General features: G+C 30.7%; 3 protein-coding genes across 5 annotated transcripts in view; 2 read left to right on the top strand and 1 right to left on the bottom strand.

Annotated features, from left to right (window-relative positions):
• Positions 1 to 12605: 12605 nt before the first annotated feature.
• LOC130805263 (NADPH-dependent aldo-keto reductase, chloroplastic-like) lies at positions 12606 to 22741 on the bottom strand. 3 transcript variants are annotated; one of them, XM_057670065.1, is made up of 8 exons: positions 22646 to 22741; positions 20912 to 21029; positions 20675 to 20725; positions 14793 to 14869; positions 14303 to 14390; positions 13800 to 14075; positions 13033 to 13278; positions 12606 to 12943 (listed from the first exon to the last, which is right to left on the bottom strand). In XM_057670065.1, exons 2-8 carry the CDS (start codon positions 21020 to 21022, stop codon positions 12860 to 12862), a joined length of 933 nt encoding a protein of 310 aa, XP_057526048.1. In that variant the 5' UTR covers positions 21023 to 21029; positions 22646 to 22741; the 3' UTR covers positions 12606 to 12859. The 3 variants fall into 3 exon arrangements, with proteins under 3 accessions (XP_057526048.1, XP_057526125.1, XP_057525970.1); XM_057670142.1 differs by lacking the exon at positions 22646 to 22741 and adding an exon at positions 22506 to 22593; XM_057669987.1 differs by lacking the exon at positions 22646 to 22741 and having other exon boundaries at positions 20912 to 21196.
• Positions 22742 to 30572: 7831 nt separating this feature from the next.
• On the top strand, positions 30573 to 32457 carry LOC130806924 (uncharacterized). Its single transcript, XM_057672175.1, has 5 exons — positions 30573 to 31179; positions 31258 to 31655; positions 31746 to 31977; positions 32069 to 32219; positions 32355 to 32457. The coding sequence occupies exons 1-5, from the start codon at positions 30573 to 30575 to the stop codon at positions 32455 to 32457; spliced, it is 1491 nt and encodes a 496-aa protein (XP_057528158.1).
• Positions 32458 to 58384: 25927 nt separating this feature from the next.
• Positions 58385 to 65906, top strand: part of LOC130805184 (uncharacterized) — a 10831-nt gene continuing 3309 nt past the window's right edge. The window contains exon 1 of the mRNA XM_057669884.1: positions 58385 to 58674. Within this exon, the coding sequence (XP_057525867.1) occupies positions 58646 to 58674 (29 nt within the window). The 5' untranslated portion in view covers positions 58385 to 58645. The remainder of the gene's footprint in view (positions 58675 to 65906) is intronic.

Here is a 65906-nt window from a genome sequence, read left to right as displayed (position 1 = left end):
ATATATATATATATATATATATATATATATATATATATATATATATATATATATATATATATATATATATATATATATATATATATATATATATATATATATATATATATATATATATATATATATATATATATATATATTATATATATATATATATATATATATATATATATATATATATATATATATATATATATATATATATATATATATATATATATATATATATATATATATATATATATATATATATATATATATATATATATATATATATATATATATATATATATATATATATATATATATATATATATATATATATGTATATATATATATATATATATATATATATATGTATATATATATATATATATATATATATATATATATATATATATATATATATATATATATATATATATATATATATATATATATATATATATATATATATATATATATATATATATATATATATATATATATATATATATATATATATATATATATATATATATATATATATATATATATATATATTTTAGACTTCCGCTAACTTTATTTCTTTCCTTTAACACCCATTTATTTTCTTTATTACTAGAATGTCGTCGGTCCTATAATCCGGTTCACAAACTCGAACTATTACATAAAGTTCCACCTTCCCTCGAACGGAAATGGCGGCGCATCATCAAAGATTTTATGTTGTCTTAACTATAAATCGGCTGCCACTAATCCGCCCACTGCCATCATAGCAAAGCCTTCCCTTCCAACCCAACAACCACCGCATCCACTTTTTCCGCATCATCTAGCTCATACAAAATGAAATATCGTTCCAATTTCCACCTTTGGAATCTAACCGTCGGGGTTCTCACTAGTGAAAAGAGGGAGGTCTAACTTTTTGTGCCGGCAAGCCGAGCTTCCATGGCCAGAGGAATGTAAAGGTTTTTGTTCATCATGAAAGAAATCGTGCTGCGAATCCCAATAACGATGTTTGGTGACTTGTCGTTGATCGACATGGAGAGAGTTGCCTTGCAATTCTTTATGCGGAGCCTGGTTAGATTTACCCAATTGATTGTGGGGAATGTTTATTCCCATCTAAAGACTCGTGAGAAACAAAATCATAATTCCCTTTTACCATGGCTTATGCCTTAATTTATAAAATAGTTATAAAAACGTCTTCATTAAAAATTATTACTTTAATAAAAGAAATGAGTTTGTCGTTTTCAAATAAAACTTTGCTACGTTTTAGATATCAAGCCTACTTCTTGCAAGAGTCGTTTAGGTGATGACGATCACCCCTTTATCAGAATGTTAGATCAAGCTTACTTCTGGCGGTCACTGAATATTTCCTGTTTAAATATTAGATATTATTATGTTTAAATATTGTTTTTAAGTAATATTTTTTATGCTTTGGTAAATGATGTGATTTTTGTGAAGAGTTACCTAAAGTGTTAGCTTTATACTTGTGTAGTTCTCAGCCGTATTTGGTTTAATAACAAAAATACTCTTTAATATTTTTCTGTGTTTTAATATAAACTTATTTGAAAGAGGTTACAAAAATAAACTAATAATTTAATTTACAAATGATTTTCAATATTATATCATTTGTTAGGTTAGACAATACTTATTATTATTGACTGCTTTTGATGGGGCCTATTCTTATGGGAGTAGATTCACTTTCCAGGGTAGCTTGGTCATGGAGGTGATGTCTATAAGTATTATGAGCTACGTGCGCGGCAAGGATTTCCATCTTATCATCACTCCCTTTTGACTTTTGGTTATGTAAACGTTTTCTTAGTTTGGTATTGTAAATTAAGATTTTAAAGTTCTAGAAATATTTTGTAAATAATTAAATTTAAGTTAAGTTTGTAAAAAGTTTTAGTTAACTCTGATATTGGTTTGCTATGATCATCAGATCATAGGTCAAATTCAGTCCAAACATCTGTAAGTCTTCTGCTGTATTAGTGGACAAGTTTTATCATATTATTTCCGCTGGTTTGAGCTGTTTCAATTTCAAAGGTAAGAGAAGCAATGGATGTTCGCAAGTCCTCATGTTTGGCGTCTTGTTCAGCTTGAAATTTCCATTGCAAAGTTTCTCGAGTTGAAGATAAATCGCGGAGGTGGTCCTCTAAACCTTGCAGATTCAAACAAAGTTCTTTGATTCCTTCTTCCAATTCGAGTAACTAGTGATGGAGCCATAATCACTTAGGAAAAACCAATCTAATACCACTGTGATGAAGATGCGGGGACTGAAATACTCGGTTAATGCCAAGAAAACAGACAGAGGAAGAAGAATTACTAAATAATTCGTGTATATATTATTGAACCTTAATTCGAGAATGAATAGATAGTTTAAAAATTCGATTCAAATGAGTATTTGTTTGTGTATTTTGAAGCATGTTAATCACAAAATATTTGACTTTCATTTTTACCCTAAGTTTAAAATAGTTTTTGAAAAAGAAAAATTACGATTACCCTTTGTGGACACGTATTTTGAAAAATTGTTCAAAATGATTGCATAATCGTTTATTTTTGATGCGCGCAAATCAATAAGATATTTAATATCGTTTTCACTTACCGATTCTAACATTTTTATAAAAACTAAATGTTGCGATCACCCTTTATGAAAACGTAGTTTGAATATCCAATCGAAATAAGTTCGTATTTGCCAATTTTCAAGGCATACAATTTGATTAAGAAGATATCTAACATCATTGTTCATTGTTCATGGCATGCAATGATGTAAATAAGGGCATGTAAATCCAATTACAAAATACTTATATTTTTTTATATTTGATAACTATAATTCGCAATAAAAATAAAAATTATCATTGTTTGAGGCTATTTTTAACAAAATAAAAGGCATTAAGCTTCTTTAGCTATCTTGCTCCTCTTTGCAGATAAAAGCAAGCAATCTCAGACTCTCAGTCCTCACGACCTACTATCCTTCTGTAACAGGAACGGCAATCTCGATACATAATTAACATTTGATAATAATGTTTAATACAAAAATATTGCGGAAGTCTCGAAATGCCGAACTGTTAAAAACTTTAAATCATAAAAATTGAAACTGTTTAAAACAAAAGTAAAATATTACATTTGATAAGAAATATTGTTTGCTCAAAATGAAAAAAATACATCATCATCAAGTCATCAATAAAGGTACAAAAAACAGATAAGTTCTCGATAAATAGTAATTGTTGCAGCCTATATCGAAACCTAAAACTAAATCCTGCAAAAGGCTGCCATCCATGATACAGAAGACAGCCGATTGAATCGGTCAGCGTTTAACGCGGAGCATAACTTTTTATCCAGCTCAAAATACGGAAATTATATGCTACATTTACAAAATAATAATGTAAGTACGAACTTATAATTAATTGACACCACCGTATAATTTTACTATATTCTTTTTCTGTGCCATACTTTTAAGTCATTAAGATGTCATTCTCAATCCTGACAGAAATACGTTACTACCACTTATACAATTCGGTAATCTTAATACTTAAGTAAGTACATTTGGTTAATACTCATAACCGTACCATGCATCATAGCATTAACACTAATTAAGTTTATCACTAATCAATAAGCACAATAATATGGCACCTGATATATGTAAGGGTCTGGTTAGGTGAGGACTGTAGTCCTAAACCCTAACTGTGGTGGGGGTCGTCACCCCTCCAATACAATTTATGCTCGAGCCCTACAAGATAGGTAGCTAACCCCTTGTCTTACACCGCATTTTACATGCTGGCCAACACGGGTGCCGGGATCTTACATGCCGGTCCATGGTTCGACATTACCTTACTATTATGGTCATTCAATCAATATTCATTCACACAAGTACATCACATTTTTATTATTACAATTTGACTTTGACTTTGACTTTGAATTTGATCAACTTAGGTGATAACCTTTTTTATTTAATAAAATTCTTAATCATAACGTAAAATTAACCTTTATATCTTTATACATTCATTATTAAATTTTAATAGTTCACTAAATTCATACTAATAACTTAATATTCTATTAATAGTCTCCAAATTAATATTTTCTACAAGTAGCTACTAAAATCTATTTCTCTTTAAATAAGTTCCCAAAATCAACATTTGCATCTTTATAATAAATAAAACTGTATTCTCTTCAAAAAAAAAATCAAATATTCTAACTAAAATTCAAGTTAAAATTGCATTATTTAGATAAGTTTCCAAAATTCTACAAGTTCACCAAAAATCTATATTTGAAGTTTTAGAAAAACAAGTAAACTTATTAGGTTTGCAAAAATCAACATTCAAGTTATAAAACAAATAAAATTTATAATTTCACAAAAATCAATATTTCTAGTTTTGAAACAAGTCAAACTTATAATTTTCACAAAAGTCAATATTTCTAATTATAAAACAAGTTAAAATTTGTAATTTCACAAAATCAATATTTCACACATAGTTTGAGCGGCAAGTTTACTAAAAATACTTTTATATCATTTTACATAAATTTTGGTCAATTAGTTAACAAATAAAATATTTTGTACTAAGTAGTGATTAAAAGTTACTTTTTATTATGAAATCTCATATATTCAAGAAAAGCACTTCAATATTTAATAACTTAAAAAAAATTCTCAATAATATCTTATTTAAATCGTTATTTTATTATTATCACAAAAATAGCTTGTAATAATTTAAAATAGTAAATTAAACTCTTTTTTTATATATAATAGAGATCGAATGGCCTATGAGTGTTTTGGGGCCTTTTCACATAAAAAATGACTTAATTTAACTTATCATACTAAATCCTAGATTTAAATAATTAACATAATCATTTTTTAAAAAAATAAAAACTTTACGCAATAATTTAGAAATTTACTATAACTTTAAGGATTAATTTTAATCTAAAAATAAAGTACAATAACAATATTCTTAGTATAACCATACTTAATAAAAAATATATTCATAAAATAACTTACTACCTTATAAACTAGTTTGAAGGTTATCATAAACATATTAACAAAAATTCTAACATAAAAATTTTCAAGTGTAATAACATTCCTAATGTAACAAATAACTCATAAACATACTAACACTAGTTTAAACATAAATTATACTTAATATCAGTATAATATAATTTTGAACCCAACTTCCTAAACTTATTCAAAGATTATTAAATTAACATACACCACAAAGAATATGGCCTGTACTTACACTTTATTTGCCTCACTTAACTAAGTATGACTAATTAATTTTAAATAGGCACGCTTGTTAAGCGAGGGAATTGTAGCCACACTTATAAGTGCGGCTAAAGAACAATTAATTTCATAAGCGTGGCTAAGATTGTCCAACTCATAAAAATAATCGAAATTACAATTAAAAAAAGGCGAACTACAGTGTCGACCCCCTTTCAACTTCTCTTTCCATTATTTTCCCTCAACGATACCTATATCCCCATTCAATCCTATCTTAGAAAATTTGCCCTAACCTCTACAATATGTTGTCATTTAGAGCGTATAATGGTCATCGAAAATTATAATTAATTAAATTAAATAATTAATTTAAATAAATTAATTTGAGAATATCCCAAGATTTCAAAGTTTATGTTTTGAGCGAAAAAGTAGTAAAACAACTTGCGGATCGCGAGAAAGAAAGGAAAAGCTACTATTTTGTGGAAGCAGCAGGTCGCGGCCCGCAAGTTTCGCTCTGTTTTGCGGGTTTTCTTTGCAAAGTTAGTTTATCCGTTTTGTTAGTTTTAATATAACTACTAACGGTTAAATATAGTTATATTAACCAGATTTATTGGGATGGATTCATTGAAAGACGACATTAGTTCGTGAATCGATCTTATGTTTCATGGAGTAACATGTTGCTTCGTGAAAAGGTGTAAGTTATTCTATAAATATAGAAGGCTTGTGTGGTTATTTTCTACATGCAATTTCTGATTTTCTTTTCTTTTCTAGCACTTTACATAGAAAACTTGCAATCCTCAATTGTAATTTTTCGTTTCTTGTTCCATTTAAGTTTTCCTTACATCGTTCTAAATTCCGTGTGCTAGGAATTTAGTGTAATTCTTTGTATCTCAGAATATATTTCCGGTTTATATTCCCAAGCATTGTAGTAGGGAGGAAATGATGTTTTTGGAAAGACCATCTCGCCTAGAATTAATATCAAGTTCACATAAAAAATCTTCTCGTAACTATGTTCGATATATGGTGTTCCCGATAATGAAGTTTGCATTTGGTGTATGTAAAGCAAAGGTTTGAACTTGCTATATGTTTTGTAACCTACTAAGTTTATGTAACTTTATTTTATATGTTTGATTAATAAAATTAAAGTCACATTTACAACACAATCCCTAAAATTTCGGCTTTCAACTTCTCCTTCCGTTCATTTGTGATTCCATGATTGTAATTTTGGCTTTCATCTATTTCAAGTAATTTTATCACAATTTTTAGTATTTTTTTTTATTTTGTTTTAATTTTCTAAATCTAGTATTGTAATTCGAATCCATAGTTTTTTTTTTCATATTTTTACTTGTTTTTTGCATAATCTTATCTTTGTATTATTCAATTTTGAATTTTGGTAGTGTTTGCATAATCTCTGTTTTGATAAATTTACTTGATTTTCTGTTTGCTCTCCATTTTATTACTGCTTACAATTCAAAGTATTGTAGTTGTAGGTTTGAATAGTCTCTGTTTTGGTAGTGGTTGCATAATTTCATTCCGTAAAGTGAATATTGTTAAAGCAAGTGCCAATAATCTTAATGATGACATTAACTTTAAACATATAATCGAACATGCTTTGTCTTGTACATTAGAGAGGGTCGATAAAGATGTGTCGAATATGGGTGATTTAAGGTTTTGAACGATTGATAAGAGTTGCTTGATCAAAGCAACAAATAAAGAAGCAGACTGTGAGCGGCTCGACCAACCGCTCGATCGAGTAAAGACTTGCTCGACCGGTCGAGCGGTGTTGGCTCGGTCGAGCAAGATGTCCAGAACAAGTCAGTAGCTTCACTGGAAGCTCGCTCGACCGAGCGAGGTAGTGGCTCGGTCGAGCGGAAGTCCAGCAGACTACATTGGATTCTGTTTTTGGTCAGAATTTGTAGTGACTATGCAATAATGTGGTGCATTACTCTATTGTTTATTGTCATGGTTAATTAGATTTTTAATTGGGATGTTACATGTGAGTTTATGGTGATTTATGAGGGAATACTAAGAGTGATGAATATCTTGCCTATAAATAGGATTCATCACTTATAGTAACATTCACCACAAAACACACATATTGTTGAGAGGGCTATTGCATTGTTTGAAACTTGAGAGTGTTCTTACTTTGCTTTAGTATTTGTGCTCTTATGAGATTGTTCTCAAGATAAGGAATGTTTATTATACTTGTAATTGTTGAATTCATTATAATAAACTACATTTGAGGGGGGAGGTATTCAAGATACCTCATAAACACTTGTGTTCATCTTTTGCATTATATTTTTCATTTGTTTTTCATTGTTGAACCTCTTTGAGACTTACGTTTTCAAATATGAGTAATAACACTTTTATTATGATCAAACTGATAATCAACCGAGTTGATTCTTAAACAAATTAGATTTATTGACATTTAACCCAATATAAACGCAAAATGAAAATTCAAAATCAAATCTTCCAAATTGATCTTCAATTCGAGTTAAATTTAAATCATAGCCGACTACGACTAGCAAAGCTCTAATCATAAACGCCACAACAAAAAACATAAAGCTTTTAGATGGAAAAATATTGGTTTTTTCAACGCAAAAAAGGATCGCAAATTTTTTTTCAACGATTCACAAAGTGTCTAAAAATTTAAGTTATAAATCTTCCACGCTTAGTTTTAGACAGTTTAGTCGATAATAAAATACGTTTTCGACGTTTGTTTCAGTTGAAAAAGTGTTTACGCACCTAAAAGAACCTCTGAACATGTTTGAGGTTTTAGATGGTTTTATACGTAAAAAAAAACCTAAATTTACATCTAAATTAAAACAAAGTCTCCAAAACTATAGAGTTCTTCATATACTAAAAATACTTTTAGCATAAACGTACTTAATATAATCTTGATCATAATTTTATTAAACTAACTTCCTACTAAAACATATTAACATATTTCATATTTTGCATATTATAAAGTAAATATAGTGTGAAATTCCACACATATTAACACCAAAAATTAGTACTAAGTACTAATTAGAAAAATAAAAAGAAATAAGACCCTCAAAGATAGATAATAATACTCCAAAGATAATTAATCCAACCTCCCAAAATAATGATGATCTTCTAAGCTCCCAAAATAAATAAATCCAAACTTCAAAAATAATGATGCATTAAGTATCCAAAGTAATAACCCAATAATGCTCCAAAATGATAATGATTTAAGCTAAATAAAGAGTGTTTTAAGCTCCATCTTCTTGAATTTCTTCAACTAATATAATAAAGACATTAAGGTAGTAAGATTTTAATGAAGTGAAGATATAAGAAAGAATATTAGAAAGATTTGATAATGGTGGCGTAAATGATCTCATGGCTAAGGAGGTATTTATACTGGATTTTTGCAACTTCTAATTCATAATTTATATGAAAGAAAAAGTGTAAGGAGTATGGAAGAAGGTTAACTTGTGTAAGTGGTTTGGAGTATGTAAGTGTATGTGTTAGAGTTGGAGTATGGAATTAAACTTGTAAGAGTTGGAGTATGAAATTAAACTTGTAAGAGTTGAAGTGTGTAAGTGGGTGTATAAGAAATTGAGTGTAGAAGAAGGTTATCTTGTCTTGTGTAAGTAATGGACATTATGGGTTAAATAGAAATGATTTTGGTTCATCAAATTTTTGTTCTAGTATGTACAAGTGAAATACTTTAAAGTAGTAGGTAAATTTGATCATGAAAATATGTAGTTTACTTAGAAAATTTTGCTTAAAACTATACTTAAAGTTAATAATAAAAATACAACTCATTTTTATGTATAAAATAATTAAGAAAAAATTACCATGAATAATACAACCTTTTGTTTATTTTCCTACAATAATACCAACTATTGATTAACCAAAAATAATACCAACTTAGGGGTATTTTCCTAGAATAATACTAACTTTAGTTTATTAACTGATCTTCCAATTTTTATTTTTTTTTCTCTTATAATCACTTATTGTTTGATTTTTAACATATTAGGGATTTTCTAGGAAAACACCCGTTCAAGTTGGTATTATTCATGGTTAATCAATAGTTGATATTATTATAGGAAAATTAACGAAAGATTGTATTATTCACGGTAATTTTTCCTTTAAAATACAATGATGTAATCATGTTTGAAATTCAGCATTTTCAATACAATGACAATTAAAATTAAAAATAATTTTCATTAATATTGTTTAATACCAATACACAAACAAACCATAAACATAAACAAAAAGAAGAAAAAAAAAAGCTACACTAGTAAATTTCGACAAGACAATTTTATAAGATCAATACCCTAAAATTCCATCAAAGAACATGTATACATACTTGAGTCCCAACAAAAAACATAACCAAAAATGAGCTTTGAATGAACATGAGAAAACTACACATCATCTAATCTAAGGCTCCCGAATTATATCCTAATTAAACCACCTACCTATTTCTAAACTTTTAAAAAAAAAGTCAAAGGACAATTATATACAAAAACATTAGAAACAAACAAAACAATCCACGGGAGAAGAAGATAGGAAAATAAGTGGATGTGTATCCTCATCGAACAATCAGAGAGAAGTTGACTAACATATAAGTTTGATGGACTACTCTTTCTATTACCAATTGATTTTAGGATGTGCAGTTAACTCTCTTCTTATACAGATTTTGTTGTATACAAGCCCGATAATAAATATATGAGAAACTAGACGGCGCCATAGGCGGTACCGTCGCAGCTGCAGCTAGCGTTAGCAGCATCAAGATCAATATTATGAGATGATTGAGTGCTGAGACAACAACACATTAAACCTAACAACAACATGAATGCCCAAGCTGATACCAATGCTTCTATATATTGCTCTTCCATTATTATGATTATAAATATGATCTTCATCAATTCTATTTATTATGTGCCCACTGCCCACTAATACTACTATTTCTCATCTTTAATTTGTTAATTACATCATGATATCTTATTCGAATATTTTTTTTAGTTTTTTTTTTTTTTTAATTTTTGTTTACTTTTTCCTTTTCTCTATTGTGTGTGCTTGCTTGTAAAAGGAGTGGGAAAGAGTTGGAATGTTGATGGAAGTGGGGCCAGGAGAAAAACAAGTTAAAGAGGTGGGGAATACAGGAATGCCACATGGGGCTGAGCTTGAAAGAGGATGATTAGGCACGGGCCAGCCTGTTTGTAATAAGGCTTACTTGTATATTAGGATTATGTTAGTCTTTAAAACCTACACGTATGATGAATGAGACTCACTAAAGGCATTATTACTTTACATCCCGTTTGATTATTGGTAATAAATAGTGGTAATAAAAATGATTTATAGTGTCATATTATTATCCTATCCAGTTTATTTCGCTCATAAAAAACTATAAACAAAGTCTAGGGAGGGAAGGAAAGCAGCAACTTATACCCATAAATCATACCTATAGAATAATTTATAGTGCAATTTTACATAATAATAAAACTATAATTATAAAAAAAATTGTTGTAAATTTTCTATTATTACCTAATAGTACAATTTCAAATGATAATATATATTGAAAAGAATTTTATAAAAAAAAAAAAATTCTTGAAGAAAAACAAGGATGACCATTAAACTTGTAAGAGATATCTATTAAATTTTCATAACATTTTCACTATTTAATATTGACTAACAAACGGTTATTAAAAATTAAGTTTTTTACAAATTACATCCACAATATTTTTTCTGAAATTACACTTGGATCAATTGATAGCCTTTTTACTTCTTTCGGACAGGCAACTCCAATCTAATACACCCCTTTTTAATAAATCGACACAACAAATCAAAATAACAAATAGTAATATAGAAGGAAGAAAATCAATTCCGATTTAGGTAATTGTACTTAAAATATAGAAAACCCTAATTTCAGAAAATCAATGTACATCAACCGGAATTAGCTCGGAAATTTGAACAAATGAATTCAATCGCTTCAGGATTCATCATTGAAATATTACTTCGTAGGGTGTAGTATGAATTTTAAAACATTAACAGTTCAGTTTTTGCGCGTGTAATTGGTGAGGCGGTGAAAAGGACTGTGGGATCAACACTTTTACATTTTTGTTATAAGAGTTTTTTAAAATATATCGTTTTAAAGTTTCAAATTAAATCGATTTGAATATTATTGATATTATCTCTGCATATGCTGAGGTGGATGTATGGTAATATTATGATGGATAGGATAAGAAATCAGAAAATCAGGGAGAAATTAGGGGTTACACCTCTCTCTGCAAAGATGCGGGAGAATAGATTGAGATGGTTTAGGCATGTGGAGAGAAAGACCCATGACGCCCCAGTGAGAAGGATCGAATGCATTATAGTGGAGTGCAAGAGAAGTCAGGGAAGACCTAGGAGAACGTGGGAGGAACAGAATAAAAGTGATCTGCACGAACTTCACCTCTCTAAGAACCTAACCAGGGATAGGGGCAGTTGGCGGCGCCTTATCCACGTCTTAGAATACTAAATTCGTCCCTCTTACCCACCGTTTGTTTTTGTTCATTACCATTACTTATCACTCTGTACCTCCTTTATTTTTATTTTTATTTTTAGTTATTTGTACGTATTTTATTTATTATATATTTTTAGTTATTTGATTACTATTCATGGTCAACGTGGGTTGTAAGTTGCAGGCTTTTGGATAGTTGCAGGTTTCTTCCTCTTTGAAGATCCTTCTCGAGCCGAGGGACTCTTTGACCGCACTTTTCTCTATGGATATGAGCTGCCGTCTTTCTTCCCTCTCCAGACCCTGACCATAGTTTTCTATAAGCGGAACACACTGGATATGATGATGATCTAGTTCAATTTCTTTTGTTTCAAAAAAAAATAAAGCAAAGTCTTGTATGGGACTATGTTAAGTCCACAACTAACTTATTTTTTATTTGTTTACTTTGAAATTGTAAGGTGATGTTTTAAAGGTTATAAATGATCATCTTAAAATATTATATTGGGTCAACCCCATAGAGTTAATTTCACCATGCAACCGTCTAGATTTTATTCTAAATTTTGTAGCTGTCACTCTTAGAAATATTCATTCGGATCATTAGGTCAATTTTGGATTAGGTGTTTTGGATTGGTTCAATATCTGGTCTTAGGTGTACATTGATTTTTATATTCCAAGTGAATAATACTTCTTTACTTGCAATTAGCATTAAAAAATGTTATTTCAAGTGAATAATATGTATAATATTTCAAATAATAGTACGTAAAAAGTAGAATTAAATAGAAAATTACGTAGTTATTTTTTGGCAAATAGGATAATATTACAAGTATCGTGAAACATCCAAAAGAAAAGTGTTGCAAGTAATTTATAAGGGAGGAAATATATAATTTGACCATGTTTAATTACTAATTAAAAAATGTCTAAAATTTCATAATAAAATAAACATTTTAGATTGCATGATTTTAGTTATGCCAAAAAATTCAACAAATAACGTGCGTTTTTTCTTTTTCATTTCAAAAAAATTCTTTTTTTTTTGAATTACATTGTGGGTTGAGAAAAGAGAAAAGAGAAGAGATACGTGAAATTCGGTCTCAAAACTAGGTTTGGAATATAACTAAAAAGTTCAATCCGGTTACCAAAAATAGGTTTGGGATCAACCGCAGGCTGAATTCGACTCCAAAATTTAAATGACAGGAAAAGATCTAGAATTGGCATCATATTTCACCATCCCATAGCTCTTCCACAGATTTGTAAGGGCCAGTTTCAAGAATTGCAAAATCCCCGCGCAGAAGCCTTTTCTGTGATTAAGAAACGGGAAATAAGATTATACACCGATACATCCATCATATGGTCTTCCAGAGCACAAATGTTGCAGTGGCACACTAACCTGTTTAATGGTAGAGAACTTGGAGAAGAGCTCGGGTGGAATAGACCAGTTGAAAACATCCAAGTTTTCCATGATCCTTGACTCATTTACACTTTTAGGAAGGACACTGTGACCACTCTGGATGCCCCAACGAAGAGCTACTTGTGCAGGAGTCTTGTTAAGCTTCTCAGCAATCTCGATCACTACTGGTTCTTGCAAGATATCTCCTTTAAGAAACGTCCCTGGAGATCCCAAAGGTGAATAAGCCTGCCAAATATACTTGCTTTAGTGTCCAACTCAATTTCGCCAAAAAAACCTTCCAACAAGAATCAAAACAAGCAACAAAAGATAAACAAACTATCAGAGATGCTTTGAAGTTGGCTGTCCAAAGTCACAGACAACTTCTCAGTAATTTGACGAGCAAGGGTTCTATTGAGAATCGTGATAGGCGTAAACAAACTATGACAATGTTTGAAGACCTGTTAGTAACACGCCCACACACCCACACCCACACCTACACACAGGCAAGATATAGTAATAGACTGACATAAATGGAGCACATAAAATCTACAGTTATACAACTAGATAATTAGAGGTAAAAATCTTAAGGCAACTAGGATTATTTGTATTGGGATTAATGTAGATAAACATAAATTTCATCTTCACTATATAACGAATATATCTAAAGGACATGATCTTACAAAAGAACAGAAATTTCAAGCCCACAATGAATAAAAGAAGCATCTATGATTCACGGCAGTACAAAGATGCAAGGAGGAGATTATTACTGTAAGGTGAACACCAGAAGATTTACACAGATCGTGAAGGGCAGACTGCTGCCAGCCAGGATGGCATTCAACCTGGTTCACAGCAGGAAGAACCTTGGAATTCAAAATTAATTCTTCCAGCTTCTTGGTGGAGAAGTTACTCACTCCAATTGCCCGTGCCTGACCAGAAGCAACTAAACCCTCCATTGCAGCCCATGTTTCATGAAGGCACAAAGAAGCCATATTTTCAACTTTAAATCCCTCAGTACCTGGTTTTGTACGGATTGGCCAATGAATCTACATTGCAAAGAGGCACCAAGTTGAATCATTAACCATCAATTTTGCAAAAACAATTTGGTAAATGAAGCCATTCAGAGATTAAATCTCCAGAGGAGCGGTAATCAATCACTAAAATACAAACTAAGACAAATATATAATATGAAATTGAGTAGTAGCCAATTTTCTTTACAAAATATTTGAGTAAAGTTACATCCTCGGTAAGAATTTGAAGTAGTGCGGCATACAAGATAAAGATCAATGTAGTTAAGCTGCAAATCCTTGAGAGTTTTTGTCAATGCCTTGGAAACATCTTCTGGAGCATGATCACTGCACCTGCAAAATTTCACAACCATCGAACATTTACATCAGATAATTGTACAGATTATTGAATCATTATTGCCTGCAATTAAAGCATGTTTTAATTACCTTGTTTCAAGTTAAATAAACCAATATTTGATGAGATCAACTCAATTCAGAAGACCGACATTTCAAAATTCATCATTAACAGTAGCAATACAAGGGGGAAATTAACAGAAGCACAATCACCACTAGCTTTATTATAATCAGTGGTATAGCATTAGTAGTAATCTTGGTAAATTCTCATCAGATTATCTTATCAGGCAAGACAAAACCAACACAAAAAGTTTTAAGATAACAGTATCGCAATATCAATACAGAAATTTCTTGGGGATGACAATTCCTTTCTTCACATTTTCAGGTTGATTAAAAACTAACCAGAGCTTTGATGTGATCCAAAGTTGCTCACGTTTGACTACGTTACTAGCAAATAACTCCTTGAGTGCCTCCCCAACCTAAAAACAATAAGAATCAAACAAGTCTAACCAATAAAAATGATGACATAGGAAAATATAAGATACACCTCTTCTGACTTGAAATAACTTTCATAGCACCCACCACCAAACAAAAGAGATCAAAAAAATAATAATAACTATTGAGATTATATATCTCAAGGAGTCAATTCTATAGCAAAGAAGAATAAGTAAGTTATTTTGGATTACAGAAGACAAGCCTACAGACACGTGTATCAGGGATTATTCAAGACATAGTTTGCCAACAGTTGATGTTATAGGAGTAAGTAGTTATAAATCCCAATCAACATGTTTTTTAGAACTAAAGTATAGGTTTCAGTTGTAATAGCTCAATTTTTAGTCAAGTCAAGTCTATATAAACTCTTCATGTACAAGTATTATATTCATTGAAACACAATAGCCTTTTGTTTAACATTCTATTCTCTTTAAGCTTTGTTCTTCTTGTTCAATTGTTTGAAATCAGTTAATAACCTCACTTTCCAACATAGCATCGAAGCCGACATAAGTCATCATGCCAGTTGTGTTCGATTCTTGAATCAAAAGTTCTTTACAAAAAAGAGCATTTTGTATTTCTTCTTTTTCTTTGAACCTAGGAATTCGTTTTCTATTTCCTTCCTCTTTTTGTTTCTTTCTGTGTCTATTCCATTTGCAAACATCGTAAACCATAAGAATCAAGGAAATACAAAACAAAATGGCAATAATAGCCTTGATCCTACCATGAATCCAAGTTCATTTCACTATATTGTTGATTTAGTAGTGGCTTTGTAGAATGGAAAAGAGTAATGACTATTGCCTTAAGTGGAAAGAACAAGTAGGTTTTCGTACATGGATCTATACCTTAGCCAAGTAATAATTCAGCAGCTCGAATGACATGGAACTGGGTCAACAACGTAGTCATGGGATGGATTATTGACTTATTGTTGTGCTAGATGATTGTATAGCTAAGAGTATCCCCTCGTACAAAACAGCTAGAAAAATTTGGAATGAACTAAATGAGAGATACAGTCAGAGTTCTAATGCCTAACTTTTTTCCTTACAATAAGAGTTGAATAAATTGGTACAAACACCAAACATGAAGATTGTAGATTTATCACCAAAATAAAGACCCTCAAAGATGAATTAGATAGTTTGAATCCTTATCCAACTTGCTCTTATGTGGCCTCTGCTTCTTGCATTTGTAAATTAGCCAAGAAGAGCTATAAATACAACAAAACAATAGAGTGATAAGCTTCTTAACAAGAATGGACACAGTCATGTGAGGTCTAATATGCTCACTACGACAAAATTACCTAATTTTGCCCAGGATATAGGATTCTCTGGCAAGGCGAATCACGTCTTAAGTTGAGTTCAGTTGAGGTTAATGAATCTTTGGTATGTAGAGTTGAGAAAAGGAAATTTCAAGAGAAAGGGTTTAGAAGAGCATGAATGAAACTGGACACATTCTAACCATTGTAAAATCAGAAGACACACCAAAGATAGCTGCTGGAAACTAATTGGTTTCCCTTTAATTTCAAAGGAAATACATGGAAGAGGGAAGATACCAAGCCTGTTGCTGTACTTTAATTAATGCCGCCAATATCACTGATGTTTAGAGTGAAGAAGGGATGGTAACTACAAAGTTTATCCCAACATAATATCAACATATTTGGATCTGATAGGGAAACAAAGAGTCCAACCAAACAATACTTATGCCAATTCTTCACACTTGATAGTATTTTGTTTATCTGCTTTTGATATGCATGAATGGGTAATTGATAGTAAAGCCTTAGACCATATGTGCCATAGCTTAAATATGTTTTCCACATATAAGCCTTTGCATTCTAATGACCACTTATTATTGTCCGGCTGAAGGTTGCTTGTTAAAACTATTGGAAGTTATCTTGAATGACAATATCATCTTATAAAATGTCTTATATGTACGGTGTACCCCAAATCAAATTTAATCTTATTCTCCTTATGTTCCTCTCATTTTGCATCACTTCCCATTTTTATTTGTCTCACTTATTACTATTCCGACTATTTTCCTTTTTTGGCAATGGTCTTACCCTCATTCTTTTAATCTTATTGACAAACACATTCTCTCTCTCCATCTTAAAATTCATTTCTCCACTTGTTTTCTGTCTCATTCTCTAAACTAATTTCCCTTTCCACTAATTTCACCCATTTTGCACTAGGTGCGAAATAAGAGAGATGGAAGGAGTATAATTGACAAAATCATATATGATTTAAAATACAGTCATTCTTTGTGCTAGTGAATTAGGAATTATTGATGCAGAAGCAATACCTTCTTGGTAGACAAAAGTTTGGGTTGTATGTGTACAATAGTGCTATAGCTAAGGCCCCTAGTTCAGCACTTGACTGCTTACAAAGAAAACATAACCATAATAAGGGCTTAAGTTTAGCTGCTAATGTCCAATATGTTGCTAATATGGATAAAATGTGGCATTTACGTTTGCGACACCTACCTATTAACATATTACAAATTTTATTTCTTGATATAGATGAGAAGGTAATTAAGTCAAACAGAATATGAATTATTTTTCCATTAGCTAGACAAACTAGAAGCGTACATCCAAAATCTTTAACTAAGTCTACAAAACCTTCTTTGTCAAAAAAAGTCTTCAAAACCTTCGGAATAATAGCACATAGATGTGTTGGGGCCCTAAGGCATCTTACTACCAAAACTTCTAACATGTTCATTTTTGTGGTGGATCACTTTAGCAAAATGAGTAGGATCTTCCTTGTCAAACAAAAGTTTGAATTTGTTAATGTATTTAAACAAATTGTTACTTTTATGGAAAGACAACTAGAAGCTTCGGTTAAGTTTGTTAAGTTTGTTAAGACTGGGGCAACCTTAGAATTCTACATCTAACAACGGATATAGTTTAATTGTGTCAAGAATCCCAACAAAATGAGGTGGTTAAAATAAAGCAAAAACACATTTTGAAAACTGCAAGAGCCTATAAGTTCCAAGATAATCTCCCTCTATATTTTTGGGGAGATTCCATTCAAAGTGCAGTTCACTTAATAAGCATTATGCCCCTCAACAAGAAAAATCTCCTTGTGAAACATTGTATGGAAATAAACCTAACAACTCACACCTTGAGGTGTTTGGATGCTTGTACTATGTTAGAACTTTAAAGATAGATAGGTATAAAATTATGCCTAGAGCCAAACAAAGTGTTTATTGGATACTCTTTGAGTCAGAAGGGTTACAAGGTATATGACCTTAAAACAAATGTTGTAATTATTTCTAAAGATGTGATTTTGTATGAGCATTTCTTTCCCTTTCAATATACTGATAAGAAAGAAAGCTCACATTTTAAAACAAATTTTATTGTGTATTTCCCTCTAAATAGTAAGAGGTTGTAGAGATGCTTCCTTTGGCTCAAGAACCAATAGGACAACACTTTTGATGAGCTGCTTAGGCGGAGCATACAATGTTCGGTGATACCTCTTGTTTCCTCAGCACAAGAAGTTGTTTATTTTGATTCTTCTTTTCTCACAACCGGTGAGCGACACATTCAACATGGACCTAGAAGATCCTTAAGAACTCACAATAGTAGTGAACACTTGGATGAATATTACTGCCAAAGTCATCTAATCACTAGTGCGGCTTGGTAAATTTTGAATTTCTAGCTGGGTCTTCGGTTAATCGAACATTTCATAAAGAACCAAAAAATGTAAAATAAGCTTTGCTAGACCCCCTTTGGGAAGCAATGGAAAAAAAGATTCATGCACTTGAAAAGAACAAAAGTTCGCAATTCGTTCCATTGCCATTGGAAAGAAAGCAATATGATCTAAATGGGTGTACAAAGCTAAACTCAGCTAATGGTATCCTTGAGAGATACAAGGCAGCATTAGTAGCAAAGGGCTATAATAGAAAAAAAATGGAATTTAATCATGATGAGACCATCTATTAGTGGTCAAAATGACAACCATAAGGGGTTCACTTGTTGGTGTTAATAGAGGATCATCAGCTTGATGTGAACAATACATTTTGCATGCAGAATTATACGAGAATGTATACATGCAAAATCCTAAAGGCTATCTTAGAGAAGGGAATAAGGTTTGCAAACTTGTCAAGTCCTAGTATGGACTTAAACAAACTTCAAGACAATAGTTTGTCAAGTTAGCCCAATAACTTCTTAATTAAGGCTATCATCAGTCCAAAAATAATTATTCCTTCTTTGTTAAGAAACAAGGCCTTGATATATGACTTCTCTTACAATGTATGTGGAATATGTCATTTTAACAAATAAAAATCCAAATGAGACTAACAAAATAAAAAGTCACTTAGACTTTGTGTTGAGCATTAAAGGTTTAGGATACTTAACTACTTCCTTGGAATAGAATTGTCTATTTAGCTACTGATGTTTTACATCAACAAAAGTTTCACCAAAGAACGTTTAGCTGATGGTGGTTTTCAAAAATTTTAAGTCTTGTTACATCATTACCTACTTGGTTAAAACTATCATCTTCAGAAGATGAATTACTAAAAAGACCCAACACCATTGGAGCCTTGTAGGAAATTGAATTTCCTCACTAATACAAGGCTTAAACTTCTCATTATGTTTAGTCCTTAAGTCAATTATGCAGTAGCCAAAGGATTCCCATTGGCTTGCCCAAAAGCAGACTTTGAATCATGTTTTTGCCACATGTGTCAGTAATCATCTAACTTTGCAATCTTTTTTCAAACATTGATTGGGGGGGGGGGGGGTTGGTGCTTGCATAGATTTTAGGAAATATGTAACTGGTTACATATTATTGCTAGGCAAGTCTCTTAAACAAGGAACTATGCTTAGATCTAGCTCTGAGGCAAGGTCGCGGCAGCTGAAGTCACTTGGGTAGTTAGGCCCCTTACAGAATTAGGTGTTTGCAACTTAAAGCTTATTACCTTAAATTGTGACAACCAGTTTCCCAAAGAATCTAGTGTGTCATAGTTGCGCTGCATTAAGCATATCGAAGTGGATTGCCACTACAGTTGAGAAAAAGTCTTAGAAGGTTTATTGAAACCTTCATATTTGCCAACTCAACATCAGTTACCTGATGTTTTAACTAAAATTTTACCTTCTGCTAAGTTTACTGAACTACTAGGAAAAATAGGCATGAACTTAAGGCCTCCCCAGTTCGAAGGGATGGGGGGTTTTGAGATTATATATCAAAGAGCCAATACTATCAGAAAAGGAGAAGCTATTTTAGTTTCCAAAAGACAAGCCTAAGGGATTATTCAAGACAAGCAATTTGGTAACACTTGATGGTACAAGAGTTTCTTAAGTAGTTACAATTGTATATCCTAGTCAACATGTCTATTAGAACTGATGCATAGGTGGTTTTTCTGTTGTAATTGCTCGGTTTTTAGTACAAGTCAAGTTTAAATAAACTCCTAATATACAAGGATTATATTCATTGAAATACAATACCCTTTTGTTTCACATTCTATTCTCTTTAAGGTTTGTTCTTCTTTCTTATTCAATTGTTTGAAATCGGTTAAAAACCTCAGTTTCCATCAATAATAAAGTTATTTATAAGAAAATACGAAACCACAACATACTAACTATATAAAACATTGTGATAATATATTCTTGTCGTAGTGTAATTCATTTTTTCTGATAAAACATTCAAAACAAATTCAATCACATAATTTGATAGCAAATGAAAAATCAAAAACTTAAAACAAAATAGAAATTGAGGAGGTGTCTATGGACATAGCAAGTTGGTCTGAAAGAGATTAAACATAATTAAGTGGAATTCCCTTACTTATCAACCAATCGAAATATTACTTACCTCTAGTTCATTGCCATATACGGAAGCACAGTCAATATGCCGATAACCAGCCTGCACATGAAAGGATTTATGTAAATATGGCCTATATACAAAACAATATGGACAAACAAAGAAATCGATGTTAAATATGCTTTGTTGGCGTATTATAAGATTTAATTTCAGCACTACGGAATGATTTAACCAATTATCAGAATAAGGGAGAGAAAAAAGAATAATAACAAAAACAATAAAACAAACCTGAACAGCATGAATTACAGCTCGGCCAACATCTCCAGGAGAAGTTTTCCAGGTACCGAGACCAATAGAAGGAATCTTCGCACCTGTATTCAATTCAAAATAAGTCCCCATTTTCCACCTGGTCAAAATGACGGACCACAAAGAAAGAGAATTAGAAAGGTTAGAGTTAGAAAATAAGTGCTTGCAATCGAGCAAAACAAGAGAGCTATAAATGACAAGGTTAAACAATATGCTCGTGCGAGACGAGAAAAACATTAGACTTCCACTGAAAAGCATAGATTTGGGAAGATTAACCAAAATAACCAACTATGTTTTTATCCAAAAATACCATAGCATACATACAAGATTAACATTTTTATCTAACAATAATGTTTCCCCGAAGAAGGGCATATCTAAGAAATACATGGATTTAATCGACTCGGAAAAAGTATATAACAGGCTACCAAGAAAAGTATTTTGGTGGGCAATGACAAAAAAAGACATTCTCAAGAAAAACAGTAATATAGTTCAAAATATGTATCAAGAAGAAATGACGAATGTTAGAACATGTGGAGAGACAACAAATGATTTTCCAATCACAATTGGCCTTCATCAAGGCTTGACCATAAGCCCCTTACTTTTCGCACCGGTCAGATAACTCATTCAGCACAAAGAGACTTTGGTGATGACCTTGTTTTGGTAGATGAGACCAGTGAGGGGTAAGTGCTAAGTTCGAACGATGGAGACACGAGTTGGAGTCAAAAGATTTCAAATTAAGTCGGAGCAAGACAAAGTACATGGAGTGTAATTTTAGCATAAACAAGATAACAAGAGACATTATAAAGCTAGAAAAGAAAGAAATCACTTCAAGTGAATACTTCAAATATCTTGAGCCCATATTTCAGACAAGTTGTGACATCCAATAAGATATGACCCATAGAATTAAGTATGGGCGACAAAAATGGAGAATAGCTACTGAATTATTATGTAATCGAGATGTGCCCTCAATGTTAAACGATAAGTTTTATCGAACGATCTAATGACCAACGCTACTCAATAGATCAGAATATTGAGCTTTTAGAAATGATCATAGTAGGAAGATAGAAGTAACGAAAATGCAAATACTTTGATAGACGAGAAGACATCCCTTAAGGGATAGAATTGATATAAGAAATTCAAAAGTTGCAAATATTGAGGAAAAGACAAACAATTGCCTACAAGAGTACAAGGCCTTCAAAACATTCCCTCTAACAACCAAACCAAATCATAGAGATGATGAAATTGTTGTTCAATCAACATTACAATAGCTAAGCTTGACAACGCTAAGTGACACGATTCTTTAACAAAAAATCTTATTTAAAAGGACATTGAAATTGAAGCCAAAGAATCTCATTCATAAGAATTCGAAATTACTTGTAATAAACGAAAAACTACAGTAACTAGAATTTAAAAAAAAATTTAAAAAAAAAAAAAACAAAAAACAAAAAAAAAGATGGAAAGAAAATTGAATTTGAAGGCAAAGAAACCCATCCAAAGTTAACGAACATGGAAGGAAAATGGGCAGAAACATCGAAATTCAATTATGCCAACAATCGCGTATATCCTAATTTGTTACCTCAAGCGTGACACATTTGAATGTATTAATTTGGTAAAAGGCTTCGTTGAATTCCATGATAAAGAGGGAAAACCAGTAGAAGAAAGATTGTAACAGATAAAAAAGAAAAAACTAAACTGAAAGAAGAGAAGATGGAATACCTAGAAATGGTTTGAGGAATTCGGGGGACGACTTGAGAACAGAAACGGGTTTCAATTTTCACAAATCCAATTAAAAAGGTACCTTTGGTTTCCGTTTATTTGCTCACGCAAATTGTTTTTCCTGCATTGTTGTCTCATGCATAACATAACGCATTGTTATCATAGTTACGAATTACGATGCTAACGGTAAAATACAAATATTATAAATAGTTAATGATATGAATAGTGATAATATTTTATTAAATTAATTCATTTATTACAATATAACTTTAATTATTTAGTCTTTATTTTTGTTATAATATTATTATTATTAATATTAATAAATAATTCATTATATATAACAATATCGAAACATACGCTCATACTAAGTATTGAAAATTGAAACATATTAAATTTTAAGCATCTTCAATAGGAGGATTTTAGTTGGAAAAATAGTCATAGTTAGCTTAATGTGATAATTATTTATCTAAGTTCAAATAATAAAGATTTATATGTATATTTTTTTATTTACATAAAATTTAACTTATCATATATACATTGTTTTTTGCGATTCTAATCTATGATTTAACGATCTAAAAACAAGCAAGCGATTTGAATCGTAGGTAGAATTTTAAAGTTGTAGAATCTTACGATTCTAGTCGGAATAAAATTTTAAAAAGTAGAATCATAACACGAGTCTACGATTCTACGATTTAATAATTCGATTCTGCAAATTTAGTACGAAGTATTTTTAATTTTTCTTATGTACCATCTTTTACTAATCTCTTTCACATATACACATAAATTTCAAATGTTCCATCATGAAAACTTTTAAAAAATATATTTCTTAATCGGTATGTAAATTTAAACTAATTATTATAATGTTTTCGTTATATTCTTAAAAAAAGAGTCAAAGAAACTTTAATTCATAAATTTAAACTTTTGAATTGGATAATAATGATAAGAAACTAGATATTTTTAATATATTTAAGTTTATTTGTAGAATCGTACGATTCTACAATTCGATTTTACCGATTCGATTCTACCTCTCTAAACAATTCAAACTAGAATGGCGATTTTAACAACTTTGCATACATACATAAATTAATATTTATTTTTATCTTTTTTGGTTGGATCACTTTAGTTACTATAACGGTTTGATAAACCAAATTTTAATTTTAATTTTAGTTTTAATAAACCAAGTTTAATAAACAAAAATTATAGGATTACATAAGGAAATATAATGTATCAATAGATCACATATATTTATAGCCAATCAACAAATATTACAATGTGTTAATCGTTTCCTTAAATATGAAGTCAAGTATAAAAAATTTTCATGTCAATAATAAAAAATAGGCGGAAAATTTTTTAATGAGAGTATGACACGTGTCCCAAGTCGTTTCTTCATTAGTACTATATAGTAAAATAGTAAATAGTAATAGTAATAGTAAAGTATAGTATATGTGCATATGTGCCCGTTTATTGCACGCATTTCTGTTAGTTTGATGATTAATGCTATGCAATTTATATTTAAAAATATTATAAGTATTTTTTTTCAAGTTTCAGAAAGAACATATATTTTCAGTTTTTTTAAATTCACTTAACTTGGAGAAAAAATAAGAATGATAATATAATTGATGAATCATGTATGAATATTAATAAACATAATTAAACAATAAATATGTACATACTTAATATCGAATGCATTACACTATATGTTATTTTGATAAATTAACACAATACATGGCACTAAGTTACATGTTCATTATTTTACTACATTTCTCTATTAACTATTCTAATCACATCTTACAAATATATTAGTGAGTTACATGTTCATTAATATAAATTGCATTAAGAATCGCTAATATAAATAACTTGATTTGAATGCTTCGTTGTTAGTTTTTATGAAAATCATTTATTATTAAAAACATGACTCACATAATAAATTCTAACCTATTATATTAATTCATTTGGCCAGACTCTTTACATAGTATTACTTATCATTTTTCAATCTATATTAAATTTTGTGATTTGTATTTTTTTTTCCGAAATTAAATGCTGAAATTTTGAATGTGAATGTTTTTTTCATTTATTTAACAAAAAAATTTGTTTTTATTATCTTTTAATATTTTCAAATCTTAAAAATATTATTATTTTAATAAAGTGTTTAAATGTCACATTCTTATTTACCTAATTTAACATAGCATTTAAATATGTTAATAACTTATACTCATTGTAAACTTATAATTATTTCATAAATTAATTTTCCATGTAATCAATAAGAACCAATAAGTTTATTCTATTTGTCAAAGCTCTAATAGTCAGACACTTAGAATTTTCCAACTCTTTTATCATTTCTCAATTTTTCAATCTTTTTATTAAATTTTGTATAATTTGTATTTCTTTCAAAAATTAAACGTTGAAATGTTGAAAATGATTAATTTTTTCATTTATTTAAAAATAGAATTTCTTTTTATTGTCTTTTAATATTTTTCAAAATTTAAAAATAATAATATTTTAATCAAGTGTTTGAATATCACATCACATTATCATTTACCTATTTAACATAGCTTTTAAATATGTTAATAAATTATACCATTGTAAACTTATAATTATTTAAATTATTATTATTTCCTAAATTAATTTGTCATGTAATCAATAAGAAACCAATAAGATTATTCCATTTGTCAACATCTAACACCATGACACTTGAGATTTTCTAACTCTTTTATAACATTGTATGTTATGATATGATAGAATTTCTTTTTATTGTCTTTTAATATTTTTCAAATTTTAAAAATAATAATATTTGAATCAAGTGTTTGAATATCACATCAGATTATTATTTACCTAATTTAACATAACTTTTAAATATGTTAATAAATCATACCCATTGTAAACTTATAATTGTTTAAATTATTATTATTTCCTAAATTAATCTGTCATGTAATCAATAAGAAACCAATAAGATTATTCCATTTGTCAAAGCTCTAATAGCATGACACTTGAAATTTTTCCAACTCTTTTATAACATTGTATGATTTATTTTATTTTATTGATATTTTATTGATTATTGATGCTTAGGGCTTTAAATTCGGTTACTCGGTTGGGTTTTGCGTCTGATCGGGTTCAGATATTCGCGGTTTCGGACTTTTCCGGGCTATTTAACACTTTGAAGCAAGTCGATTAGGTGGTTTGGATTTGTATCGGGTTCGATTAATACATTTCGGATCTAAATCGGTTGTATTGCAGGTCGAATGGTTAGACAATGGGTCGGGTCATTTTTCGTTTTAGGTTAACGTCAAGTCATGTTATTTTGGTTTGGGTTGATTCGGATCAATTATAACGTTTTTTAGTTGGGCATTCGGTTATTCTTCGGATTTGGGTCGGTTAAAATCAAATTCAGTTGAGTTTTATGTCGATTGCTCTTTATTTTTATTATCCAATTTATTCAAGTTGAAATCTTTTGTATTAGAGCATGACGAGTTGTAGTCGGTTAATTAAGTTGTCAGTTAATTACCAGACAAATTTGGTTCAGCCTAAGATTCAGTCCATAAGATTTGATTGCAAGCCTACATTTATTGTTTAACTTTAGCTAAACTAAACTTGATTCAATTGAATCATACTTATTATTAGTTGAATTAAACTTGATACAGCTGAATCAAACTACATTTTAGATGAACAAAAAACTTAATTTAGTTATTTTTAGCTAACTAATTTAGCTGAATCATACTTTTTAAATCTAAACTAAACTTGATTAAACTGAAGCAAACTTATTTTTAACTATGCTATACTTAAGTAGTTGAATCAAACATTTTTAGATTATCAAAGGTGATTCAGTTGAATCAAACTTAATTTTGGCTGAACTAATTTGATTCAGCTGAATAGAAACATATATTTTTCCTAAATAAACTTGATTCAACTAGATAAATTTTTTACCTAAACAAAACTTAATTCAGCTGAATCAAAGTTATTTTTAGCTAACTAATTTGATTTAGCTGAATCAAACATTTATTTGTGCTAAACTAAACTTGATTTAGCTAAATCGAACTTTTTTATCTAAACTAAACTTAATTTAACTGGATCAAATTTATTTTTAGTTAAACTAAACTTGATGTTATTGAGTCAAACTATTTTTTCGATTATCAAAAGTTGATTCAGCTGAATTAAATTTACTTTTAGCTGAACAAATTTAATTCAGTTGAAACAAACATTAATTTTTTCTAAACTAAATTTAATTCACCTACATAACTCATTTTGCTTAATCAAACATTTTTTTGTTAAACTATACTAGATTAAATTGAATGAAACTTTTTCTACAATAAAAGAGGATTCAGCCGAATTAAACTTATTTTATCTAATCTAAATTTTGATTCAGCCAAATCAAACTTATCTTTAGTTGAATATTCTTGATGTAGTTGAATCAAACTAATTTTAGATAAACAAAACTTGATTCAGCTGAATCAAAGTTAATTTTAGCTAAATTAATTTGATTCAAATGAATCAAGCATTTATTTTTGCTAAACGAAACTTAATTTAACTTAATCAAACTTATTTTTACCTAAAATAAACTTAATTTAACCGAATCAAACTTTTATCTCTAACAAAACTATACTAGATGTTATTGAATTAAACTATTTTTTAGATGAACAAAACTTTATGTAACTAAACCAAACTTAATTTTAGCTGAAAAAAATTGATTCAGTTGAATCAAATATTTATTTTCCTAAACTAAAGTTGTTTTAGCTAAACAAACTTACACGTATAAATTAACAATTTTTTTACCTTATATGATCTCACCAATTTTAATTTTACTATTCTCTTTTATTTATAAATATTCCACTATTTTAATTCACTATGCTCATTATACTAGTCTTTGTGCTGTTTGTGCCAAAAGCAAGTAAGTCTAAATAATTAGGATAAAATCTAGCATAATAGTAATAATAATAATAATAATAATAATAATAATAATAATAATAATAATAATGATAACAATAATAATAATAATAATAATAATAATAATAATAATCTAAAACGACTCTCTCTCTTATTCTCTCTCTAGAAACCCTCTGTTTTGGCGATTTTAGTGTGCCGCCATAGGTGTTCTTGAATCTGCCATTGCTATGGCAAGGAATAGAGGGGGTCCAAGGAAGGATGCAGTGAAAGAGTAGCAACCTTCTCCAAGAGCATCTTCAAGCTCTAGTCGTTCTCCTTCTGTTGGTCCATTGAAGCCTTCTTTCCCATTGAAGGCAAGCGCTATCTCAAGTAAGCATCTGGTGCCGGAAACTTCTCTCCCATCGAAGGCAGCTTCTCCAACGCAGCAACAGCTTTCTAGCCCTATGGCTACTCCGGTGAATCTAATTCAGGAAAAGAAGACAAGCTGGGCAAATGTGGTGTCAGAAAGTCCTACGGCTGCCTTTGGAGCTAATGCTGCAATGCCGTCGGCCCAGCTTCCTCTAAAATCAGCCGGTGGTGTGCCCCCATCTGTAGGTAAAAATTCTTCCCGTAAACCTGTTAAAATTGATTTTGAGGATATCATTGATAAGGTTCATTTTTAGGAATCTGCTGTTGTATGCTTTGTTTTCGGTGTTAATCCTCCCTTACATGTGATGGAGGGATATGTTAAGAAAATTTGGAAGGATCTTAGCATAGACAAAATGTGATGGTGGTTAAAGGAGTGTATCTTGTGAGATTCTTGGAACAACAGGATAGAGTAAAGGCATGTGATATGAATGAATTTATGTTTGATAAAAAGCCGTTCATAGTCAAACCGTGGGTAGCTTCTATGTCATATGAAAAAGAACACCTTTCTACTTTGCCTATTTGGACTCGTTTCCCAGATCTTGATGTCATGTATTGGGGTGAATGAAGCCTAGGCAAGATAGCTTGCATGTTAGGGGAAGTTAAACATTTTGACACAGCTACAAATAACAAGGCTAGGGGAATGTTTGCTAGAGTTCTTATTGACATGAGTATTACTAATGTTTTTCCTGATGAGTTATGTTATGAGAATGAACATGGTGAACTTGTAACGCAACCTGTCACGTACGATTGGAAGCCTCTATGGTGTAAGAAGTGTGAACAATTAGGACACGCGGAGGAACACTGTAAAACTGTTTTTCCGCCTACCGCAAAGATTGTAACAATAGTTGACAATGAGGGTTTTCAACTGATTCAATCTCGAACCAAATCAGTGCAGCAAGACCCACCTGTGAGACCATTAATTTCGACTCAATCAGGTTTGGCAGGTATTTTAGCTACTGATAATGGCTTTCATGTTCTTGATAGTGTTGCAGAAGGTATTGAAATTGTGGAAAAGAAAACAAATAAAGGCGCTGGGGGCTTCCCCATCCATGGCCAATGAATAACATCTTATGTTGGAATGTTAGGGGATTGAATATAGTTAAGCGACAAAAAGGAGTTGTCTAGATTTCTTGTTGCTCATAATATTTCCTTGTTCAGTTTCCTTGAGACTATGGTGAAGAGGGCTAACCTTGGTCGACTATATCAAAATCTCTACCCTGGTTGGTGTTTCTCTCATAATCTGCCTTATCATCATGATGGTCGTATCATCTTTGGATGGAACGGTAGTGAGATGAATGTTGTTGTTCTTTTCATGAGCAGTCAAATTGTTCATCTAGAGATTATACTTGTTATAGGGGAGTCTTTCTTATGCTCTTTTATTTATGGGGATAATAGTGCTAGCATTCGATCTGTTTTATTTTAGCAATTAGTTTCTCTTCACATTAATGGCCCTTGAATAGTCATGGGGGACTTTAATTGCTTAGTTGGCTTGGATGAATGTACTGGTCATGCAGTGCGCTTGCAAGAAACTATTCCATTGCGTCGATGTATGGAAGCTTATGGTCTTCATGATTTGAGATTCAATGGTTGTTTCTTTACTTGGTCTAATAAGAGAAGTGGGAAAGCTCGTGTATTTAGTAAGATTGATCGTATCCTGGGAAATCAAGATTGGGAGGATGTTTTTCCTACTGTTTAAGTGTCTTTCCTAGAAGAAGCATCGTTCGATCATATGCCTATGTTGATGCAGTTCATCAAACATCCTAGGGGTAAGAAGACTTTTAAGCTCTTAAATCACTGGGCTGAGTAGGAGGGTTTTATTGAAAGTGTTTCCGCAGTTTGGGGTATCTCTGTTCCAGGGTTTAGGAGTTTTCAAATTTCGAAAAAGCTCAAGCGCCTGAAACCTATTTTGAAAGATAGATTTCAAGTTAATCATTTGCAAACTCTGGTGATGCGAGCAAAGGATGATCTTCGTAGTGTTCAAAATGAGTTACATAAACATCCTTATGATCCAGTGCTCTCTTCAAAAGAGGGTGCAACTGTTGATAGGCTTAGGAAGGCTAAGAATGATCTAGGCACCTACCTTAGCCAGTTAGCCTTAGCCAAGCTGAATTGGCTGAAATTTGGGGATGAGAATTCCCGCTACTTTCATCAGAGCATTAGACAAAGGCAAATTGTTAATCGAATTCTTCTTCTTTATGACAATGGGGTTCTTGTAATCGACTTCAGAAAGATTCAAGAGTCTTTTATTACATTTTATCAGCAACTTCTGTGCAATGATTTTAAATGCTAGAGGCACATCGACATGAATGTTATTAGAGAAGGGCCTTTGTTAAAGAATTCTCATCACGAGTAGCTATCTCTTAGTTTCTCGGCGGAGAAAATCAAGAATGCGTTATGGAGTATCCCTGACAAAAAAACTCAGGGCCTGGATGGATACAATAGCAAATTCTATAAGGCTTCTTGGTTTATTATTGATGATAATGTAGTTAAGGTAGTTCAACAATTCTTCAAAAATGGGAAGCTTCTTCAGGCTTGGAACACTATTGTTGTTCACCTCATTCCCAAGGTCCCTAATCCTAACAATCCAGGTGACTATAGACCAATTGCTTGATGTCATACTTTATATAAATACATTACTAAAATGATTTGTAGCAGACTCAAATTGTTTCTTGGTCATATCATTAGTCCTTCTCAAGGTGCCTTTGTGGAGGGGCGCAACATTATGCACAATATTCTACTATGCCAGGATATTGTGAAGCAACATGGTCGGAAACACTACCCTCCTAGTATTTTGTTGAAGATTGACTTGAGGAAGGCATATGATACTTTGGAGTGGGATTTTATTAAAGATATGCTAATCTCTCTTAATTTTCCTTCCCACATCATTAATATTGTTATGACTTGTATTAGCACAGCCCAATTCTCTTTTATTCTAAATGGAAGCCCCATGCCTTTGTTTAAATCAAAGAGAGGAATTAGACAAGGAGATCCAATGTCCCCTTTGATTTTTGTGATTTGTATGGAGTATCTTTCTAGATTACTTAAGGTTGCTAGGGATCATGTGAACTTCAGATTTCACCCAAGGTGCAATAGATTCAAACTGAACCATCTGTGCTTTGCGGATGATTTAATGATATTTTTTCGGGGTGACTTTGCTTCTGTTAGAATTCTTTTAGATAAATTAGAGTTTTTTGCGAAGTCCTCTGGTTTGGTTGCCAACTCTTCAAAATCTGATATGTATCTTGCAGGTATCCCTACCTTTTTGTAACAATATATTTTGGATTCTTATAATAATCCTTTGGGTTCTATGCCTTTTCGTTATTTAGGGGTTTCGCTTGCTTCCAAACGTATTTTTGCAGTTGAGTGTGAACATCTTGTTGTGAGAATGACTTCTAAGATTAGATCTTGGCAAGTCCGGAATCTCTCTTATGCAGCTAGACTACAACTTGTTTCTACTGTTTTAATGAATATTACAAACTTTTGGTGTCAAATCCTTGTGTTGCCTAAGAAGATGCTAAAGCAGGTGAATGCAATCTGTAGAGCATATCTATGGCATCGGAAAGCTGATTCTAATGCCCCTGAAAATATGAATTGGGCTAGGGTCTGTACTCCAAAGATGTTGGGTGGTCTGGGTATTCGTAATCTGAAAGTGTGGAATCTGGTTACAGTGGGTAAACATGTATGGCATATATCTTCTATAAGTGATTCCATGTGGGTCAGATGGGTACATGGTGTTTATACAAAGGGTGAAAATTGGAGGGTCATTAATGCTCCAATAACCTCAGGCTGGGCTTTTAAGAAGATATAATGCAAGGTTAAAGATAGGCTGGGTCAATGGGTGCATAATGCATATTACACTATCAAAGAAGTCTATCTTGAGCTTTTAGGGGCTAGGCAGCCAGTCGACTGGGCGGGTTTTGTATGGAATAGAAGTTCCATTCCCAAAGCTCGATTCATGTTATGGCTAGCTGTGAATGAGAGATTGAAGTCTACAGACAAGTTGGCTGCATTAGGGCTCATCTCTACTGACATTTGTCCATTATGTGGTTTGATATTAGAATCTAATTCTCATATGTCCTTTGCTTGTATCTATAGCCTTTAATGTCTTCGAGACATTTTGACATGGTTGGGTATCAGGATTGTTAGTGATTCCCTTGCTGAGTTTGCATCTCGGAAGTAGAAGTGTGCTACAGCTAAGAGGAAGATTGCTACTATTGCACTATGCAGTTTTACGTATGAGATCTGGTGTGCTCGGAATGATTCGGTCTAGAATTTCAAAATGCCTATGGTAAGTAGGGTTACTCGACAGATGAAACTTGCAGTAATGAGCAGAGTTTTGCATATTCCAATCAAAAGCGTTAATATACAACGCCCTTGGATTAGGAATCTTTTTGACTTTGAGTAATTAGCTTATGCTGTATAGTTATTTACTTTTGTCTGCTTCTGAAGTTCTGTTTTCCTTTATGCACATGAAGAGTGAAAGTTGGGAAACCCTTCCTATAAGGGGTGTCTCTCTTTCATGCTGACTCAAAATAGGGAGTTTGTTCTCTTGTAAGTGGTACTATTTGTACTGTTTTGTTCTGGATTAATGAATTTTTTTCCTTTTTCTAAATAATAATAATAATAATAATAATAATAATAATAATAATAATAATAATAATAGTAATAGTAACAATAATAATAATAATGATGTTGATGATAATAATAATAATAATAATAATAATAATAATAATAATAAGTGTGAGACCATTATCAAAAATATAAAATAAAATAAAATTAATGAAATAAATTAAAATAAAAAGTGGCGGAATATAAACTCAGCTCAAGTTTGTCCCTTATTTTTTCCTAAGTCTAGCTCATAAGAAAAAAAAAATAAAAATGCAATTATCTTTTATTTTTGTGAAAGGACCCCGAAATTGTAGATAGGTATAAAGGATTTCTTACATAAGTGGGCATGTTTCATGAGACTCTGAATAAGACGCATGGCCTCGTCGCCTTCAACCGTCACCGTTCCCACTTTTCATTCTCATTTCCCACACTCCTTCTAATTATTCCACCCACTTTCTCAGTAACATTCTCATCCTCAGATACATGAAGATGTTGCCTGCTTTCATTCCCACCATTTTACTCCCTAAAAACCACCTCCCTCAGAACATTATACTTAATAATTGCTCACTATTCTGATAATTTTTGTCAAGTTTCCACAAAAATTCTCACAAATTCTTAAATAAGACAATTTAATAGTAAGAACATTTCTATTGGACTGATTCTATAATCAATTTAGTGTTTAGAGTAATCTTAACTTTAAAGTAATCGCTTACCATGATAAAGAGATTATTATTAGACAAACAAGTTATTAATTATATGGATTCATCTCATGATTAGACGATCTCATACAAAACGGGTTAAATTTGTTTTCGCATATTTGCCAGTAGCCCAATACACATATTCATTATAAATATCTCAAATTGTGTTTATCTTAATATTATAAGATATTGATATTAACAATATTTAGATCAAACGAATCACACAAGATATTACTTAAATATGTTTTAACTTATTGATTAAAAATAGAATACAAAGTAACAACAATCGAGGAATAGTATCAAGATTAAATGAGATAATAATAGTGAATATGATGTAATACAATTTTCTTATAGTAAGATTGTAAAACAATTTTACGATCCAATTCAACAAGCATAATTTCAATTATAACGGGTTTTTCTTATGCATCATCTTAACTAATACCCCTCTTATTTATCGATCTTAGAACTTTCATCGTCACGCTCTCAGTGTAGGACTTCTAGTCCTCTCCATAAGGGAAAAGAAATGAACATTGTAGTAGTAACTAAGAAGGGTGTAACTCACTAATTGAAGCTACAATTTCAGAAGCAGTAGGAAGGTTTATATATTGTAGATTTGTAGTCCATCTGAAATTCTATTACAAATAAACTTAGTTGTACATGCGAATTATTGGTGCCATATCTTATCTCCAGTCTTCTGTAGATTTACACATAACAATTATTTTCATCTAGTATTTTAAATTTCTTAATGATTTCACCGTCATAATCCGCATGTCTACAGGAGCCGAAAATGTGATATAAAGTACACAAGTATTAAACTATTTTATGATGGATTTTTCATTTGTCAATTTTGTATAATAATGCGTAAAGAATTAAATAAAATGTTTTTTTTGATTTGTTTATCAAAGTTCTTGTATTCGATTTATAATTTTGTTTTGTGTGTTAACTATATAAAGTTGTTGAAATTTCGATCAATTTCCATCGTCTAACAAAAGATTTTTGATGCGATGATAGTTTTGTCATCCGAATTTAATGTAGTAGGGTCGTTGACCTTGGTTCACACTTTTGTCGATTCTTCCTCCCATTGTTCTGTATGCAAACATCATGCTATGGGTACTTACATTTTTCAACAAAATATTAACTATTTTCGGTGTATCGACTCAAAAGATGTTTAAGATAAAGTAAAAGGCCCTTTTAGCAAATTTTCCTTTTATACAATATATTGAGAATTTTACATGTTGATCAATCATCATGAATCCTTTCGAAACTCCACATTTTGGCAGCACATGACACACAAACAATACTTGGACCGTCAATCCCAATATCCTATTACATAAATTAATCAGTTAGTATAATTTATCACTTTTTTTAACTTTATCTTTATAAATTAAGCTCAGTGATAGCTACACCTTGATTTCAAAGCTTTCAAAAATCTTTCCAACGCACTTTGGCCTCACTCGTGACATCCTGGGGTGACATCCTGGGAAGTTTTCCTAGGTGCGCACGAGTGAGGCCAAAACGCGCTGGAAAGACTTGTGTTAGTCTGTGGGGCCAGTCTACAGTCTCCATGAGTAGTCACCAGCGGTCCGTTGGGCTGGGGTGTCACAAATGGCATCAAAACAACCCTACGACCGTGGCTGATTGTGTGTTCAGTGCACCTAGCGGAGGAAAAGATCCTGAAACTACGGCCCAACGAAAACGTTGTATTCCTAAGTGGAGGTGAGTGTGATACCCCAAATTAAGCTAAAAAGGATTGATAGACTAGACATATCAATAAGGTGCATTTTCTTTTCATGAAAGCCCATTTGTTAAGAACTTCATAATTAAGCGTGCTTGGTGGGGAGTAATCTTAGGATGACTGACCTCCTAAGAAGTTTTCCTAGGTGCACACAAGTGAGGCTAAAATGCACAGAAAAGACTTGTGTTGGTCATTGGGGCCAATCTATAGTCTCCATAAGTAGTCACAGGCGGTCCGAGGGGCCGAGGTGTTACATATATTGTCGTCCATCTGAAATTCTATAACAAATCAACTTAAGTTGTACATGCGAATCATCGGTGCTATGTATCTTATCTCCAGCCATCTGTAGAGTTAAACATAACAATTTGCGTTAGCAATTAGCACTTGGTTTAATACTTAAAGCATGTACTTTGAATTGTTGAAAAACATATACTTATACCTTTGAATGTCTTGTATTCATCGTGTGTGCGTTAAAATGGTGTAAATTGACCATTAAAAACTATAATGTATTTTAGCACCTACTTTAATAAATATAACACATATTTTAAATGGTTAAAAAACCTACTTAATACCTTAAAATGTCTTGTATTCACCGTGTGCGTTAAAATGGTATGATTAGGCTATTAAATATTTTCTCTATTTTAGCACCTAATTTAGTATGCAAATTCATCTTCTTTCTATAGTTAAAACACCTACATATTATATTAAAATGCCCTGTATATATGTTTAAATGGTGTAATTTGACCATTAAATATTATGATTTATTTTTAGCACCTACATTATAATTTTAAACAATTACTTTCTATGGTCAAAACACCTACTTTGAGTATTTGAAATACCTACTTTACCCATGAAAATTATATGATTCATTTTACAAATAATCATGTTTAAAATATGAAGATTAAAAATAACGGTATAATACATTGACGAACTGCAAGACTTAACTAACCTATCAAGTGTTGACTTTACAAAATCACTTGAGGCCGAGGGAGTCAAAGCTCAAAATTTGAAAGACCGTGAAATTTTTTACCTAACACACACAAGGGTAACAAGCTTTGTAACAACTACATTAATTATAACTAATATAGAAGCTTTATCCTATCCTAGGCTGCTACTTTGATATTATAATTATTTACTCAGATAGCTGTATAATCGTCTAAACAACTTAGCTTCCCATGAATTTAACTATTTAAGCTTCAAATATTCTAAGAACTTACATCAAATATAGTAAGTTGAAATATTTTTTAGGTTTATAAATCAATCTTAAACATATAATTTCCTGTAATAAATTCGGCAGTGTTCTATCTGTAAATCGGAATATCCAAAACTTTTATTTATACGTAAAAGTCATCCTGCAAGTTGAAAACAAATATTTCAAAACAACCAATCATTATAACGCAAAATACCTCGCAAGGTGAATTATTCTATCATCAGACAATCCAAAATAAAAAGCAAAACACAATAGCAATGCAAACATGCATATTTATGGTACTATTCATGTAAAGTATTCCTATATTATTCATAGACTATTTATCACTATTCATAAAGATAAAATTTTCTCATTTCAAAGCATTTCCTAACACTAAACAAAAAAATTGAGTCTAAACATTGTTGAACATTTAGAGTATATAGGTTCTAAGTTATATATATCATAGTAGTAGTGGGACATACATGCAATAATATAAAAGTCCAAATAATTCTATGAAGGAAAAACACAATTTGCAAAATAGAAGAAAAAGTCAACTCGTCGCTTATAATTTGATGTCTCATTTTGAGATAGAACAAAAAGCCGACTCGACTTATGGGAAACGCCGAGTCGGCGTTTTGGACAATGAGTCGTAGAGCAACGACTCGTCACCTGTCTCCTGTCTTGCCTGTTTGCGATTTTGGTCAATTTTGGCCGATTATGAGAGTTAAGTTGGTTATCCTAATCATTTTCAAATGATTGGTACCATCAATTATTGATTGAAAACTGATTAGATCTCAGTTATTATATGATTGGCCTGTCATATGGTTTATGTACTCTATTATATATAGAGTGGCATACCGGCATGCAAGGGAAATAAAAACACCTTCAAGTTATTTTTCTGATTTTCTTCTTCGAACATTTCATCTTTCTCTTCTTTTTGTTGCATGAAGTCTATGAAAAGAGTTATAAAGTCTTCTAACATCTTTTAAGTTCCTAATCTACATAAACACTTTATTGTTTCTTTCCATTCTCTAGTAGTAAGAGTGTGATGTTATAGTATAATATCTTTTTGTAAATTTCAATAACAATCATAAGTACCTTGTTGTGATTGGTGTGACTTGATTGCACATTTGATGAGGTGTATTCATGTGTGACCTTTGGGATGGAATCCCATGAATGTGTTAATGTGGGTGTATTAAGTTAAGTTTTGATGATTGATTTATGATGGTGATTAAGTATGGATTAATAAGGTAATGAAGTGTGAGAGTTATGGGACTTAATGAAGAAGTGGAAAGGTTGAATCAAGATGCTCTACTATGCAAGTCGAGCAATATTGTCAGAAGCCTTCTGAAGGACCGCTCGACCAGCTCGCTCGACCGAGCGAGCTTCAGGTTGGGTCGAGCGAGCAGACAGAATGCAGCCAGAAGCTTCCTGAAGTCCGCTCGATCGAGCGAACCTCTGCTTTGGTCGAGCGAAGTCTCTGATACTCTAGAATGTTGTTTTATGACTCTTCATGTACTTAGGGATGTTTCATTATCATTTAATCATAGCTTTAATGTACTTAATGTAACTTAGTGTGATCTCTCCTATAAATAGAGAGCTCTCAATCACATTGTAAACATCCACAAATACACCCTAAGCCAAACACTAGTCTATATCTCTTCTCTATTGTAATTCTCCATATTTGAGAGTTCTTTGAACTCCTTTTGATAATATAAGAGATACTACACACCGAAGGACGTAACCTTAGTTGGGTGAACCTTGTTAAATCATTGTGTCGTTTTATTGCTTTATTTTCTCCTACAAACATCGATATTATTGATAGCGTAATTTGTTTGTCACAAAACCTCATACACTTAATCTTGGTAATATTGGAGTTTAAAACACATTGTTCGAACTTTAATACATCGTCGTTTTCATATCTTGTGGGAGAAATATCACAAAAGGAAAATGATAACACGTCTTCTACATATATCAAGTTTTCGAGTGACATTCATTGTTGCAAACAAATCTTTAAGGAGTATTACTTTGGTGATCATACAAAGTTCATAGCCAACATAAGGGTAATACAAATTTAAGTTTGTTGTAATTGTAATTTGTATTTGTAATTTCATTATATATTTCTAATAAACATTAATAAGAGCAGTCTAGGATATCGAAAACCATCTAATTTACGAAGATCAAAAGTTGTGTTCTTCTAATGCCAGGAAGACGTAAACACTAGAGAGAAAAAAAGAAGAGAATAATGAGATTCACTCTTTTCAATTGTTTTTTTTTTTTGAATATTTTTTAGTTTAGTTCATCGTTTCTTATTAATTGGTTTTCATTTTTATCAAAACCAATGATTTTCATAAGATCTTTTTACACGTCATTATCAGTAGTAATTTCAAAAGAACAAAGAAAGTAAGTATATTATAACACAAACTACGAGAGTGTTTGGTTCATGCCTTTTTGTTTAGTTTTTTGGTTGGCTTTTTGGCTTTTAACTTGTTGGTTGGCTAAACAGCCAAAAAAGTGTTTGTAAAAGGCTTTAAGTCGGCTGAAAAATAGGCTTTTAAGCCAAAATAAAAAAGCTAATCCAATTAGCTTTTTTGATTGACTTTTGGTTTATTGACCCACTTTTTCTCTAATAAATAGATAACAATCGATACCTAAATTTGCCAAACAACTCCATAAATAGCTGACTTTTTCAGCTAGTTTAAAAGCCTAAAAAAAGCCAACATTTTCAGCTGGTCAAACAAGCTAACTAAAAAGCCAACAACTAACAACCAATTGCCAAACATCTGTATGTAATTTTGAGTTTGCCCAAAATCATTTATAGTAGACCTGATCATGGGCGGTCCGGCCCGAAAAAGTGAGGTTTGGGTACCAAAATATGGCCCGATGGGCGGGTTTGGGTAGAAAATAAGTGGCCCAAATTTTTTTTGGGACGGGTTTGGGATTGGCGTTTGGCCCACGGACCGGCCCGATCCGGCCCGAAATATGTTGGTTTACTCATTTGTTTACTAGCTTGCTCATGATTTGCATTTTGAATTTGTTTTACATTATGTATAATATGTAACAATTGTATTTGTTTATTTTAATTATTTGTAATTTGTGTTTTTAATTATGTATAATATGTAACAATTGTATTTGTTTATTTTAATTATTTGTAATTTAAGTTTTTTATTATGTATAAATAATATATAACATAGGTCCGCAAGCCCGCATATTACGGGTTTGGGCAGGAACTTTTAGGCCTGCACTTCGGCCCGGCCCGCATCAATGGGCTTTTTCCACCTGGCCGGGCCCAAACCCGACCCGACTAGGTGTTTGATCATGTCTAATTTATAGGTATCTAGTGGGGTTTACAAGGTATATAACTGTGAATCAGATGTAGGTGGTAAATATTTATAGGTATATGACTTTAATAATTTTGTTTTTCTTTTTTTATTTTGATTTTTTATTAGTATTTTTTTGCCTTTTTGTGATAATTTAAAATAACGTTATTAATTTAGATTTTTTAGTAGCCAGATGTTTTAAAGGTAGAAATTGATTAACAGGGATCTGGTATTGTATTATGATTTGTATAGGCTCTAACCACAACTAGAGATGCAGCTCTGAAATGATGCAGCGAGCTGCTCTTAATTCAGACACAAACTGAAACTCTATTAGCTTATCCTCATGCATTTCTGACAAAACACTGCCTTGTTTTTTTTAAAGCTGTTGGTGTGACTACATAATATTTTACTCACTCATTTTTTTGCCAATACTCCATTTTTTTTTTACATAGGACCCTACCACCCTACCCTCCTTTTGGGTCCTTAATTTTTACTTCTCTTTACAGATAAGTCCTTAAAGTTATAGGTCTGTTACCCTTTTACTCCCCACCCTCCCCTCTCCCAAGTGGGTAATGATTTCTAGGGGTTATAAAAATGTTAAGGAAAAAGCAAAAGGCAAAATATTGATGTAAACAATTGTTATTGCCTTTTGACCAACAAAAGTACAGACATACTCTTCCATTCTACTTCTATTTATAATTAAATTGATAGTGATTATGCTTGGTGTGTTTCGTTATATTAGATAATATTTCTCCATCGAATATGTCACTATTAGTAGTAAATATTTCAGAATGAAGAAAGTATTTTCTTCCTTTCATATTGCTTGCACTAAACTAACTTTGCATTATTCATTATTGAATGATAATTAACATATTTCGGTTATTATACAAGAAAAATTATGATCATGTGGGATTTTGTTTTATTCATCCCGTCTCATATTTTCATAATATCAAATATTTATAATTTTTAGTTATGTATAACTCTACATATAAACGATCCAACAAATGCATTAGATTGCACAAAAATGTGTTTGGTGCATGCATTTTGGAACGAAGGAAGTATTAGGAAGCAAAATATTATTATTAGATGGAATATCAATTTTAAAGTTTTTTTTTTATTGTTTAATATTTTTTTCATTCTAAAATACTTATGGTTATTAGTATTATTCAACGTAACGTTTACTTTTATGTATTGCGGTTAATATGTAAAATAAGTATAATCAAGTAAAATATTATTTAAATCGTCTCATCACATATTTTTATAATACTAACTTTATATAATTATTAATTATGTATAATTTAATATACAAATAATCAAAATGATACATTTAATAGAACGGAGGAACTAGCAAGGTGGTGAAATTGTCTACTCGTAGACTTGTAGTTGAATGATTCATCCTTTATTAATAGAAGCTTAATCAGAAAATGTTGTGTGCTATGTTCTAGATTAAGTAGGCCTACGTCTAGATTTGACACTTCCACAACTCACAAAGTAAAAATATGGAAATTGGAATCTAAATCTTTTTCTCTTCTCAATCTTTTACACCAAATCATGAACTGAAAATTTTTATACTTCTATTAACCCAATCCTTATATTCCGCCACCCTTTTCATTTTATCGCCACCCCTGAGTAAATTACCATTTTACCCTTACTTTATAAAAAATTTACAATATTACCATTAAGGGTGAAATTCCTATATATACCACACTCCACCTAAAATTATTCTCACTACAACTAAATACAACTCACTAAAGCTAAATCTCGGAGCAAAAATTAAGTACAATCCCCAAATTATTAATCGAGGTAAGTTATTTTTAATTTAATTAGTTGCAAAAGAAAAAAAAAAAAAAATTTCAAAACGAGGCGCCCAGATCTGTGCGCCTCGTTTTTAATTTTTTTTTTTTCGTGTATTTAGGATTAATTAATATCAATTTTGAATTATTATTATAAATTTGTATGTTGTAATGTGTAATTTTTATATTTTTTAGTCAATTTTATATATTGTTTTGAATGCAAAAGAAAAAAAAAAAAATTTCAAAACGAGGCACCCAGATCTGGGCGCCTCGTTTTAAATTTTTTTTTTCATGTATTTAGGATTAATTAATATAAATTTTGAATTATTATTGTAAATTTGTATGTTGTAATGTGTAATTTTTATATTTTTTAGTAAATTTTATATATTGTTTTGAATGCAAAAGAAAAAAAAAATTGAAAGGGAGGCGCCCAAATCCGTGCAGCTGGACCCCGGTTCACCCGCCTAAAATTAGGCGGCTGAACCGAGGTCCAGCCGCCCGGATCTGGGCGCCTCCCTTTTTATTTTTTTTTTTTTCGTTATATTTAGGAATAATTAATTTAAATTTTGAAGTATGTTATTATTGTTGTTAATGTTATTATTATTAATTTTATTTTTATTATTATTGTGATTGTATTTTTTTTTATTAAATATATGTTAATGTTATTATAATTAATTATGTTATTATTAATGTGATTGTTATTTTTTTTATTATTATAAATATGTTCATGTGTTGTTTTATAAATTATTAGTGTAAATTTGTATGTTAATTTTTTTGTTGTTAAATTATTATTTATCTTTGAATAAAACTGTAAAAATTGTAGAAAATGGCTGGTAATCAAGGAAAAGGAAAAGGTTTTTTTTAGGCAATTGTTGAGAGGTAATAGTTCAAGGCCTACTTTACTTAGAGGGGACCCGCATGAGAGGGGGGTGAGGGGTTCTGCTAGGAGGGCTAGGCATGAAGAGGCTGTCAGACACAGTGAAGCCCAAAGGTCGAGTACGCTGAACCAAGTGCGTACTCCTATTGATGACGAGGCTGACAGCCTCCAGAGTAGTTGGGGGGTTTATAGTGATGATGATAATGATGCTGATGATGTTCATTTCCAAGGTACTGAGTGTCGCCAAGTGGACTGGGTTGTTGTTCGCGGTCCCGACGGCAGATTTGCGCGGGGCGGCCCGAGTTCTTCTGCCGCATCTGAGCGCGCAGGACGTAGTTTTGTCGATAATCAGCCCTCACTGTCCACTAACACGGACTGGTTAGTGACATCACCCCAGCCCGGTGGGCCGACAGATACGCGACTGATCCCTAGCTATGGGGGGCACATAGCTAAACTTATTTATGACGGCTCCGAGCGTACGCCTCCGATTCTAGAATGCCGTATTAGGAAGAGACCGGTGGAGTCCATCATCGGACTGAAGGATATGTCCGATGCGCTAAACGATGTTCTACCTGCCACTTCCCTCGGCCGACTACCGGTCATTATGCACCAGCACATCGATTGTGCTTTGATATCTGCGTTCGTCGAGAGGTGGCAGCCGGATACGAACACCTTCCACATGCCCTGGGGAGAGATGACGATTATGTTGCACGACGTGCAACGCATATTGGGTATTTCTATTGAAGGTTCTCTGCCGGTTGAGCCTTCGGAGGCGGAGTGGGAGGTTGGTATCACCAATCTGTTCGGGGAGCCTCTGTCTGAGCTTCGGCGTAAAGGTTCATTCACCGGCGGATGCATAACCGTTGCTGAATTGATGTGGCTGTGTCATAGGTCGCAGGCCATGGATACCCAGAAGACAGCGTACTACATGGCTGTCATCGGCTCTACCTTGTTGGCGGATAAGTCCAGAATTGGCATGCGACCTCACCCGATACTTGCCGTGAACGACGATCAGCAGGACGTGGCCTGGGGTGCGGTGACCTTGGCGTTCTTGTACAGGCAGCTCGGAATGGCATCTAGGGCTGGTTGCAAGACCATTGCTGGATGCCTCACATTGCTCCAGACATGGATCTATGAGTACTTTCCCGCTTTCCGCCCTCATGCTCGGCGAGAAGATGTGCCAAACATGACTAGGGCGGAGATATGGAAACCGAAAAAACCATGTCGTGAGCTGGACAGGTTGAGGGACTGCCGCAAGGTTCTTGATTCAATGACGGAGACTCAGGTACTGTACATTACATTTTGTCATGCATGTTGTTTTCAATTTATAGTATTTTTTTTGTGAACTTCGCTTGTATGCAGGTTGAATGGACTCCCTACAATTCTGCTGCTGGTGCGTTGCTGAATGATCACCCACGCACCACCGTAATCGGGGGTATCACGTGCTTTGATGTTGTGGAGGTGTATTTGCCGGAGCGGACATTGCGACAGATTGGGTTCGTGCAGGCTATTCCTCCTGCTCCTATTAGACCAGCCAAGGCTGTCCGACCGGCACACGGTACCTACTACGTGACCTTTCCTTCTGCTACTGTATATTTGGAGGCATGGAGTAGGTTCCCCTATAGTGCCCGCCTTGTTGAGCAGGGACTTCGTCGGGCTTCTGTTCCTTTTGAGGCTGAACCTAATTACGTTGATTGGTTCAAAGTGTGCTCACACCCGTACATAGCCCCGGACGAAGGGCCTACTTCCGGTCCTGGTCCTTCTCAGAGCAGATCTGAATACGTGAGTTTTATTATCATTTTTTTTCAGATTATATTTTTAATGAATTAATAACGGACATTATCCTTTTGTGTTTTCAGTTCCTGAATGAATGGCCCAGTCGATTCGGTCCACTGGCAAGACTACCTGCTAAGGTTGCGGATATGAACCCCCGTCAACGACATGCGTTAGAAATATACGTTAATGATTGTAGAGATTTATTTGAAGAATGGCAACTTTTTAAAGGGGATGACCCTGCATAGTCTGTACTGAAACTATTTTACATTAATTATTGCATTTCTTTTCGTCAATGAATGTCATTCGTATACACAATAGTATAATTATTATATACAATTTATAATGAATGTCGTCTATAAATTCTATGGAGTATCTAAATTTACAGCATCGTCAGCGGTGGTATTAGTTGGTGGTGAACGTGGCCCGCATAGATTATTCCAGAGCATAATCCTCGTACTGAAATGTGTGTCAAGATGTTTGGTGAAATTGTCAGCTGCTTCTTTCCAACTTGGATGGATCGGCGGTAGAGGGGACGAATCGTCGTTCATTAAAAGTTGAACAAAATGATTTCTATTAACCCAACATATATGTATTACTTTATTTACACTATTCACGCCCGATGCTTTCCTTAACGGGAGAATCAAACAGTTGTATTGCGGATTACAGTCAGCAGAACCATAATAAGCACCGAGCTATCCATGGGTTTGTTGAAGTACACAACCACATTTGTTAAACACAAAATCACCGAGTTCTAACATGCGGTTATACTCAAGCTGGAGCTGCTCCAAGGCATAGAGAGATACGTGGCGATATAGAGGTCTAAAGTAATGCTGTCGCATCGATCTTTGTACAGAAGACATGGAATCCTGTAGCGCTTGTCGGATTGTAGCTTGCTGATTTGTAATCTGTGCGTGCGCCCTTTTGAAAAGGGTATCGAATGAGCTATTACCGCTACCAAGGTAATACTTAAAAGAAGAGTGTTGGCTTTCAACTCTGCTGGTAGTCCGGTTACCCAAGTGTAAACAATCATTCGTCCACGCACGGACAAATTTCTCTCTCAGTGGAATCCATGTTCCAGTCAAATACCAAACGACCTTTTTGTTCCTAACCGACCACGTACTGACGATCTCTTGCCATTTATCTTCATATTCCTCGATCGTAGAACTTTCAACCAAGGGGTTCCATCTACTTATCCTGAATACCTGCCCTTGTTGATTTTTCTTGCCGCCACACTTGTCCACCATGTTCTCAACGTCGTTGCCAATATGCCAGATGCATAACAAATGCCGCACATCTACATTAAACAAAACATTGAACGTAATTAAGACATTATCATTAGATATAACCACAATAATGAATCAGCAAAGCCTTTTTACCTGGGAAGACGTCATGAATAGCTGCAGATAAACCTTCGTCTCGATCGGTTACAATGACGCTAGGAGTCTGAGCAGTGCCGAAAATATCTCTCAATCCCTGCAGCACCCACGAATACGACACAGCCGCCTCATCTCGCATCAAACAAAACGCAACCAAGAAATTGTGATTGGTTGGCGTCATTCCGATCACTTCACATAGTGGCCACTTTTGTTTGTTCGTTTTGTACGTTGTATCTATCAGCACAACATACGGCCACGTACGTATCATTTGGATAGAGGTAGGATTTGCAATTAATAGTCTGCTCAATTGCCCTTCGTTATCCAAGTCTGTCCATACCAAATAATTAAGTTCTGTGGCCATATGAAGACAGTGTTGAAGGGGAGTCCTACCCTCCATCTCTTCTCTCCTTATTGATTGTCTAATATTATATATCTGATTCATACTAGCATAAAAACCAGGAAAATTATCTCTAATAGAATTCATAATAAAGGTCGGTTGCATTCCGGTTGCACTAAGCTGTCGTATGTGCTCCCGAATATCTACTTTAATCCTATTTGCCCTTACATGACCATCTCTGTACACCAAGAACGGGTGGTTATGTTTTCCCTTTTCACCAGGACACACCCTTACCGTCCAAGGTCTTTCTGGTGGTTTACGACTACTTCCTACAATCATAAATTTACACCCGCAACTTCTACTTTTAGAACCAGGTCGGGCAGTATTATCTAGATTATGTACATCACCCCTAATATTACCATAGTGGTGACATCTTAAATAGACACTAACTCTAGAACGTCCTTCTTTCTTTTTATAAGAAGCACGTGTAAATTGAAAACCGATTGTTATTGCTATCGCATCGGCCCAACTATGTAACTCATCTAAGGAGATAAATTCCCTATCCGTAACAAAGCTACCGGAATAGTCTACGTTGTCTCCAAAGTTTTCAAACTCCAGCAAATTTGAAATATAAATAATATAAATTAAGTACATTAATGACTACGATAATAATAATAATAATAATGACAACAACAACAACAAATTAAAAACATTACGTAAATAAAAAAATCTTAAAAATTTAAATTTATCAACAATAAAAATTTATACGGAAAATAAAAAAAAATTAATACGGAAAATAAAAAATAGTACTAACAATAATAATAATAATAATTTAAAAATAATTAATACGGAAAAAAAAAAAAAATTCACAGGCGCACAGATCTGTGCGCCTGAACAATGGTCCAGGCGCCCAGTTTTTTGCGCCTGAACCATGGTTCAGGCGCCCAGATTTGTGCGCCTTTTTTTTTTTTTTTTTTTTTTTAAATTTTCCAACGACAACTTTACGTACCGCATCCGACTCATAGTCGCTTTCGTTAGCCATATTTAACCAATTACGGGTTACCACTTCTTTAACACTTTTTAGAGAGATAATACCAGTTTTTAGAGAGATAGTACCGTGTTTGAATTCGTATTTCATACGCATCTCAGAATTCCATATATATAGACAAATCTTACGCATTAAATTCTTATTAGTGTTATTAAGCGTGATTTACATTTATTAATTAATTTTTAAGTATAGTGGCAATTTTGTAATTTTTTTAAATACAGGGGCGAAAATGTAATTTTAGAGGGGGGTGGCGATAAAATAAAAAGGGGTGGCGAAAAATAGCATCACCCTCTATTAATTTGATATTTCAAGATCAAGATAAATAAAAAATCATCACAGGATGAATAAACAAATTATTTATGCATAAAACTGAAGATAGGAGATATGATCTAATTGTATATTACTTCTTTAATTTTTTTTTTTTAAGTTTCCTATATTCTTAATTGATATTGGTTTTACATTTACTCTATTGATATCATTCACAAACTCATTGCCTTTCCACATCTCATCAACATATGTTTCACCAATTTCATGGTATCAATTCAAAAATTAATAATTATTTTATGCAAAAATAAAAGGAAATATAATATGGTGAAAGTGATAAGATCTGTCAAAATGGTAAGATAAGCAGGCTTTAAGTCTAATTATTTTTTGTCGAGTCGAGTTATTTTTAATTTTTTATATGATCGAACATATGGATCAAGAGTATTAAATTATTTGTTTCTAATCATTTATATTTTTCTTTGAAAAAACATAAAATATCATTTACTTAGTTTATATTTATTTTCTTATAAAATTGCCCAATTGATCATTTTCTTTGACAAGAAACTATCAACTGAAATACAAAAATTGAACATAATTATACTTTAAAAAGGTTTTCCGTCCTAATATAATGACGTCTAGCTATGAACTTGAAAAAAATGCGTAAATCAATTTAATATGCAGAGAAAAATCCATAACTTTCCAGTAAGAAGGATCGAATATATCATAGTAAAGCGCAAGAAAAGCCGAAGAAGACCTAGAAGAACATGGGAGGAGCATATTTAAAGTAATCTGCACGTGCTTTACCTTTCTAAGGACCTGACCAGGGATAAGGACAGTTGACAGCGCCTTATCCACGTCTTAGATTACTAGACATGTCCTTCTTACCCACAGTTTATTACTGTTCTTTGCCTCTGCTTATCGCTCTTTACCACCTCTCTTACCATTTTCTCTATTTTAAGTTATTTGTACGTATTCTATTTGTTATGTATATTTAGTTAGTTGATTACTATTCATGGTCAACGTGGGTGTAAGTTGCAGGCTTCCGGATAGTTGCAGGTTTCTTTGTCTTTAAAGACTTTTCTTGAGCTGAGGTCCTCTTTGATCGCACTCTCCTCTATGGGTATGAGCTACCGTCTCTCTTTCCTCCCCAAACCCTGACCATAATGTCTATGAGCGGAATACACTGGATATGATGATGATGAATTTAACATATAGTAATTGTTTTCTGTTTTTTTCAACTTGTGCCATTTTGAATTTTTTTCAAGTTGTTACAAGTGAAAATTATTAGATTATTACTCGAATTACAAGGCCGGTTTTTAGGCTATTCGAAGTAATCGACCGCTTAAGGCCTTCGGAAATAAAAAGCCTTAAATATTAAATAGTGCTATTTAGGTTCGGTTCTGAGCAACACTTTTTAAGTGATTTGTTCGTAAAGTTTTTTATATTTGAAGTAATATAATATTACAATATATTCTATCTTGAATTATTTTTCTCCAAGTGAAAGGTTTTCTATCTTTTAATAATAAACGATCTCATTTTAAAAGACATTATAAAAATAAATAGGGCCTATAAAATCTTTAATAAAATATTGTTTCAGCTTGTGTCATTTTGGGTTAACAGTAAAAATTAGAGTTTTTTACCAAAATATTGTTCATTTATTACAAAATTCCCAAAAGTAATGTTATATAAGTTTAAATTCCCAAATTAATGTCCACCTAAGAAATGTTGTTTTCCACCAAAACAACTTACCATTATCACTAGGGGGTGTTCATTAGCGGGCATCCGACATTCCGGGTATCCGGAAACTTGGATACCTAATTAGTCGGGTACCTATTTTTAACGGTCCGTGTCCCGGTCTAATTTATGCGGGTATTCTGAATCTAGTCTAGACACCAGTTCCCGGTTTTATTTATGATACTTTTGGGCAGAATTTATTGGGTACTGCAAGCACAATATACTTCAAAAATAAGAAATAGTAGTAGAATGTAAGTAGAGGATGATGATGATACAATACAAGATTGCAACATATTTCATATTCCTAAGTTTAACAAGTTAGCAAGGAATGAAACATTGTTTAATAAATACATAACACAACTCATTATAAATGGCAGGTCATTTTTTCAAAAAAAATTATCAATTATAGGCTGGGTACCCGTCCTGCATTAACCGGATTAGGTCGTAGACCGCGAAATAATTTTTAGCGGGTACCCGTTAAACCTTTTTAAAGGGGAAATTGTTATTTTACGGTATCAAATGGACCCTACTAGCATATTCAGCAAGAAAATGACATTTGCAATTTGATAAAACTCAAAGGTAAGCAGCAAAATATATTAATAATGGGTTTGATTGACTTCAAGTCTTTTACTGTAATAGCTTAATCCTATCAATGTTTTGTGTTATGTATTTATTTAAAAAATGTTTTATTATTTGCTAGCTTGTTAAATTTAGGAATATGGAATATTTTTTAATCGTGTATTATATCAATCATCCTCTACTTACATTCTACTTTAGTTTCTTATTTTTGAAATATATTATGCTAGAAGTGCCTATAAAATTCTGCCCAAAAATACCATAAATAAAATCGAGTACCTGGTGTTTCGACCCTATTTATCCGGATACCTGAAATCGGGTTCCCGGATAAATTGGACCGGACACGAGCCGCTAAAAACTAACCAGGTACCCACTAATGAACACCCCTAATAAAAATAATAAGTATATCTTAAATGACATTAATTTGAAAATTTAAACTTATATAACATTATTTTGGAAATTTTGTAATTAATGAACAACATATTGGTAGAAAACTCTGAAAATTATCAGATCAGATAAAAATTGAATGATTAAAAAATTGAAATATAATTTGGCCTGATGATCAATCTGTTGGTGTGACTATGCAACATGTACATCTGTATGTTTTGCAGTACTGATGCTGTTAGGGAACAAGGAATAGTCTAGGGTGTATGAAATCAATGGACAATTGGATATACTCCCAAACTACTTACTCCGGTCCAGACCAATTTACTTGCCACGATTGCTTTGTCACGCAGTCTAACGCACTAATTCAATTCTTAATATTTTTAATTATAAATAATAAAAAATTATCAAAATTTGATATTTATAATCATTGCAATGAGACGAATTAAACAAGATCTCACTTGACTATATTTTAGCCCATAGATTAAAAATAAATCACAAATTAAGAGTGATGAATAAATAGTGTCATTTTTTTCAATATTACAACTAATTTGGAATGGAGGAAATATTTAATTTGCCTTTCTCTCAAAAAAGTGTATCGTATAACTCCTTATGTCCTTATAAATTAGCACCAAATATAGTATTTTATAAAATATTTGAATTTTAATTCCATATGTAGATTAGTTTAATATTTGTTTGAATAATTTATTGATTTACAAATTATTGCTTTAGAAATAGGATGTTATTAATTAATTCTAATAAGAAGACACAAAGTAAGATATTTTCTATTGGGAAATAATGTATACTTTTTCACATTTTATGCTAAATCACGTCATTATATAAACATAAACAAAGTCTTTAAAAGTAAATTAGTAAATGTAAGAAACTATGGGATAAGAAATAGTTTATCAGTTTAAATCATATCATACAATCTAATAAAAAGATCGAAAATTTTCACATGTCATCCTCATAGAGGCCCCTCTAGAATAAAATTTTTTTGGTTAATTTTGGCTTATGTAACAAATAAAATTAATCAATCTGTCATTTTTAGCTCCCTAAAAATTAATTATTGAGTATTTTACCATTTAAAAACAATATAAAATGAATAATTTAAGTTTATTATACAATTTCATTTCTCATGTTAAGGTCATATACAAAATATTTAAGCTTATTATACAAATAAATAATTTCATATCATCATATCTTAACAATTTTTTACTTCAGTTTTAGTATAATATGTTTATTATTACATACTAGTATAAAAACTCGTACAATACACGATTTTTTTATATTAATTAATATAAAAATATTAGTTTAATTAATGATCGAAATACATATTATCATTATCTTATTTAATATTTCCATTCAAATATAGTTATCACTATTATAATTATTTTTAAATTTCTAAATATAAGTATCTTATTCAAATATTTTTCATTTCAAATTTTTTTTAAAATAAGTGGTAACAATTTGATGCACTAGATCAAGTATGGATGTCCCACATTACAACATTGATATCCAATCAAATAATTTCTTAAATAATTACCATATTCAAGCAATAATATCCAATCAAATAAATCCAAGTGGCATGGGTCTTAGAATGGAGATATGTGTAATTTTTCATTCTTTTTAGTACTCCCTCCGTTTTTTTGTTCTTCCCATGTACTTTTTACACAGTTTTCAAAGCAATTTTCGAACCTTAATATCTCTATATACGTATTATTATAAATTATAAAAAATATATGATAAAAAAATATATACATTAAGACGAATCAAATGAGATCTCACATAGATATATTTTATCATCTATATATGTCTTAAAAATCTTAATCAAATTTCTCTTTCCAAAAAAGAATATTTTAAACCGGAAAAACATTAGAAAACGGAGTAAGTATATATTATGATATTTAAAAATATACTTATATATAATATCTTCATACTAAAAAGTCCGTACAATGCACGCGTTTTTATACTAGTTTCAAAGTATTTTTATTATGACTTATCATCACTTTTTTAATCACATCTATACATTTTAAGTTTTTTTATATTAACACAATTTTTATTCTTTTTTTTATTAATTACCTAATATTCACATTTTCTTAAAATCATCAATTTTTTTACTACTATCCTAAAGACAAAAAGGTAAATTAGAATTAAAAAAATTACAAATTATAAAAAAAATGTGGCAAAATTAGTAGTAGGACAAAAAATATAGTAGTAGTAATTCAGTAGGATTTGGTAATTTACCTAGATTGACTAGACAAGTTGGCGCTCGTAAATTAAATGCAGAAACTGTAGACTATATAGTCTGATTTTCCTGAATATGCCTATAAAATTTTCTAATTAATAATCGTGATATTTTCTAATTAATAATCGTAATATGTAAATCATTATAAAAAGGCAAAAAATAATATTAAAATTAAAAAAAATAAATTAAAACAATAAAACTCTTACCCTATTACATTCTACCACACAAAAATAATTTATTAACTTGACAAATAGCTGTTACTTACTAAAAATTTGTCATCTGCATGATTCACCGAGCCAACCTCTTCGTCTATTACAAAGCAAATGATGCTACCTTTAGTTTAAAAGTATGTACACTACTCTACAGTGTACACTATTGTCCCTTTTTTTGGAATCAATTATGAATTCCACCCAACAAAATTAATGATTAATAATGCTATTTGCATTATTTAATTAAATTTCTCTCCATTTTTCTTTGGAATAGAACTATTTAACAAATTTTTTTTTTATTTTTCTGAGTCAGGTGGCGCTATTCGGATTTGGTATGAAAAAAATAGGTTGTTTTAAGAAACACAAATTCTTAAATAAGACGGTTTAATGCTGAGATTATTTTCTATTAGACTGGCTTATATATATTTAATGTATTAAAGTGATCACTTATAATATTAAAGTGATCAATTAGAAAATTAGGCTAATAATATGGACTTGTCTCATAGTGAAACTGTTTCATACAAGACGAGTTGTTTTAAGAAAAAAATGAATATTTGATAATTAATAAAAAGAAAATAATGACATTGAAAGAAAATTATAATATATATATAGATTAGATGAATAGAAAATGATATATTTATTTAAAAAAAATAGAAAAAATGCAAAATGAAAGTGAATGAGTAATCTACTAATAGCACATTGTTCCTAGAACTACAAGGTACTGGTAACGCTAATGGTAATGTCCCCACCTTTGTGCGTGTGTTTCTACAATCATTGTTATGTTCTTCGTCTACATTACTTTAAAGTTTACATTAAGTTAATTTTTTGGGATCATTAAGTGGATGTTTAGTTGCCTATTAAACAATTCTATGTATCATGAGGCTTTTATAATTCTACTCGTGTCTTCAGAAATCATCTCTCTATGAGATATTTTTCAAAGCTAGTCCATTATAGCTTAATGCTTATTTTTATTTTATATTTTTTTTATATATCGACCAGTTAGAATTAGTCTCTCACAGAGACCGTTTTCTCACGAAAATTTGTTATTACTAGCTAGTTTTGTTGTATGTGTATATATGTTAAATACTTTTTTCTAGTATTCAACTGCTCCATAAAATCATAAAATATACTTATAAGAAACGACTTATGACATGTGTCATGTTCTCATTAAAATTTTTCTCGCCTTTATTCTATTGTTGACATGAAAACTTTTGATGATCGTCTTAATATTTAAATAATTAACTCATTAAAAATATAATATTTTTTATTGACTATAAATATATTTCCTTATATAAATCTATAATTTTTTTATCCGAAATCTTAAATAAAATTAAAGTTTGCTTCATTAAGAAGTAATTCAACGACTGACAAAAAATAAAATAATTTAATTTTTTATTATCATATACACAATTTTAAGTCTTAAACTCAAAATTTAAATTATATTTATATTTAATTTATATATTTTATTATTCTTTAAAAAATATTTTATAGTCATATAAACCTATAATTTTTTATCCCAAATCTTAAATAAAACTAACATTAAAAAGTGATCCAAACATCAAAAGACAAAAAATAAAATAATTTATTTTTTTTATCATCATATACACAATTTTAATTCTTGAGCTCCAAATTTGTATTATATTTTATATTGAGTTTATATATTTTATTATTCTGTTAAAAATGTTATAATCATATATGATAAAAAAATTATTTTTTAATGAACAAAATATTTTTGCATGTTAAAATTACAGTAATTAAAATTTAATAAAATCTATTGACAACCATTTTTTGACTTATTTAGGTGATTTTATCAATATAATATAGCGTAACGATAATCAGTTTGATAAAATTTTATTGATTGATGGTAATTTTTTGTCTATTCTTTCACATATATGTTTTAATATAATTTTGTAATAAATTATTTCTTCGCTTTGTCAATTATATTATTATAACAAATACAAAAATTTTAAGATTAAGTTTATGTTGTAATTGAATTAATATTATAAATTAATATTAATATATTAATATAAATAAACATTTATTACATTTGTGTTTTACACGGGAGTCTATTTAGTTTTATTTGACTATATAAAGTTTTTTAAACTGTGGATGAGTACTTTAATTACATATTGATATATTATTATGGATTATTGTTTCATCACAACTAGAGCTGATAATCGGGTCAACTCACATCAAAATTTTAATGTCTTAGGTTGGGTCAATATTTTAGCGGGATCGACGTAGTTATAATTACCAATCCTGACCCATTTACGAACATATATATACTCTAATGCTTTTGAGCACAATTCTAGATCTTTTATCATTGAGAAATTTTATATATATATATATATATATATATATATATATATATATATATATATATATATATATATATATATATATATATATATATATATATATATATATATATATATATATATATATATATATATATATATATATTTATAAAATAAAAAGACTGAAAAATTTTACGTGTCATTTTAATAGAGCCCTTTCTTAATTACTGTTGAATTATGTGGCAAATAAAATTAATCAACATGTTACTTTTAGCCCTTCTAGAAATTAATGAAATTGAGTAATTCACCATTTTAAAAATATAATATAATAAAAAGACTGAAAAATTTCACGTATCATCATAATAGAGCCCTTTCTTAATTGCTGTTGAATTATGTGGCAAATAAACTTAACCAACATGTCATTTTAGTCTTTTCAGAAATTAATGAAATTGAGTAATTCACCATTTTTAAAATTAGAATAAACTTAATTATTTTGGTTTAGATTGAGCTATATTAAATTAGTTATTAATTCAAATTTTTTACATATGTGAATTTACTATATGTATAATAATCCCTCCGTTTGCTAATACTCTTCTCGTTTAGAATAATCTATTTGGATAGAGAAATTTGATTAAGATTTTTAAGACATATATTTATTATAAAATATATCTATGTGAGATCTTGTTAAATTCGTCTTAATATATACTTTTTATATATTTTTTTAAAATTTTTTATGATTCATATTTAGAGATAATAAGACTCAAAATTTACTATGAAAACTGTGCAAAAGTAAGTGGGAAAAACATTTAGAAATGGAGGGAGTACAATATAATAAAAAGATTGGAGAAATTTCACGTGTCATCTTTATAGAGTTCTTTTTTAATTGTTGTTGAATTACGTGGCAAATAAAATTAATGAACATGTCATTTTTAGCCATTCAAAAAGTTAATAAAATTGAGTAGTTTACTATTTTTAAAATAAAATAAATTGAATTATTTTGATTTAGATTGAGCTATTTTAAATTAGTTAAAAATCAAACTTATTACATCCGTAAATTTGTCATTGTTTGAATATTTTTTATAAAACTAATCAACTAGAAATATTTACTGCAGAAAATAATATAAATAAAATTAAAAAATAACATAAGTTATACGTTTATTAAATTTAGTTAACATAGATAACAAGTGGTTTATGAAGAAATCGATCAATATCGCAAAGTATAGTTAGGAATTGACAGCAACAAGAAGATTCAAAATGAATTTATACGTATTAATAGACGAATTAATAAATCAATTTATTTAACTAATAAGACAATTTCATTACTCGTGTTTAAGGTTATCTACAAACTAATTAAATTCATTACACAAAATTTTGAAAATTATAGTATTTATATATATCTTTATACTAAGAACTCCGTACATTGCACGAATTTTTTATACTAGTACGCATATAAAACAAAAAATAAATCAATAGTCCAAGCAACAATATTACGAGGATATCCTTCGCTATTTTAACTGCAAGAACAGTTTATATTAGTAAACTATAAGAATAAAGTTTCCCTCTTGCTCTAAACGAAGAAAATCTTTAATTTTCCTATATAATGTAGAAGAGTAGTGTTGAACTAAAGTATGATAATACTAGACTAAATCGGAGGGGATGAGAAACAAGTAAACAACCTTAGCCTCCATTGTTGATTTGATGCTACTATTAACCTTACAGTTGATCATAAACCTTACGCCCTTATAATTTTTTTTTTGTTTTTTTTCTTTTGGTTTTTAGGTACAAATAAAATCAGTTCTCTCTATATTATAGATTCTATCCAATTATTAGATTAGATCTACCTACCTATATATTGGGTTTTAAAGTTTCTCATGGTGATAATTTGGAGTCTTGTTGTCAAATCGATGGTAAAAATGTACATGACGTCACCACGGGTGTCAATTCGTGCTAATACAGTCAATAGTATCAAACTTATCTTTATTTCAATGCTACACCAGAACAAAAGACCCCTTCATAAGAGGTTGTATCAAACAACAATGTGATAGTGAAAATGCTTTTGTGTCAGATCTCCTTTATAATGATCGTGGTTTTTTTGTTTATGGAACCTTTTTAATTAAAATTGTTATGTATCTGAACAAATGTTATGTAAAAAAAGAGTATACTCTATTATAGATGTCGTATGAGATTTTTTATAAATGAATTATTAGGTTCATTTCAAAAAAAGTATGATAATAAAACAACGCCAAAGCATTATATCCAAAAGATTGGATTTGACTATGAACATAAAATATTAGTTTTAGTGGTCGTCCACAAGAATATTGTCCTTCTCCAATTGTTTTGATATCACAATTTCAATGTATAAATCTACATTTTTCGTTTCACTTTTCACTCTTGCCCTCCAAGTCATATTTAGTCTTTCTTATCATCTTTTTAAATCTCTTGAGATTTAACTTTTTATCTTTCTTATCGATTTACTAATATTACATATCCAAACCATCTAAAAAATTCTATTTTATCTTCTCCTCGATCAATAAAAGCTCTCTCTTATTTCTTCATCGTTTTTATCCCCAAAGCATGTGAATAGTTCTAAATATCAAAATGAACAAATGTATGAAATGGTTTTAATTTGAATTTTTAGAGTCGGACATGTTTGATGCTACATAGTTGTATAGGTAGTTTTTAGCATTTTAAGTTGTACTAGCTATATAATTCTAGCTCTTAGATACTTTGATGTTTAATTAGTTGTGTAAATTAAAACTATTTGGTAATAATAATTATTATTGTAGCTATTGGAGTATAATTTGTTGAGAAAAATGCATATAAAATTTTAAACCGTTACTATTAATTATGGAATATTACAAATTGCAATTTTTCGAAAAAAATTATCCGCATTATTAAACACTACTTAAACTGCTACTTTTACTGAATATTGACATTTTCCCAAAAATAACTGTTTAGTTTTACAAAATCACTAACAACATACTTAAAATGTTAAGTTGAAAAGACTATAATCTACGTGTTTAAAGATTTTATGATTTTATTTGAAGCATTTTTTTCTTTTCAAATTAAAATGTCATATCTGAACATTAGTTTCATAATTTAAATGGAATAGACAATTTGATAAGCATTGTCATCATCATATGTCCATAACGTTACGACTTACTCAACAAAACAATCTAAAAGAAATTAGACCTTTTTTTGTTGGCTTAATAAATTACATATCCTCCCATTCAACAAATAATTTCAATAGTACCATTTTACATGTATTAAATTAAAATTTTACCACTATATATGTTTTGGGAAAGATTTGAGAAATTAATTATTTGTGATGCCATATGATGATGATCACATGGGTCCAAACACTTGAAATAAAATTCATAACATAAGTTATCTTTTTTTTTTTTATTAAAAATGGGACCCATCACTAGGAGATTTAGATGGCCATAATCATAAATAGACAAGAAGAGGGCTAAATATGATTACTAAGCAAGAATGTGAACACTTTACACGCCCTCAACATGTTACATTATTGTTAATTGCATCGACTACATATACATAAATATATAAACTTTGAGAAATGGTACAAAATTTTTAAAAAAATATTATTAAACTTATCTTTGTATACTAAAATTTCAAAATTATGAGATCCCAAAGATAATTTAATAATTTGTTATATTCAAGTAATTGTAAATATATATCTACGTACAAAGACTGTTACATTTAAGTAGAATAGGAAAAAATACATATTTACATTATTTTCTATATTATATTTCCCTTGTTTTTGTGAGTTTACACCTTTATATTTTCACCATATAATTTAATAAATTCTCACATGTTTAAATCATACGTGCTTTCTCATATGAAGATAGTGATAAAAGTATTTGTTTGTTTTTATTTTATTGGTAAAAAAGCAATAAAGAAAAAGAATGTGAAGAGCTTTACTTTATCTCCCTTTTGAGGCAATTTGAATCAGTCTATAAAAATGAAGTCTGTCATTCTTTTATTTATTAAAAAAGTAAATAATTTTGAATAAAAGAAGGGAGTAAATAAAAAAGGGAGCTTACATAATGAAGTTGGCTAGCAAATTAGAAGGTGATTTTTAAGTTGATATTCTCTTTCTCTCCCTCTGTTTTGTATGTGTGAGTGTGTGAGTTTGGGTTTTCTAGTATTTCTCAGCATCATTGGGTAGTCAAATGAACTTTATCTGTCATCAAAAACTGCTTCTTTCTTCTGGGTGCTTTGTTCATGCAAGATCCCAAGAGGTCAAGAACAAGGTATGTACTATCTACTTATCCTATTATCCCTTAATTACTTATATTCCATGCTAATTACTTTATAATAATCAACTTAAGATTGCCTTAATTTTAGACGGTATTCTCATACACGTGTCAATTTTTTTGGATATGAATTAGGTTAGAGAATTTCTGCTGGCAATAAAACAAATTTAATTAAGCGAAATCAAGCTAATCATGATTTTTAGTGTATTGAAGTTTAGGTTTTAGATTATTGGTTAAATTATATAGCCAATTGATAATTAATCCCACGTTTGAAAACTATATTTAAAGTTGTGTTTGAGAACGTAAAATTAATTTTAAATGGCAGATTTTAAAATCATAAATAAAAAATTTTAAGTGATGAAGTTTGTAAAGTTATTTTTAAATTCTCAATTTAAATTATTTTTAAAATAATAATATAATTGATTTATGTCAATTTTTTTTTAAATTCATCAAACACTAAATTTAAATAGATTTTAAATTTTCAAATATATTCCTCACCTAAAAAAGTAAACATAGCATAAAAGAATTTCACTCTGTTCTAACACTTCTGGAGTATTTTGTTCGGATTTTGAGTTACTAGTTCAGTAATAGCCTTTCCAACAAAATTTATACAATAACTTAAACTACGTACATAATTTCAGTTCACTATTTTTTATTTTCTTTTAATAAATACTTACAATCGGTTTTTAAATTAATGCTCCTATGTCCATTAGTGGCCTTTGGCCATATCATAATCGTAAACAGCATAAAAAGTTTGGTGACCAATCCCGTTAATTTCATGATTATTTATCATAATAATTATTGTGAAAATAATTTGCAATTTGAAGTTTGCAAATTATAACTTTTAATATTTAATCCTTTCGAATTATAACTATTAAAATATCAAATTGTACAATAATTAAGCCAAATCACAGAATTTCGATCATTTTATTGGTTAGAATTTTTAATTAAATAGTCAGAATATTATGATTTGGTTGACACTTAGTGGTGATAATTTGGAAAAAAAAATCAATATTGTAATTCGCAAAAGTTAAAACTTTAAAAGTGTAATTCCTAAATTACTCTTAGGGAAATTATCAATGGTATCTATAATTTTTTGCACTTTATTAATGGTATTCCTAAGTTTTTTTCGATTATTAATGGTATCTTCGTGTTATTGAGCGTTTTACAACTGTAATCTTTTCTAATTTTTTCAGTCCAAAAGCGTTCAAAACCGTGAACTTTTTTTCTTTTTCTTTTATTTTTCAATTTAAAACATTAAAAGAAAAAAAAAGTTAATGGTTTTGGATATTTTGGACGGAAAAAATTAGAAAAAGTTACGGTTGTAAAACGTTTAATAACACGAAGTTATCATTGATAATCGAAAAAACTTAAGGGTACCATTGATAAAGTGCAAAAACTTAAAGATACTATTGATAATTTCCCCTATTCTTATTATGAAGATAAAAACAAGAAAATTTCTTTACAATAATGTAATAAAGTTTTTATTTCAAATCATGATTTAACACAAAATTTCCAAACCTCGTTTAAGATCAAACATAGTAGCATCCACGAATTTTCCAAATTGGTTAATTCTTTGCCTTATTTGGTAAGAATTAAATACTTTTTTTCATTCCTATTTGATATTTACATAAAGAATGTTCGCTTGGATTAAAATTGTTTTGATATTTATATATAGAATGTTCACTTGGATTAAAAATTAAATTTTTTAGATGGTGAAGAAATTATTTTATTGCATAATAAACTTAATAAAGAAAAATGAAAATCATAATTATTAAAAAAATATTAAAATAAAATTAGTAGAAGTAATATGCGTACTGCAAACATAAAAAATTATTGAAATAAAATTTGTTGGAAATACATATGGTAACCATAAGCATTATAAAAAATAATTAAAATTAGTGAATAAATGTAGGGATTATAAGCATCAATAAAATATTAAAATTAGAATGAGTTAATGAAAATTAAGTTTTAAAATGTGATAAAAACATAAATTCACCGGGATAAATAAAATAAGAACATTAAATAAGAACGAAGAAAGTATTATATAAAGTAATTGACGAGGGTATGTGAGAATTGAACCTTAACATGATCTATATGTGAAACTTTTTAAATATATCATTGTTAATGAATAAATTCAATAAAACATCTAAGTTGACAGAGAGACCCCGTGATATGTTATATACTCTAAAACACCCTTTTACATAGAGATGTTCATTCAAGTGATCGGGTCGGTTTCGTACGGGTGTCATTCGATTCGATTGTATTTCGAATCGATTATATTTTGGATGCGTGTTGCGACGGGTCACACTCGGGTCGGGTCGGTTAGTCACGGTTCAGTTGAAGATCGGTTATTCGAGCTATCGGGTTAGCATCAGTTCGGTGTCGGTTGAAATTCGTGTTGAGTTTCAATCGGTCTCAGGTTGTCATCGATTAATAATTGATTCAGTTTTACCGGGTAAAGATCGGGTTCAGGTATTTTTCAAGTAGAATTCGACTACGTTGCAAATTACTAATTACTATTGATCAAGTCAGTATCAAATTAAGTTTTTTGTCATTTTTTAATTGATGATAAGGTTCCTTTACTTAAAGCAAAATAGTGAAAATGCAAATTAATTAGTGATCATTATTACATTGTTACTTTTACTTGCTTGACCAGAAATTAAAATTATAAAGTTTTATTAATTTTCATGTGATTCGATTAAAAGCAGTTAAATAAACATTGACTATTGATTATTAACTTTAAATTTATGAAACCATGTACTTATAAAATTTATTTTTATTAAAATATTTATCACTTTATTAAAATAACTAATAAGATGATTGAATATGAGTCGATCATACTTCTATGTAAAAAGTTGGTTCAGGTTTACAGTAGTTTGATCTAAACTTCGTTCGAGTTAAGTCGGTTTTAGCCGGATCGAGTTCGGTCTCGAGCATGATTCGGGTCGGTCATTATTAGGTTCGGGTAATCTCGGTTAACGATTATGTGTCAGTTAGAAAAATCGGTTATAGCTGGGGTTCAGTTTTCCCATTTTCGGTTGTCAACCGGTTTGGGTATAGCTTCGGGTCGGGTAATGTCAGTTCGATAAACCTAAGAAACACATTTTCGGGTCGGTTTACTTTTGGTTTCAGATCGGATTTTCGGGGTTGGGTCACTTTTGAACAGCTCTACTTTCACACGAGAGCCCATTGGGTTAGAAGTGTGGATGCTGCACAAATCTCCTCATAACTGACGCTAAATTAATTTAACCAAAAATTTAAGCTTATGGTTGAAGCTTATGGTTGAGGCCCCGTAACCTCTTATCGTACTAATTTCTGATACCATATCAAAGAATCAATTCAATTAAAAACTTAACCTTTCGGTTGAGGCCCCAAAATAAAATCATATATTATACGAAAATTTGAAAAAAATAAGATTTTTTAATAACTTTAATCAAAAATAAGCTTTGGCCAAACTTTATTCCCAAAATAAGCGTCTTTGGCCCCAAAGTTAGGCTCGGTACGTAATCGCTGTTACAAATAGCGAGTATAAAGAATGGTCAAATTTTTAGTTAAGCTATATGTCGCTGTTACTAACAGCGAAATAAGGCTTTGACTGGTCAATGGTCAAGTTGCTGTTAGTAACAACGACTTTAGGCTTGACCTGGTTTGACTTTTATTGACTTTTTTGTATGATTTAAACTAGCCGTTGTAAAATTGAAAACTAGTCGTTATGAAATTGAAAATAGCTGTTGTTATTATGCTCTATAAATAACTCCATAATTTCCCTACCTCATTGTATCCAAATTCCATTATTTTTGTTCTAGTTAATCGATTTCGAAGGTAATTTGATATGGATTCGTTGAACAAGAATGAAATTGTGTTAAATTTTCGAGAGCATTTTCTCTCAATATGAGTGTCTGCTTGATTTTGATTTAATTCATACCTAATTCTTGGCGGAATGATTCATCGCCGAAAACTCTGAGTAATTATCATCATTTTATTCATAATAAACATGTGATAATACGATAAACATATATACACATCTACATATATATTACAAATATACACAACAGTCCACATGTTACAAATATTCAATATATACAAAACGTTACTAATGTTTAATATATAAAAACATCATACAAATATTTCGTGGGTTAGGTCGTTGATACAAAATCGGGTGAAATGAGGAAGGAGGAAGAAGGCTGCTGTATTTAGGGTCGCCTAAAGTCGCTGTTACTAACAACGACTTGACCATTGACCAATCAAAGCGTTATTTCGCTGTTAGTAACAGCGACCAGCGACATATAACTTGACTAAAATTTTGATCATTTCTTTGTACTCGCTGTTAGTATGATTATGTACCGAACCTAACTTTAGGGCCAAAGACGCTTATTTTGGGAATAAAGTTTGACTAAAGCTTATTTTTTGATTAAAATTATTAAAAAATCTTATTTTTTTCAAATTTTCATATTATACTAAACTATTTGTAATTAAATCAATATTCACTCAATAGGAGTACTTGTAAACATCGAGAATAAAAAGAATGTGCTACAGCCTACCTAGGTTGCACTAAAACAGACACGGACACGGACACGGACACGACACGGGTACGGGAAAACGCCAACTTAAAAATGGCGGACACGGGGACACGAAAATGGTAATATAATAAATATATCAAATTAAAGATAATTTTACAATCTTTATTAATTTATTCCAGACAAAACCATTCAAATCCAAAAAATTCTCAGAAATACCCACATCAAATTTAGAAATCCCAGCTTTGCCAACAATTCATACTAAAATTCCCTTTCTAGAAAAAATTACCTCAAATTCCCCACAAAATTAAGTGATTCTTATTCTTCTCTAAATTTTGTTCTTCTAACATCAAAACTGCAAACTATTTTTCTTATATCTATCAGAAGCATGGGAAGTAACGGAGAAGAAAAGAAAGGAAAATAGTTTTTTTAAAAAAAACGTGTCCTTGACTGCTTGCCGTGTCCCTTTCGTGTCCTTGCCGTGTCCCTGCCGTGTCCTTGCCGTGTCCACGTGTCCGAAAAAATATTAAAATATTGGACACTTCATTTGGCGTGTCGGACGCGGATTTTCGCGTGTCCGTGTCCGACACGGGACACGCCACTTCAGGGAAGTGTTCGTGTATTCCAGCAGCCTACAAACAATAACTAAATTTGCAGACAATTTGATTTTGACATATTCTACAAACTTTCCCTCAATGTTCAACACACAAACCTTTTCCAAACATGGGTGATGTCACTTTAAACCTCCTTTGATTAATCATAATCATAATTAATCTGTATGAGTTTAAAATCTTATTGGAATCGGTTCGGACACGTCTCTAAATTAAGGGTTCAAATTAATTTTTTGAAACCTAGTGAAAGGGAGTTTGATTTTGGTTCCAATATTATAAATATGTCAGAATCTGGGTTTAGGATCTTTAGACTTACACCCAAATCCGACCTATAAATATATTTATGACCAAATTTGCTAGACCCATCCTAGACTTGGGCCTGACTTGTTACATAGCCCAAAATTAATTTTTAATATATTTTAAACCTATTTTTATGTTCATATACAACCTATAAACTCATTTAGAACTAATAAAACTTTAAAAGAATGTAAAAAAAATTAAGTATGAATGACTTAATCAAGGCCCATTTAGGACCATTAGGACTCTAGGTCCACTAGATCTATCAAGTCTGGGTCTAAATTTTCAGACCCTAAGAATTTGAATCTTGGTATGAGTTAGCTAAAATTAATGGGTCTGAATCGCATTTTGATTGGACCCAATTTATAACCATTCCTAATCAATCAATATTCAGTGTATGAATAATCTCTGGTTTCTAAAATGTGATTTAATTCGATTTAATTTAATTAAAAGGTTGTTTGTTGACATGGAAATAAATTCTAATAAAATGTTCTAATTCATAAATATTTATTATCATTTTAAATTTCTAGGATTGAACTAAAATTGTTATTATATTAGGAAATTTTCATTACTTCAAAAATTTATGAGAATTGTCAAGGAATCAACTCAACCAAAAGTTTAAGCTAATGGTTGAGATCCTAAGATACGTTATATACTCTAACACGCCCCCTTATACGAGAGGTCACTGGGTTAGAAGTGTGAATGAGCATAAACAATTATTTTGTTAAACAAATAAAGCTCTGAATATCAACTACCTTCAAAAGATTTAAAATTTTCATGGAATTTATGTAAATAGACGACCTTTATATTGAAATTGAACTAAATTTATAATAATTGTGGATTAAATCAAAGAAATAATAATAATAATAATAATAATAATAATAATAATAATAATACCTTATTTCCATTATAATTGGTAATGATGCTGACATTTTTCCGACATAATATTTTAATTCACTAGTAATGTCCTATTTGCTTTTTGAACGTTATTCATATTTTATTTTTAATTTGTTTTTTTATTATTATTCTATAAGTTAAAACATAGTCAAGTGGGATCTTGTTTGATTCGTCTCATTGTAAGAAATATTTATATTAACTTTTCATAATTTTTAAATATGTACAATTAGTGATATTAAGGATTGAATAAGTCCATTGGGTAGAGTGTATAAAACAAATGGGACATTACTAGTGAATTAGAAGGAATATGTCATAATCGGGTTTGAGTATTTTAGAAAGGAGGAACTAAAGTCAAATTGAAGTAAATATATTAAGAATTGGGAATGTCGTTGTTGTTGGCGGTAATATTTGAACTTAGGACTTTGAGGTTGGAAGGTTTCAAGTATAACCTTTTAAAAACATTTTTAAAATTAATAAGAACCTTTTAAAAATTACAAATTTTTGTGGGAGACTGTTTTTTTGAGAGACCATCTCTAATTAGACTGGACTAAAAAGAAACATATAGAGCAAGTTTTTTTGATAGTTTAGAGTATACAAGATATCCTAGGGTCTCAACCAAAAGCTTGAGTTGGTTCCTTGACATGGTATTAGAAGCCAGTGTGACAAAAGGTCACGGGTTCGAATCTCAACCACCCCTCATTTAAAGTGGAATATTTAGTACCATGTATGAGGAGAACATGTGTTGCATCCACACTTTTAGTCTAAAGGGCTCTCGTGTGAGGGGATGTGTTAGAGTATATAACAAAGTTTAAGCTGATGGTTGAGGCCCCAGAATATGTTATACACTCTAACAGATAGGCATTAAAAACATTACATTTAGAATATTGTAAGTACTTAAATATTT

The sequence above is a fragment of the Amaranthus tricolor genome, chromosome 1 (genome assembly GCF_026212465.1).
Source record: "Amaranthus tricolor cultivar Red isolate AtriRed21 chromosome 1, ASM2621246v1, whole genome shotgun sequence".
Classification (NCBI taxonomy): domain Eukaryota; kingdom Viridiplantae; phylum Streptophyta; class Magnoliopsida; order Caryophyllales; family Amaranthaceae; genus Amaranthus; species Amaranthus tricolor.
The sequence above is the reverse complement of the archived record's forward strand: the minus strand, read 5'-3'. Positions and strand labels throughout refer to the sequence as shown.

Bases quoted from the DNA above. Each gene is read 5' to 3' on its own strand.
- LOC130805263 (XM_057669987.1), bottom strand. From the start codon at position 21,187: ATGCTTTTCAGTGGAAGTCTAATGTTTTTCTCGTCTCGCACGAGCATA. The intron at 14,870-20,674 runs GTAAGTAATATT...TATTGTTTTTAG, and splicing joins TATATGGCAATGAACTAGAG to GTTGGGGAGGCACTCAAGGA. The intron at 12,944-13,032 runs GTTAGTGTGCCA...TCTTAATCACAG, and splicing joins AGTTCTCTACCATTAAACAG to AAAAGGCTTCTGCGCGGGGA.
- LOC130806924 (XM_057672175.1), top strand. From the start codon at position 30,573: ATGATTTGTAGCAGACTCAAATTGTTTCTTGGTCATATCATTAGTCCT. The intron at 31,180-31,257 runs GTATCCCTACCT...TTCGTTATTTAG, and splicing joins ATCTGATATGTATCTTGCAG to GGGTTTCGCTTGCTTCCAAA. The intron at 31,656-31,745 runs GTACATGGTGTT...ATATAATGCAAG, and splicing joins ATTCCATGTGGGTCAGATGG to GTTAAAGATAGGCTGGGTCA.